This window comes from Adelges cooleyi, unplaced genomic scaffold (genome assembly GCF_023614345.1).
Source record: "Adelges cooleyi isolate 19-005CV unplaced genomic scaffold, UGA_ACOO_1.1 ACOO_flye_CR_arks_rails_tigmint_CR_PRNA_30, whole genome shotgun sequence".
Taxonomy (NCBI): domain Eukaryota; kingdom Metazoa; phylum Arthropoda; class Insecta; order Hemiptera; family Adelgidae; genus Adelges; species Adelges cooleyi.
Window position 1 is genome coordinate 23324133 of NW_026095971.1, and position 72089 is coordinate 23396221.

Genomic DNA, 72089 nt, shown 5'->3' on the forward strand with positions numbered 1-72089 from the left:
ACCGATACGAGTTTAAGGTAAATAAGATAAAAAAAAAAATATTGCTAACTGTGTGTTGTTTAGGCACTTTATCGTTTTTTATAATACACTAGCGTATTTCATACAACGAGAATTCAGAACATAACATAAAACCTTACACTGTTATATGTACAACAATTGATTTATCTACCACAAACTAAACCTCATATGTCTACAGCAGCCAACCATTTCTTTAGCGTAGCCAAGTTACCTAGAGTTATAGGGCAAATAGATTGTAGCCATACAAAAATACAACCGTTTGGTGACCAAGAAAATACAATTTTCATGGCTAATTAAAGGTAGTATTATAGTAATGATAACAGTTAATTAACTGAAAATAGTCGATAAAAAACTATAAAATGGCGTTAAGCTAGTAAGCTATGCCTTAGTAAGTTTTGTATTTATTTAGTGAAGCGACAAATTTTAAGCTCCGCTTTGGTCAATTGATATTTAGCGTTAAGTACAACTCAAGTCTTACTTAATAAACAAAACCTTACAGCGTTGGTGCAATTGGCCATACGTGTGACACGTTTTTATATAGTTAATTTTAACAATTAAAAATGTGTTAATAATCTATTTTTTGGGGGGGTTTTGTCTAGTTTCGGCAGTGAAGAAGTTTTCGACATACACATCGAAAAATGTCTATTCAATTGGTCAATTTTAAATAAATCCTATGTACACTGAATCAGATTGAAACTCGTTATGCGATATAGTAATTGTTAATATTTTAGCTGATGGTTTAATATAAAAGAGTTTTATTTTATTTTTGTATGTCTATAGGCACTATGTTTTTTTCCAGTGGACCGAATTACACGTGTAGCACCTCTGTAGATGCATCTATCAATCAGATATTACCAGAATCTCATAACTTTTGGCTATTGTTACAAAAACGAAGTAGGAATACTTCAGGTTGGGAATAGGAATGGGGTTGGGTTGGGGTTGGGAATGGGAATGGGGTGTGGGGTGAGAATAGGGGGTGGGGTGGTTTGCTCTGGCACATAACCGAAAAAAGCGTTACATTATAAGAGGTTCCGCTGTTATCTGATAAGAGATATGTTGTATTCATAACGATCAAATTATAACTGAAAAATAAATTCAATGTAATTTGACAGGTCATATTTCCTATGAATTGTTTTAGGCCAGATATACTAGGCAAACACTAAAATATTAGCCAGAAACTTGATATGTTTACTAGCCATCTTAGATACTAGCTTGTTACTGCTTGTAAATATACTATTTTATTATCTAAAATCCCACCACTACTCTCTACATTAATTCGGTACTTCAACAATACATAAAAGTGCTCTTTCGTGGTTGTAGATTCGGCTGAAAAATGCTTTTTATTAATTAAAGCATTCAATCACTATTTGATCTTGTTAATATTTGTTCAAGTCGAGAATTTAATAACATTTTTCTGAAATCTTCAATCAAACCCATCCAATATTTCAAAGGAATACAAGCAGTAAAATGACCTGATGTAACCAGCATTTCCATAACAAAATTAACTATCTGGTGTACTAGATAAATATCCTTTAATTAAACTAGTGACACCCAATAAACGTGAGCTATCGAATTCAATTCCATTTAGTTCTAAACGAACTTGTTCAAAAACATATGATTATCCATTTGTATTACCACCTTCAATGTAAAAAAAACCTTTCATGTAAATATGGATAAACATCATTCTGCTGTACACATATTATTCATATTTCATCATTATTGTTAAAGGCTTTTGTAAAAGGAATATAAGAACGAAAATCAAAATTAGTTATTTTTGAATTCGTTATGTTTTCTTTTCATGGCTTGTTAAAATCAGTAGTACTCGTGTAGCACCTCTGAATAATCGTACTATTATTATTTATTAAAAAGTATTTATATACTTATTTGTTAATAGGTGTTATTATTTGTAATGAATATTTGCACAAATATATAAATAAATACACAAGTATATATGTTGTATAAAAACCATACCAACAGATTGATGTTTTTAATAAAAAATAAAATAGGTCAGAAACTGTGTATAGCAACACCATTAACACTAAACTTTCATACTATTAAATATCAACACTATGAATCTCTGGGGTCCAGTATGTTTTCTATGATGTGTTGCAGAAAATCATTTATTTATTGTCATACATTAGTACATAGTGCTATACTGTTTCATTGTAAAATTAGGAAACCCCGCTTAAAAAAACTCTCTGGGAACTTATTCCTTATTTCTAATGGTGATATGTACAATTATTATTACACTTTCCCAGTATAGACAAAAACAATGTCCAAAAATTCAGCTAGTAAATTTTTATTGTATTTTTTCGAAATGATGAAAACGAAAATTATTCCACCTTAGAGAGTTTTTTCAATAATTCTAAAATTATGATAATAACTCCATTCTTAAGAACACTAGAAAAGTAATATTACATATTTTTTAACTTAAATTTACGATGCTATGCCCCGACGTAACACCACTGTACTACCTTTTTTGTTATTAAAAATTTGCAATTTAATTATTCATTTTTTTTTTAATAGTTAGCTAAGATTTACTCTTTAAAAAAAACGGAATCGTAATGGGATATATTAACCACGGTGTAGATGTTCTGCTTTAATAATATTATACCTGTTGCAATTTTGTAAACATTAGTCCATTTTTAAATTACTACACAATTTATAGCACTTTTTGTTTTTTCTTAAAAATAAAAATAATTTTACACAAAATGTAAGTAATAAGTGTTTATTTAAAAAGAAACAGCGATTTTTGAATTATTGAAGTCGTTAAGCTGTATTGTATTTTGAAATATTTTTTTTAATAACATTTAAAGAGATTTAAAAAAAAATATATAATTTATAGATTTATTATTATATTATTTAATCATCATGTATAAGGATTTAATTCGATCACATTTAATTCCTTATTGTCTGTTGCGGTATTCTTTGTTTAGCAAATGCTTCAACGGTCACTTGTGATGATACGCAATGCTTTTAAAAAGATCACAAAAGCTTAGTAAATCTATGTAGTCTAAAACAAACAAAACAAAAATTTTGAAATTACCTGCTTCCAGCTTCCATAATCCTCCCCATTTTCCTCACACCTTAATCTATACCACTACAAATGGTAACCCACGTGGGCTTTCACCATCTCCTTAATTTTAACCATTACAAAAATAAATAGTATAATATTATAGAAATACTAGTATATAATTGGAAACAATAGCACATAACTTTTGTTTACAGTTATATTATTCCATTTTGTTGTTCTGATTATCTTAATATCGTATTATAGGTCACAAATATTTATATTTTAATATTAATAAATGTACAAATAGCACAAGTACAGTTTTTATAAAGTTTAAAAAATTGAAATGGTCATTGGAAAGAGTTTTTCGTGCGAATTATGGCTGATCGTCAACAAATAAAAACAATAACTCCAAAAAATTTGATTTAAACTTGAGTGGGGTATTGTATTTACTCTATTTATATAATTTGACAAACCAGTCAATCTGTACAAGTGAGAGAAACCGCAAAAAATGTAAATAGTATCAATAACTACCCACTAATTATTATTATTAGTCAAACCAACTGCTTAGGTTTTTTTTACTCATTATTAGGTGATTGTATGTTTGCCAATCCAACGTCAAACGCATAAATCATAATGTATGTCTATTGTATATCTGTTACTTTTTTTTTAATTGCTACTTTGAAATCATTTTCGAATTCTACCATTATTTCGCTCGAATTTTTTTTTGTGTTTTTGCAAAGGCCTCTTAAAATAGCTTAGAAAATCGAAGGTCATCCTAGTAATATACCAAACGTTGACAGTATTCTCGAATCAGATATACTTTAGGATAGTTGTAGGAAGAAACAACCCGTTGAATGTAAAATTTGAATAGCCAGTAAAATACCCTAAATTACTTAGACTTTAATATAAACAAAAACAAAGTAATTGTTTTTGTACAATGTAATCTCAGTTTTTTACAATTTTTTTGTTTTTCCTCCCTCCCATATTAGTCTTTTTGATAGCAACTTTTAAAACTTAAACTGTAACGTATATATATATTTTTTTTTTACTTTTTAAGTTGACAATAGTGAACTAAACATTTTGTCTGGTCGATAACAAGTTTCGGATAACTATTTTTGAAGTCATTGAAGTTTCAAGTTTAGGGCAGGAGGAAAGGTGAAGTGTAGTATTATTTTTATCTGCGCACATTTCCCAACCGCACTTCCCCTTCCATTCTAACTTTAAAACTCTTATAACTTTAAAAAATGTTTAGTACATCATTCTCAATTTAAAAAGATAATAAAATCTATACGTTACCATTTAAGTTTCAAAAGTTGCTATCAACTAAGTTGGGAGAGGAGTAATATAAAAAAAAATTGTGAAAAATTGATATTACATTATATAAAAACAACATGGAAAAAAAATGTTAATTTCTTATTAAACCCTATGAGATATCGAGTGGTTCATGTAAAAAAAAATCACCCTGTATTAGTTTTTGGTTTAATTAGTTTTGGTTAATTATTTTTCTCTTGTTTCTGTCGACCCGATAACTTTTTTTCAATGGGCTGATTTACTTGGGTAGCACCTCTATAGATCCAAAATCGTATGCGATGGGTACTTTGGTGGGTTAAAAGTAAAAAAACCATATCATCCACAAAACCGGGAAAATTTGACCGATTTTTTAGTGCAGCAACTCTATAGATCAGAAATTGTACCTGAAAGGTACTTTAGTGAGCCAAAAATTACAAAAATTAACCCCTTCCCCTTTAAAATCAAGAAAAACATATTAAACATATAGAATGGGACTATAACATATAACATTTTCTCAAAACTCTCACCTACTACTACTCATTCTCTTACATATAATACTTTCATACTGTACTTGGCTTGGACTGTGTTGGTTTGACTCTACATCCATAGATTGGCATTGAAGTATTTATTTAATATTGATTTAACCCGTCCCCTCTCCGTCGCCACTAAGCCCCGACCTAACTATACTGGCTTTTATTTTCTAACGTCTACGGATTTCTTTTTCCAGAGGCCCACATTTGGGTTTCCAATTGAATAATGTGTAAGGTTTTATTTTATACTCTGAATTGTCGTTGTGCTAGTGCATTATAAAAAAAACGGTAGGTAAAGTATGTAAACAACACACGGTCGTATAACAGTTTTTTACAAAATAAAAATGAGTACCGCCATGCCTCGACCCACTCTGCTGGCTTTTTACACTCAATATTATTGCGCATAGAAAAAGACAAACCGAACGACTTCTAGCTCACCATGTCCTTGGAGTTGTTTCTGCCTTTATCGATGGAAAATACTTAAATATGATTAAAAAAAATGTTTATAATTATATACCAACTCAAAACTTTACAAACGCAACGATAAATTATTACTTTGAGGCACTTTGAATTCCCGAAGCAGATCCCTTGGCCAATTTTGGCGAAGACCAAAATGTTTGGTAGAGACTAAAGATCTAGTACCGAGGTTGTAAACGAGTTGGTTCGGATGACCAATTGAGTTTAGAGTGGAATCTTGCATATTAGATGCAACTTTAGTGAACGGTTTTGGCGTTCAAGTCTCAACAATTATTTCGATTAATGCAAACGCGAATATTTAAGAATGATAAAAAAAATGTTATTGAATTCAAACCGAATGTTTTCGCCGTGGTTTAAAGATGGAATGAGTACGCTTTAGAATAATTGCAATTTTGTAGTATATTTATTTTTTTTAAAAAAATTTTTGGTTATCATATTTTACAATATTATAAAAAATACTAAACATTAACCTTTTTTTTTATTAATTTCCATAAGCATATGAACTTTTAAAAACTTAAATAGTAACTTGTGTACCTATTTAAACTCAGAATAATTTTCTGAGTAGTATACCGGTCGATAACCAGTTTTGGCTAATTACTTTGGGAGTTATTAAGCATTAAAATTTAGGACTGGAGGAAGGGTGGAGTGAAATATTTTTTTTTCTGCTGGCACTACGCTTTTGTAAAAATACTGAGCTGTGAAAAAAATAAAATAGAAAAGGTAAATGTTTAGTAATAGTTTTATAATATTGTAAAATAACACCAACATAAGTGTCTCCAATTATTATAAAAGCTACAAAAATGCTATTATTTTAAGAGAAAACTAGTGTCTTGTCCTTAATGAATCAATCAATTTTCTAGTGTATTTTGATTTATCGAAAATAGTAGAATAACATGTTTTTGTAATATACTCAAAGGCACACGTGTATAAAGGGTGTTGCTTTACAACGATTTATCATTTTATTTTATTTGTCTATGCGCAAAATGTAGTCATAAGAAACGAATTTAGCAAAATAACGACCGGAAAGGCATACAACTTTTCCTAAAGGTCTTAAATGTTCCTTTAGTTCCCGACGTGCAAATTGTAAAATTTAATAAATACATTTCTTTATTTCATGTAACGGTACATCAGCTCAAAATTGTCTTTATCATAATTTAATAGGTAGATAAAAAAAAAGGGTTAAGGGAACAAATGCCCTCGTGTCTGGCCAGGCATGGGTTGACGTTTAACCCAACCAACATTTCTGTAATGAATTTCTTGTTTTTTCGGTTAAAAAAAGATAATGCTGCTACAGTTTTTTATACTTGAGCGTGATAAATCAAAACGGTGTCATTTCGATTTGAGGCGTTTTAACTTTTAACATAATATTACCTAATTCTCAACCGGATTGCACCCGTGAAATAATAACAAACTGCCACATTTTGTTTGGTAGCAAAATATTAATTTAAAAATAAAAATAAAATTACCACATTTCTCATTATGGCTTATAAAATATTCGATTTAAAATGGTGAACTGACACAACAACCAAATTTGGCAGTTTGGTTTGTTAAAACTTATTGCTAAATAGCCGTAACCTCAAATTGTGGTGTCTGGCTGAGATTTGACTAAGTATTGCTCAAAGGGTGCTCCAATAGTTATAGGTTAATTTTAAGTGCATTGTCTTTACAGTGCTTTTATCAATACCTATTTATATTTTTAATACATAAAATTGACTATCGGCGGTAATACCACATTAACAATTTTACGCATTTTTTTCCAAAGTGATTTTATCAACTAGCTATTGTTTTTGTGATTAGTTTGCACTGAGCTTTAGTGACTGGAATAATGCTACTGTCTTAAATTCTTCCGGTTTTCTTACCTCTGATGCTAATTAGTTTTTATCACAATTGTTGCTATTTTAGTACTTTTTTTAACACTATTGACATTTTAATAACAGCATTTGCTTTGTTTGATTTTCAAAACGCAAAAAACAAAATTTAGGATAAAGTGATACTAATTATAGTTTTTTTTTTATATTTTCAAAATTTTAAATTAAATTCCTCCCGTTTTTCCAGAATCACGCAGAAAATAATTACAATGATAAATATCCAGTTATAGTCTGTTAAATATATGAATATAATTTTTTGACAGGTTCGAGAAATTTGTTTTTTTTGCCTGCACAAGAATAGTGGGTACATCTCAGTGAAAACAAGTATTTTTTGGCTAGTCGCAATTGTATACTTCATTATCCATTTAAATAACAACACTACAAGATGGACTATTTTTTTTAATTAAGCATTACTTAGTACATTTTTAAGACACGTGGTTCTAACTGCTGCTGATTAAAAGCATATGAAAAGACTTTCGAGATTATAGCTTAAGTAAAGTTTTTACTAATTAAAAAAAAAAGTTGTCTTTCCTTAGTATTTAGGGGGGAATTTCGTTTTTATGGTTGTAAGTTTGTAGACTGCAATGAGTAAGAGTCAACAGCTGGCATCTGAAATATATTTGCATTATGATGTAGGTTTTTTTTGTGTTTGTCTATGCATTGTAACTTTTTTAACACCGGACCAATGCCTTCGGGTAGCAACTCTATAAACCGCAAATTTTATCTAGTTGGCAACTTTAAGGGAGTAAAAATGGAAAAAGTTCACTCCTTTACAGTTAAAATTTTTAAAAATACCATACTAGTTTTTAAGTTTCAACTTTTACTGGCTATAATTTCGAGAAAAATTGTCGAATCGAGTTGAAATTTCTAGAGAGGAACATTTACTTGAGATTTAAACTTAAGATAGACCCATGTCCACCCTTTGCGGCGGGATGCAAGTTGTTTTTTAGGGTTTTTAGGACCTTTTAGTTGAAAATTTGTCTGGTGTTAGGACTCTTATGTACACATAACATGTTAAATCTTTAAAAAATATTATTAAATCATGCCAATATTTTTACGGATACTCCTTAGAGAGGCCCCAGTAAGTTTTAAGTACTCAAGTACCAGTTTAAGGTTTTAAATAATTTTTTGAAAAGTGAATTTATCACATTCAATCAGCTCGGCCCAATTCGAGTCCCATCCCAAATTGTAATGGATTTTTCCTTTGAGAATATTCGTCGATAGCCATACTTAAGTTTAATTTAAGTTTAGTATATATCCGATTGGATAATATTTTCAAGTTTTAACGATTTGCTATGACCTTCGAATTTTCGACGTAAAATGTAACACTAAGATGTGCATAAAAAAAACAAATTTGAAATTCGAACGTCGACAATTTTATAATATATTGTTTTTGTCGTTCGATCGACGTATTTTTCTGTACGAACATTTATCGATGGCAGAAAAAAATAGCTAAAACACACTCATGTGTGCACAAGTGTGTGTTTTTCGAAAATATTTTCGATTTCCTTTAACTTAAGCATTTTCTGCATAAAAAGTTTTATCAACAAAATCGCACAAGGAGAACTCCGAAATTCAAACCACCCTCCCTCCTCCTTGGAAAAAGGCTGAAAGTTTTAAAAAAATTTGCTGGCGCAATTTTAAGATTTAACCACCAAAAAGTCTAACTAATTCCAAATTTGTGTGGAATTTAAACCGTTTCCAATAGAAAATCTAGAATTTTTTTCTTTATTTCACTTTTTAAAGCAAAGTTTTAGGGTTTAAGGTCGGGAAAATTAGATCTAAAGTATATTATTTAGAATGCAACTATCCAACTTATTTTTTACTAAGGAAAACCCCCCCAAAAAAAGCGAAAAATTACACTTTGACAGTAGTCAATTTCCAGGTTGCTATATGTGAGTGAGTAAATAGCCAATGAAAATATTTCATTATATTGTTAACAACGATTCATGGGTTATTAAGCAATGCATTTATATAGAGAGAACCCACTTTATATTTGTGCCCAATTTATAAAGATAACATAATGTTTACACTCTGTTTTCCTTTTTACTTTTGTTCCACTCCTTGTGGAAGCAAATCCTTTAATGTGCAAAACCTCAAGTGTAATATTGTCATTTAAATGTACCGTAGTATGTTAAGTATGTAATCAGTGAATGTATAACTAACAAACTGAGAGCATTCACTTGTCTTTCGTTGATATATAACCATAAATGAACCATTTAATTCTTTAGTCACTCTTACATAATAGATTCCAATGTAGGAGAGTGGTTTTATCTAACGACTGAAAATTGCTTATTTGAAACTTTTTATTAAATAGTCAATGTCAACTGGTTTCACCAGAGATAACAAAAAGTGAATACATTTAAAACAAAAATGTAACCCAAACCGTATCCACCCTTAAACTAAAAATTCATTTTTAATCGCATTATTGTCATCAGGTACAATGCTTTTATCGATATTTGTATTTTTTATCTGTGAACACTGGATTGCTCTTGGAGATCCAAATTTGGGTTTCCAAACCATATTATGTAAGGTTTTATTTTATGCTCTGAATTTTCGTTAAAATGTATGTATATTTATCGGTGGCGAAAAAAATGTACTGTACAACATTCTCATGTGTGCACAAGTGCCATCAACAAAATTGCACATGGAAAACCCCGAAATTTCGACAACCCCTCTCCACCTCACGTGTAGAAAAAAAAATATCGATACCTAAGCCTTACCGGTGTATCTTAAAATATAACGCATTGACTTTTTAACTTTGTTAATTGAATTGTATGTAATTTATTGGAGACGAAGGCCTTGCACGCAGAGCGGATTAAAGAGGGGACTATGTGATCTAAAGCCTCTCCCTCGAGTACTTGAATTGAGTAGTAGTAATTTGGGGCTTTACCGCCCATTTTTACAAATTGTAGTAAATTAAACTAGAAATGAATAACAACATCTCTTTATATAGTATAATACCTTTTATTAATCATAATAATTATAATATTTTATGATTTATCAATCTGTATAGTATAAAATAAACTTATATAAAGGTTTTTTTGTCTCTATTATTCAAAGCTAAATCAATTTTAAATTACATAAATTCTACCTAACACACATGAAAATTATCCTGAAGAACCGAATCCTTTTTCTCCTCTATCAGTTTCATCTAATGACCGAAGTTCCCTGAGTTCTGGATACACAATTTTTTCACATATTAGTTGTGCTACTCGATCTCCACGTTGAACGATAAAGTCTACACCAGAATGATTGAATAGGAGAATACCAACGTTTCCGCGGTAATCTTGATCAATTACTCCAGCTAGGATTTAAAAAAAAAATATATATAACATTTTATTTAGTGATTAGATTTTATAAGCATACCTCCAACATCAATAAAATGTTTCCATGCTAATCCTGATCTCGGTGCAATTCGTCCATATGTACCATGTGGTACCACAATTTGTAGATCGGTCTTAATCAATTCTTTTCCATGTGCTACTACAATATATTGGTATGCACTTTTTAGATCGTATCCAGCCGCATGTTGACTTCCTCTAATCGGCGTGTATGCTTTATCGGTTAATTTAGAAAATAAAAGCATCTAAAGTTTTAAACAATCATTCATTCATAATAATCTTTATTTAATTTAACCCTAGCTTCATTTACTAATTTTATCATAGCATCATTCGTTTTTTTGTCTAAACTTTTTTCTAATTTTTTTTCTAATTCATCATTCATTAACGTCATATTTATTTTATTTTCCAAACTAGTGATACATTCTTTGAATGAGTTATTTAATTCAGATTTTATTGTTTCTATTGTATTTTTTGAAACATTAGTTATTGATTCATTATGTGTATTTAGTTTTTTTTCTAAACTATCTTTTAAACCAGTCTGAGTTTCTAAGATAGAATTTTTTATACTATTTTCCAAATCAATTAATTTCGAATTTAAATATTTACCAACTCCGATATCATTGAAATGATTTATATGATGACCAAAATAATCCATTATTAATTTAAAAATAGAGATCTTAACAGTGACAAGGACTTCTTATATACTAAAACCAAAACAAAAAAACTATATTATACGAGTTTACGCACTTCTCGGGTAAATGGCGAATACTCAACTATGCGGTCGTGTATTAACATACAATAAGCACTAACACCAGTTAAATTATCATCAGCTTCTATTTCTAAACGTAAGTCAATTGTAGAAGAAATTTCAGAATCGTTTTGTTTACTAACATCTAAAACAATAATTGGAGCATTTGATAAAAACAATTTTGGACTTAGTATCGGATTTCGAAGTCCATTTTCATAATATGATTCTTGAAACGATGTATACATATTATATAATAATGTAAAATCGTTGTGCGTAAAATCTAAATTTAAATTATCATAAGGATAAACATTTGAGTTCAGAAACACTTTAATATTTTTCAACTTAGAATGATCAAATTCGCTTTTGTCTGCAGTTATTGAATTGTTACGATTTTTTTGGAGGCCTACAATGATATAACGAGGTTTTTCCAATTTCGTTGATGTTTTTAAATTCCATAGTACATTTTTCGTGTTTCCGAGTTCAGGGTAAGTATATGTTTCAAATGATCTAAATGGTATAAACAAATGTTTTTCTTTTTCAACTATTTTCATTAACTTTAGACGCTGGCTATCATCAACACTAACATGAGGAACTTTCCAAACAATATTCTTAATATTCACACTACCTGTAGTTGCATCATCACTTTTTTTAATCAATGCATTTAAATCACTATTTGATCTAGTTAATATGAGTTCTATTCGTGAATTTAATAAAATTTTTCTATAATGCTCAAAAAAGCCTAACCAGTATTTTAGTGAATTGTGTAAACTAAAAGTGAATTTTTTGAAAATATTAGAATACATTTGAAGTGACATTTTTTCAACCCCCCCCCCTTTCTTTCAATCCTGCCCCGGCTTGCACGTAGCTATGTGTCTTGGGTGGTGAAATAACCATAATTAATAAAGATATTTTAACAATAAAATGCAAGTCAAATACACGAATCATTAATGATTAGAATTAATAAAGGTGTTTGAAATAATTACTAAGGTAATAATGATTAAGGCATTTTTATAACATCGAGGTTATGCCTTGCATGAAATAAAATAGTTGAACATTTTAAATACAAAAACCGGTGCAAAATAAAAACGGTTTACATTATAACAGCCGTTGTTGAAACCTTGTGATTAGACGAGGCCCCTACACAGTATTTGTTGTTACTTATGAAATGGCAATAGCTGAACGTAAAGGTGGTATATTATGTACCTAAAACAAATAATGTAGTGCGAACTTACAAGAAAATAGATCAAACATAAAAAAAAACCAATACATTTCTTGTACTTACACTTGTTTCCGGAAAAAAAAATACCCGTAGTAAATATTATCCTATTGCAAATAAGTAGCGACCTAGTTGTTTTGTTGAAGTCTTTACGGTCACAAGGATTTTGATAATTATACTATTGCGGGACAATTTTGGTGGGATACAACAGGGGGCTATGGGATCCAAGAAGGATTTTCCCTATTTGGATACGAGCTCGTTGTACTGTGTAAACACAAACCATATGGCACATAATTTTTATTACCAACTTTAACCCACCTTTACATTCAACCCACTTTCGTGGCAGTAGCCAGTGAGCGCTGACCATGTTCCTTGCATTGTCGCTGCCCGACACTGCCTCCAAGGGCTGTTTTAATAACACGAAATAAAAAAAAATGAAATATATTTCGTTAAAAAAATACCTGAGTATCTCTGTAGAGATACTCAGTATCTCTTTACTCTAGACAGTGTTCTCAGACATTGATTTTTAATTTTTTTTAAATGTTATATGTAGGTATTCAATGTAGATACATAATATGTGTTATATATGTATTTTATTTCCATCCCTTATTTATTTAAATTTCTTTTGAACGCATTTTATGATATTATCATCGTTATTATTTTTCCGAACAGTTGTATGTTAACCTACTTCCCTACGCGGAAACGTATCGAAAACACGTTTGTGTTAGATGTGTTATTTATTGAAATAAGAAAAGAATATTTGCTTTTGATGTTTTCTATGCTTGTCCAAACCGTCACCTGTGGCGCTAAATAATAAATATATATCTGAAAACAAAAACAACATCTGTGAAATCGACCTAGTTGTTTTTGTTGAAGTCTTTACGGTCAAAATTATTTTGATTATTATAATATTGCGGGACAATTTCTCTATTTTACTTTAGCAATGATAAATTGGTTGTATGGTTGTGAAAAAAAACCAAATTACATTTTTATGACTTACACAAAACTGTCCTTCTCTTACGGAATAAGAGACAAGGGCACTGCGTGCAAGGTGGATACAACAGGGGGCTATGGGATCCAAGAAGGACTTTCCCTATTTGGATATGAATTCGTTGTACTGTGTAAACTTAAGCCATATGCCCTATAATTTGTATTACCCACTTTAACCCACCTTTACATTCAACCCACTTTTGTGGCAGTGGCCAGTGAGCGCTGACCATGTTCCTCGCATTGTCGCTGCCCGACGCTCCCTCCAAGGGCTGTTTTTTGGTACCACGAGCAGCAGCCTAACAGGTTAATGTAAACACTCACTGCTTAAAAAAACAACTTGTTTTCGAAAAAACAAACCAATAGTAAATATTATGCTATTGTAAATAAATAATACAAAAACAATATCCAAAATAAACAATTTTTTTGTACTAGTGACCTATTTAGTGTACCTATAAAATGGCGTAAAAAAAATGCCATTCAGACATTATATACTGAGTTCTACTTGAAAGCACTTTCAACAGTCATTATATACTTTAAATATAAAATGAATGCGAAATTTTTTTTGGTTTTCGGTTTAACGCTTTGCTTTGCCGTACAAAAATCGTCCGGAGTGGATCGCAAACTGGTAATTATTAAATTATAATTTCAAGTTATTTATTTTATTATTTATAGTATCACATAATATGAAAACGGAATTAATATTTTATCGGCCATAAATAATAAATTTATTGATTGTTATATAGGTAACAGTATAAGTAAAAAGATACTAACCGGAGCATAATATAATACGTATTATTTTTAAAAAAAGTTTATATAATTAACAAAAAATAATAAAAAAATCTAGTTAAAAATCAAATTGTAAAAAAACTGAAATTTAATTTATTAAAAATAATATAAAAGTACAATATAATTATATAATAAGAACAGAAAACATCATAAATGTATTTTACTTGCTTGCATAAGAGTCTGATATAATAACTTATTTTACAATGACAAATACAAACATTTCCTTAAGAAATTAGAACAATGGATATCTTTATTATTTTTCTGAACATACGGTTGTATACGGCAAATTAAATAATTTAGAAAGGTGATCAACTGTATCATACATGTTCTTACTTTATCTGTTGGTTAAGTGACAATTTGAATTACTTTGGACAGTGGCATAATTACTGGTAAATTATTAGACAGGCATTCCCATTTTAGAATTAAAGAATTCTTTAATTTAAAAATACATTTTTTTTTTAAGCAAAAAACAACAAATAAAACATTATTTTCAACAACTCCAATTTAAATTCAACGAAAATTAAAAAACTTCATTTAAATAAAAAATATTACATTAAAAGAAATTTAAATAATAAATAATTAAATGAATATATTTTTATTTTAAATATTAAAAGTAAAATGTTAATTAGACATTTAAATACAAATGTATTTAAGTATAATATTTTTTTAATTTTTATACTTTATAAAGATGTAATAATAATTATTTTTAAATAATGTATATTATGATATTTAGTACAATACAAATGTATTTGGAATAAAAAACCGATTTGTGTAATAAAAACAAATTGATTCATTTTGAAGGTTTCTTAAAATAATTAACTCTTTAGCTCGCTACATTCTGAGACGCAATGAATACATTAAATTAACGAATATCGTAGTAATGATTTTAAAATAAAATAAAAATCTATTTTAATAAACTTAATTTTTAACTGACTGTTTCGTAAACGTTCTATTACGGCAATGGTAAAGGGCACGTGTGTTTTAAATTCAATTAAAATTGAGTTAAGACTATTAAGTGTTTAATTATTAGCTATTAATTTATAATAATACTTAAACTGTACTAATATATTAGATATTATGAACAATTTTTTTAACTTATATACTAATAACAATGTTGATACAATTTTAGGCAATATGGAAAATGATTTTAGGTTTGTCTGGTTCAGCAACTTTGAATATGACTGATAATGAATTAAAAGCGCAAACGGTTCCCAAATTCACGTTCAATAATATAGCCGGGGTACAAGCAGGTAAGTTGTAAAATGTCTTTTTTTCAAACGATGTGTTTCATTTAAAATTGAATAACCCAGCATAGTATTTTACGGTTTATATTATTTGAAAATATCTTAACAAGTTACATTTAAACACTCATTTTGAAACGACTGTTTGTTGTTAGTTGAATTGATTTGTGATAACACAATTATTAAAATATCAAAAATCATAAGCGCAATTGTATGGCAACGAAGGGTTACACATTTATTTTGTAATAATTTATATATTTACGTTTGTTTAGCAACTGACCCAGTTACATACGCAGCTTATGAAGGCTTAGCAGGAACATTTGGGCTACGACATTTTGAATCATCTATTGCTCAAAAATAAATGGGCGGCTTCAGCGGTCGATGAAGATTTAGATATTACATGTATTTAATGTGACATATTATAAAATATGTATTTTAAAAAATATATACATCTATATTACAAGCATAATCCGTGTATCTTTATCAAATGTGGTGCAATGCATCGTCAGTTTTTCATTTTCTATACAAGTTACCTTCTACTAAATGCACGGTCAAACAACCTAATGTAGTGGTGTGTGAGTGTGTCGGTTTTAATTTTTAAACATTATTTAATAACTAATAAAATTACTTATTCTAAACATGTAACGGCAAGCCGTAAAGATCATTCTTGATTGTACACATTTCAGCTTCTGTAGAACGGCGATTTTTTAAAACTATACAGCTTACAGCTGTATTATAAAACTAACGGAGTGAAATTTCCTCGTTTCATGTAGTTCTTAGGGTAAATGTATCAAATAAATCTAACTTAAATACAAAGTATAACCTAAACTTGTGACTGAATCTGTGTGGTATTAGTAGGCAGTAAACGTAGATATTTTAAATAATTAATAATTACATGCTTTTCTTAAATTATAAAATGTTGGTACCGCTTGGGCGTCATTAAACTTTTAATTTTCATGAGAGTTATTTTAATTTGCAAATAGTTTCATGATAATATTTAACTTGACACTGATTTAAAGACTAGGTATTTTTCTTTATTTCATGATTTTTTTTTTATATGTCTAAATCACGATATCACCTATGTAAACCACACCACCAGTTTCTTCATGTTGCATTGTCTATAGAGAAAAAAATAATGCATGAAAGGTATTTTATTGATAAAAAAAATATTATAAGTAGTTCTTTCCAGTTCTTTGATCGCATCGAACGACGCAAGTCTAAGAGTATTTTCGTTTTTTTAATAAAATAATAAAAAAATACATCAACGGAGACTCCTACCAAGATTCTTTCGGATATCAATGGGTATTTTAACATTACTGCGAACTGACCTTGGTCGTGAATAGGTCCGGCAAAGGCTTGTTAAGTTTGCAAAGCTTACAAAGTTTGTACTTGATCAAAAAAGGAACACATTATATCTTAACTACACAATGGCAAGCAAACATATTAGAAAACTTATAGTTTCCAGTTTTCTTAAGGTATTATAACGTGAACTATGTATATACAACCTCTTTTTTATAAAAAACACATTTTCGTAGAATACCTGTAAAAAGTCTGGTTTTCATATACGTTTCATCGATTAGAATTTATAATTTTTTAAACCTTGAATTTTCCGAGAAAAAAAATTCGAAAAAATGTACAAACAAGACACCTAACGGCCAAAGTTACCACACTGTAATTATTTTCTAGCTTTGATCCAGAGCAGAGATACCTATTGGTTTATTACTATGGTGTGGGTTTTTTTTTGCCTGTATACACTGTCACTTTTTTAATCATGAAATCACAAATTTCATCTAGTTGGTACTTTGGGGAGGGGGGTAGGGTAAACGTGGAAAAAGATATATAGTTATAAGCAATGTACATTTTAGATTCCAAGTGGAGCTTAGAAGATACTTAATTTCATCGACGCGTTTTTTTCCTTTTATGATTTTTGGTTTTCATGAAGTACACAGAATATTGAACTTAATTCGAAATAAGCTTACCAACAGAAAGTTTGAAAATTTCCCAAAGCATGCGTATTCAAAATATTTCATCTCAAATTTCAAATCTCTTATGGAAATAGGGATGAGGGTGGGAATGGGGTTGGGGTTGGGGGTGAGAATTAGCTGTGGCACATAATCGAAAAAAGCGTAACGGATTGCGTTACCACGCGGAGATGGGGTTGGGGGTGGTAGATAGGGGATGGGAGACAGGGGTGGGAGATAGGGGTGAGAGATAGGGGTAGGAGATTAGGGTAAGGAGATAGGATAATATGTTGTACGTTGAACGTTCTAATTAGAACTAAATGATAAATTAGAAATAGTTTAAGGGTCAAAATTCTCTATGAATTGTTTTAAGCCAAATATTAAACACTACAATATTAGCCAGAGACTTGATGTTTTAATATACTAGCTTGTTACTGATTCTTTATATACTATATCATTATCTTCAACGAGACATAAAAATGCTCTTTCGTGGTTGCAAACTCGGCTGAAAAACTTTTATTTCTATTTAAAAATGATTTTATCACTTTCAGTTATAATAATTTCTGTAGCCCCGTGACCTCCCCATCCCCACCGTGCCCTAACCTCACTGTGCTCCTTATTGGTCATCCGAACAAACTCGTTTACAACCTCGTTACTAAATCTCTATTTTCTACCGAACATTTTGGTCTTCGCCGAAATTGGCCAAGGGATCCGCTTCGGTAATTCAAAGTGCCTCAAAGTCATAATATATCATCGCTATCTACCTCACTATCTCTACCGGACATTATGGACTTCGCCAAAATTGACCAAGTGATCTACTTCAGTAATTCCAAGTCAAAGAAAGGTTTAGCCGCAGGACTTTCCCCTCAAGAGATGTCACTATCTAGTTTTAATTTTATCTTTGTTAAAACATGAGCTCATTTTATTTCCTTAAAGATTGTAAATATTCTAATAAAAGTTTTATTTTATAAAGTAAAAAATAATGATAATCATTTTTATATTATTATCAAGGTATTTTGTTTTAAATATTTTGGATTATTAAAAGTTGATTTCAAAGCATAAGTTGCATTACAGTCGTTTTGGTTTTCTATCATTGCGGGTCGTAATATATCATTGCGTTTAAAGTATAATATTACATTTTTAGAGGCACGTCAAAAAACAAATATTACCTTCGGTCCGGATCGGTAAAGTTTTGGGTTAAAAGATAAACACTTTTTTTACACACATATACATATAAATATGTGTGTACATTAAGTATTTTTCATCGACAAAGGCCTAAACAACTGCAAAGGCAAAGTCAGCTAGGAGTCGTTTGGTTTGACTTTTTCTATACGTGCAATAATATTGAGTGTAAAAAGCCAGCACAGCGGGGTCGGGGCATGGCGGTACTCATTTTTATTTTGTAAACAACTGTTTTACAGGCGACGAGTATTCCACGATAGGTATACCGACATAACATTTTATACAAGACGGCTAATTTATGCGGGGTCGTAGCATACTGGGGCTGGAGGAGTCACAGGTCTACAGGATTTACCATCAAGAAATGTACTTAAAAATTGCTGTTTTCTGAAAATTCTGTCTGTAGTATACAACGTATTTTATATTGTATACTATATAATATGATCGTACAAAAAAGCAGTGTACACACCATTGCTTAGCCCATTTTTGTGTGTTATTGTGAATCATTTGGTTTTTTTCATACCGATACGAATTTAAGGTAAATAGACGCGGAAAAAAATATTACTAACTGTGTGTTGTTACAGTAACACACTTTGCCTTTTTTTATGATATACTAGCGCATTTCATACAATGACAATTCAGAGTAAAAAATAAAACCTAATACAATATCAATTGGAAACCCAAGTTTGGGCCTCTGGACAAAGAAGTCTGTAGACGTTAGAAAATAAACGCCAGTACAGTTAGGTCTACAGAAATTATTATAACTGAAAGTGATAAATTCACTATTAAATAAATATTTCAATGCCAATCTGTAATTAGTAGGGTCAAACCTATACAGTTCAAACCAAGCACAGTATAAACCAGCACAGTAAAAAAGTATTACCTATATGTATGAGAATGAGTAGTAGTAAGTGAGTGAGGAAGGGAGGTGTTCACAGATAAAAATACAAATATCGATAAAAGCATTGTACCTAATGACAATTATGTGCTTAAAAATGCATTTTTCGTTTAAGGGTGGATACGATTAGGGTTGATCGTTCGTGCTACACGAATAATCCGGTCCATAGGAAAAAAAGTAATCGTGTCTACAGAAACAAAAAAAAAACACTTCATTATTAAACCAAAAAATAAATAGTGATAAATAATGCATCGCAAAATGTTAAGGCTGGGTCATGCCCACAGTCATTTAGGTACCTACATAAAAGTGTTCTATTTTTATAACTACTTTAAAAAACAATTAGTTCACATTATTTACTTCCTATTAATTCTTCCCCCTTTTCCCTTATTTCAAAATAATTAAATTGTTTATGTATTAAAGTTTGAGAAATTGAGGATATTTTCTGGGCAATTCGAGTTTACTATTTGTGCAATATTATTGAAATATTTAAGAAAAAATAAAAATTACTATAATCTTAGTAGTAATTTACAAAGGGACAAATTCGTACAAAATGTCAATAGTTATAGAATTATTAAGTACAACATCTACTTCATGGTTAATACAACTCATTATGATATCGTTTTTATTTAAAATTATCAACCAACCAAAAATTGGATTCTTCTCACTGTAACCCTGCCTCAACGTTTATAAAATATAATCTACTCATTTCCAAATCATGATAAAATGAAGCAGCTCATTTGAGTTTAGTATAGGGGTAGAATATAATATATAGTGAGGTTAGTAGTAACAATTTTTCTTAATAAAAATAAGTTTGACAACAGTTTTTTTAAGAAAATTGCATGTGTTATAGTTTCAGTCTAGATCTATGCTATCTAATTTTCCGACCAAATTCCCTAAAACTTTTCTTGAAAAAGTGAAATAAAGAAAAAATGTGCATACATTCCAGAGGAAAGGGTTTAAGGGAAACTCTATTTAAGCTGGAACAATTTTCGTTTTCGTCCTTTCGAAAATATACAATACATATACATATATACATATATAATGTACTTTAAGTATACATTAGGGTGGTACTTAAATTTGACATGGCGTTGAAAGGAGAAAAATTGAAATGAACACCTGAAAAGATTAGAGATATGTTTTTCAGTATTTGGAGCCGAAAGACGGCCATCCAACGTCATGTCAAATTTAAGGACCACCTAAGTACACGTACAGGGTGATCCACTTATCGTGAACCACTCTAAATCTCACTGGGTTAATTAGTATTTGAATTTTTTTTTCCTAAATATTTTTATATAATGTGATCTACAATTTTTCACATATTTTTTTTGGTTTTACCTCCCTCTCAAATTAGTTTTTTCGATAGCAACTTTTGATTTTCAAATGGGATGAAAGGTTTTTTTAAAAATTATGGTTCAAAACTAAAAAATACGATTTTCGGTCCAAAAAAATATTTAATTAGCCTAATGCAGTGGTAAGTTATACATTTTTTTTTTTTTTTTTATTAGATAAATTTTTCATTACATATAATTTTTCATTACATTTTAATTACATACATGAAACAGTTTTACAGCTAGATTAATTCAACCCAGAAAGCAAAGCTTGCGGTGGGCTAAATGAGTTACAAAACATATTACGAGAAAACAATTACATTTTACACGTTGACATATATCACTAAAACTAATACAACTTTATTAATATATAAAGATTTTAAATTGGAGCCACTTCAGCACATTAATTCTCGTTACCAACGACGATGGGGCTCACTTTTTTAGTTAACGTATATTTCGTACAGGTAGTCGGCATTCGAACACTTGGACGTCCGAAAGTAGGAGATAAGACGAATGATACATTATGTAGCTGTACCTCTTCTTATTTCACATATAACAATGATTGCTGATTGGTAAACATTTTTACTAATCATCAACTGATATTATGATGATACATGCATTGTCGTTGACGGTTAACCTTAAAAGTTAACACTCGAATAACCGTGTGGTGTACTATTTTTTTTTATTTTCAAAATTAAGCATAACTCAGTACATTTTATCAGGACACGCGGTTCTAACTACTGGCGTTTAGAAGCGTATGAAAAGACTTTCGAGATTGATTATAGCTATAGTCAAGTTTTGACTTATAAAATTAAAAAAAAGTCGCGTTTCCTTAATATTCCAAAGGTTTGTTCTAGAATGGGGCTATAACGGTTCACAGACAATTTTGTGTAAACTTTTAGTGGTCCCAGTAAGTTTTGAGAGCTCAAGAGAGATCACATTCAATCGGCTCGGTACAACACAAGTCCCCGCCCCAATTGTAATGGCCAATAATCCCTTTGCTAATATCCGTCGATAGCCATACTTAAGGTTAGGCTACTATTTTTGATTTTTACGGACTATTAATGTTGTAAGGTTGTAAAGTAATTAAATATCTATGTGCGAAAATCGTATGTAAATAGTACATTCGATTCGATAACATTTTCAAGTTTTCATTATTTGTGCTACGACCTCCGAATTTCCAACGTAAAAAGTAACACTAAGATACAAAAAAAAAAAAAAAAATGAGAAATTCAAACATTGACAATTTTATATTATTATGTTTTTGTCGTTAGACCGACGTATTTTTTTCGGTTTAAAATGTATGAATATTTATCGGTGGCGAAAAAAATGTACTGTACAACATTCTCATGTGTGCACAAGTGCCATCAACAAAATTGCACATGGAAAACCCCGAAATTTCGACAACCCCTCTCCACCTCACGTGTAGAAAAAAAAAATATCGATACCTAAGCCTTACCGGTGTATCTTAAAATATAACGCATTGACTTTTTAACTTTGTTAATTGAATTGTATGTAATTTATTGGAGACAAAGGCCTTGCACGCAGAGCGGATTAAAGAGGGGACTATGTGGTCTAAAGCCTCTCCCTCGAGTACTTGAATTGTGTAAATTAAAAGTGAATTTTTTGAAAATATTAGAATACATTTGAAGTGACATTTTTTTCAAACCCCCCCCCCCTTTCTTTCAATCCTGCCCCGGCTTGCACGTAGCTATGTGTCTTGGGTGGTGAAATAACCATAATTAATAAAGATATTTTAACAATAAAATGCAAGTCAAATACACGAATCATTAATGATTAGACATAACAAGGGTGTTTGAAATAATTACTAAGGTAATAATGATTAAGGCATAACATCGAGGTTATGCCTTGCATGAAATAAAATAGTTGAAAAATTTAAATACAAAAAACGGTTTACATTATAACAGCCATTGTTGAAACCTTGTGATTAGACGAGGCCCCTACACAGTATTTGTTGTTACTTATGAAATGGCAATAGCTGAACGTAAAGGTGGTATATTATGTACCTAAAACAATAATGTAGTGCGAACTTACAAGAAAATAGGTCAAACGTTAAAAAAACGAGTACATTTCTTGTACTTACACTTGCTTTCCAACAAAGAAACCCATAGTAAATATTATACTATTGCAAATAAGTATCGACCTAGTTGTTTTTGTTGAAGTCTCCACGGTCAAAAGGATTTTGATTATTATAATATTGCGGGACAATTTTGGTGGGATACAACAGGGGGCTATGGGATCCAAGAAGGATTTTCCCTATTTGGATACGAGCTCGTTGTACTGTGTAAACTCAAACCATATGGCATATAATTTTGATTACCACCTTTAACCCACCTTTACATTCAACCCACTTTCGTGGCAGTAGCCAGTGAGCGCTGACCATGTTCCTCGCATTGTCGCTGCCCGACGCTCCCTCCAAGGGCTGTTTTTTTGGCACCGCGAGCAACGGTCTAACCGGTTAATGTAAACAATAACCAATGTAAACACTCACTGCTTAAAAAACAACTTGTTTTCGAAAAAAGAAACCCATAGTAAATATTATCCTATTGCAAATAAGTAATACAGAAAAATAAAAAGGCCTAAATAAACACATTTTTTAGGCGTTTAGTGACTTGCTTAGTGTACTATATAATGGGGTAAAAATGCGATACGGTCATTACATACTGAGTTCTACTTCAAAGAACTTTCAACACTTTCAACAGTCATTATAAAAAATTTCACGAAAAAATGAACACGACATTTTTGTTTGTTTTCGGTTTAACGCTTTGCTTTGCCACACAAAAAGCGTCCGGAGTGGATGAAGCCCTGGTAATCATTATTTAACAATAATTTCAATAATATTTAAATTTAATTACATTATTATTTAAAGTAATACATAATATGCTAAACGGTAAACATATTTTTTTTGGTATTAAATTATAAATTTATTGATTAATTATAAGTATAATTTCGTATTTACAATGTTATATAGGTAACAGTGTAGGTCAAAAAATACTAATCGGAGAATAATTTAATACACATTATTTTTAAAAACAGTTTATATTATTAAAATAAAAAATGTACGTAAAAATCAAATCTTAAAAACTAAAATGTAATTTATTAAAAAATATAGATTTACAAAAGTATTATATTATAAGAACATAAGACATCTTAAATACATTTTACTTGCCTACAGGAGAATTCTTTAATTTAAAAATAAATAAATTTTTTTGAAGAAATAAAAAATAGAAAATTATTTTAATTATCTTTCAATTTACATTCAACGAAAATTAAAAAATTTTATTTAAATTTAAAAAAAATACATTAAAAGAAATTTAAATAATAAAATTTAATGAATATATATTTTTTTTAATTATTAAAAATTAAATGTTAATTAGACACTTAAATACAAATGTATTTAAGTATAATATTTTTTTAATTTTTATACTTTATAAAGATGTAATAATAATTATTTTTAAATAATGTATAATATGATAAATGTTTAACTTATATACTAATAACAACGTTGATACAATTTTAGGCAGTATGGAAAATGATTTTATCTACGACAGGTTCAGCAGAAATTTTGGGTATGGATGAAGCTACATTAAAAAACCAAAAGGTTAACAAACAAGCGTTCTACAATATGACCAAGATAAAACCAGGTAAGTTGTAAAATGTCTTTTTTTCAAACGATGTGTTTCATTTAGAATCGAATTAATCAGCATAGTATTTTACGGTTTATATTATTTGAAAATATCTTAACAAGTTACATATAAACACTCATTGTGAAACGACTGTTTGTTGTTAGTTAAATTATTTTGTGATAACACAATTAAAATATCAAAAATCATAAGCGCAATTGTATGGCAACGAAGGGTTACAAATTTATTGTGTAATAATTATTATATTTTTACGTTTATTTAGAAGTGGACCCAGTTACATATGACGCTTATGAACTCATAGTAGGTCAATATAAGCTCGCGGTGATAAAAGAAAGTATGAGCCAAAACACTACGGGAGGCATGTCCGGTCGATGAAGAGTATGACACTATTATACACGTATTTAATGTGACATATTATAAAATATGTATTTTAAAAAATATATATACATCTATATTACAAGCATAATCCGTGTATTTTTATCAAATCTGGTGCAATGCATCGTCAGTTTTTCATTTTCTATACAAGTTACCTTCTACTAAATGCACGGTCAAACAACCTAATGTAGTGGTGTGTGAGTGTGTCGGTTTTAATTTTTAAACATTATTTAATAACTAATAAAATTACTTATTCTAAACATGTAACGGCAAGCCGTAAAGATCATTCTTGATTGTACACATTTGAACGTTTAAACGGCGATTTTTTAAAACTATACAGCTTACAGCTGTATTATAAAACTAACGGAGTGAAATTTCCTCGTTTCATGTAGTTCTTAGGGTAAATGTATCAAATAAATCTAACTTAAATACAAAGTATAACCTAAATTTGTGACTGAATCTGTGTGGTATTAGTAGGCAGTAAACGTAGATATTTTAAGTAATTAATAATTACATGCTTTTGTTAAATTATAAAATGTTGGTACCGCTTGGGCGTCATTAAACTTTTAATTTTCATGAGAGTTATTTTAATTTGCAAATAGTTTCATGATAATATTTAACTTGACGCTGATTTAAAGACTAGGTATTTTTCTTTATTTCATGATTTTTTTTTTTATATGTCTAAACCACGATATCACCTAAAACCACACCACCAGTTTCTTCATGTTGCATTGTCTATAGAGAAAAAAATAATGCATGAAAGGTATTTTATTGATAAAAAAAATATTATAAGTAGTTCTTTCCAGTTCTTTGATCGCATCGAACGACGCAAGTCTAAGAGTATTTCCGTTTTTTTAATAAAATAATAAAAAAATACATCAAACGAGTATTCGTTACTCCTACCAAGATTCTTTCAGATATCAATGGGTATTTTAACATTACTGCGAACTGACCTTGGTCGTGAATAGGTCCGGCAAAGACTCGTTAATTTGCAAAGCTTACAAAGTTTGTACTTGATCAAAAAAGGAACACATTATATCTTAACTACACAATGGCAAGCAAACATATTAGAAAACTTATAGTTTCCAGTTTTCTTAAGGTATTATAACGTGAACTATGTATATACAACCTCTTTTTTATAAAAAAACACATTTTCGTAGAATACCTGTAAAAAGTCTGGTTTTCATATACGTTTCATCGATTAGAATTTATAATTTTTTAAACCTTGAATTTTCCGAGAAAAAAAATTCGAAAAAATGTACAAACAAGACAGCTAACGGCCAAAGTTGCCACACTGTAATTATTTTCTAGCTTTAATCCAGAGCAGAGATACCTATTGGTTTATTACTATGGTGTGGGTTTTTTTTTGCCTGTATACACTGTCACTTTTTTAATCATGAAATCACAAATTTCATCTAGTTGGTACTTTGGGGAGGGGGGTGGGGTAAACGTTGAAAAAGATATATAGTAATAAGCAATGTACATTTTAGATTCCAAGTGGAGCTTAGAAGATACTTAATTTCATCGACGCGTTTTTTTCCTTTTATGATTTTTGGTTTTCATGAAGTACACAGAATATTGAACTTAATTCGAAATTAGCTTACCAACAGAAAGTTTGAAAATTTCCCAAAGCATGCGTGTTCAAAATATTTCATGAAAAAGGGTTCTATTTTAATAATATGTTAACATTATAAAAAGTGACTAGTTACAAAAAAAAATCACTGGTTTTGATCACGGATTTGAACCGTGGACTGATTTACTTGGATTGGGTAATAACACTTAAAAGTAATACAATAAATACTAACAAAATATAAGAGCAAAATAGTTTATTAATCAATCAAATCTACGTTTGTATGTGAATATGTGTTTATTACATATATGCAATAATTCGAGAACAGTTATTATAATCAAACTATGAAGGGAAAAATTTTTGCATGACAATGCGTTCAATTTGTGCCGCGTTGTATCTAGCTCCTGAAAGTATAAAATTGTATACATTTTATAAACAAATGAATCAGGCCAAATGAGTTGACAGTAACAATGTTACACTAAAAATACATCTTTGTTTCAATTAATTGTAGAATAGTAATGCAATATTAGTTATATTCATATGTATATAACATTTTGCAAAATTTTTATTTGTACATTATCATTATTATTTTAATTTGTTTTTTATTTTTAGAAATGTTGAATTTTAGTTTAAATAATTAAACAATTTACATCTATATACATGACAAATTTTCTTTTAAATATGTTTCTGCAATAGTTTTTGCACATATTGTTTGACACAAATAATTGAATATTATTCTATTTTGATATTACTTGTATATGTCTTCCTGCATTCTTCAACCAAAAAGAATTTCATCGGTTTTTTCCATATGTGTTTTACATTCAAGAATATATTTTTAAACTCTTCATATTCTTTTACATCACGATCATTATATTTCTGGATCTCTGTTTCTATTGTTGCCTATTGTTATATGAGTAATAATTAGGAATTAAATAGTGTATTACAAATTACAAAGGTATAAGATATAATACATGGCTTGAGGTTTTTATATGCATAAAAATAGCAATATTATAGTAGTTATTTTATTATATAAATACTCACTTTGATGTGAAAATGAGGAAGGTAAAAATATAAGATTAAGTTATTAAACTATAATTTACATTATTTATATAATAAAATATATCTGAGAATTTTTAACAATAATAAATACTAATACTTGTTAGTGCTATAAGAATTTAACCTATTATACACAGATGAATTGAAAGTTTGAATATTTTGGATATCTTCACAAAAACAACCTAACAAGCCTTTTATTTATAATTTTATAGTTTTTATTTACATTTAATCCCGGTTCTTTTATAGCAGCAAACGCTCGGACAACGATTAAAACTTCCTGCTTATTAAATCTATTGGCTGAAAGTACAAAAAATTTAACATTTTTAAACAAACGAATCAGGTCCAATGAGTTGAGAATAGCTATGTGTTAAACCAGAAAATCATCTTTATTATAAATATAGTCCCGTTTTCTTAATTTTTTAATAGGTTTATTAGTTACGACCTCTTAGTTTACAAAAAAATATAAATTTTTAAAGTTATAAAAATGACATACTTGATTGTTAATATGTTTTTCAATAATTTTTTAATATTATACTTAACTTATTTATTTTATATTTTTAATTACCTAATTCTGATGCTCTCCTTTTAAATACATCTATACTGTCGAAATCTTCAGGTCGCTCGGCTAATTTCATACATATAGCTCTTACTTGATTAAAGTCTAGCTCTTCAACTTTTCCCATTTCTCTTGCTACCATGTCTATAACCAACTTCTATAATTTTTAGAATAAGAATATTTAATTATAAAATGTATATTATAATTATTAACCCATAAAACTAAGCCTATTTTAGCGAAATCAAAACGCTTCAAATTTATTTAATTCGATTATTTTAATCATGGGCAACACTTTATAAGTATTTTCAATTTTTTTATTTACTCTTGTTTTTCATAATTTTTTTTGTATAGTATTTTTATATAAACCATAAAATATTTTTATTAAAAATCTGCTTTTTATGTCAAATAGTCTTGATTAATTTTCATTTTTTTCCAGAACAGAAAAACATTTAAATTTAGTTTTTAATCTAAAAAAAAATCAGTTTTATGTGTAAAAATTAGATGATTATTCGTTTTTTTTGGTAGAACAACTTTTAAGGTTATAAACTTGAATTTAAAGTTTTTATGTTACTGGAAAAAAAAATAGAAAAGAATAGTATTATAAATCTGCATAAAAAAATCCTTTTATCTGGTATATAGTAGTAAAGTTTTTATTACATTTAACTTTGGTGTTGCTTCAGTTGAGAACGATAGGAGGCCAATATGAACTTGGTCATTTGAATATTCATAATCTGAAAGTACATTTTATTATACATTATTCAAAATAAAATACTCGATTATTAAAATGTTTTTTTTCAAAATTTTCTGATAATTTTTTAAATTATCAACATTACTCAACATTTTTTAATCAACATTTTTGTATTGTTTACTTATAGTCAGTTCTTCCGCACTGGGTACCTCAATCTCTTCCTCAAATATAAATGATATATTGTACAATATCTCCCTTAATCGAGCAAAATCCATTCGGCCGTCTTTGTCCAAGTTTGCCTTGATAAAGTCTCTAATCCCTGTCTATAATTTTCAGAACAAGCGTAAAAGTATATTCAGTATAAGTATAATTCATTGAAATGAGCTCTTCGTTTAAGATTTTTTATTCGGTAATTGTTTTATTCTACAAAATCTAAGATGCTTTTTTCGAACAACTAAATTATCCAAAAAATTATTTTATTCTAACACTTTTTATATTAAAAATTGCACTACGAATTTGTTTAGTTATGTTAATAATAAGATAAAATAAACTAAGAAAAAATAAATAGTAAAAAAAAACTCGGAATAAATCATATAATCAGTTATTTTTTTATTTGAATAATAAATATCCGAATTAAAACTATACACCAGCCATTCAAAAAATTATTCGACGATTATTCGAATAAAACAATTATTTAAATAATTATTTAGATAAAAAAATGTCTAAATAATGCCCGTCTCTGTATATAGTTCAACAAGAATCTCAACGTTATATTTCGATCATAAGTAATAGTAAGTGCTCGTTTACTTACAAGTTGTTTTTCAGTTGGTGGGGCACCCTGACATTGAAAAAAGCATAACGTCACGCAGAAAAACAGTATATTTTTCAAATGCATGTTAATATATATAAAAAAAACTCAGTTTCCGATTATAGCTTTTGAAAATAAAAACTGTTTCGAAACTATTCGATAATAGTACTTATGAAGATTTTTTAAAGTAATATGAGTATTATAATACTGATTGGTGACTGTGATTGAAATATTATGAAATAGTGCAGTACGTTCTATAAGAAAACGTACTTTAGGAATGAACACAGTTTCAAGTTTGCCACTGTTGAATTATGGCATTCTCAGTAACAACAGATATTCAAGAACGTTTTTATTTGCGTTGTATGTCATTTTTTATACACTCACTCTTTTTTTTAAAAGTACTTACTACATTTAATTTATAACTGTTTACTTATGTGCAAAATATATGCAAAAATTGTCAACGTTCTTTGATAGTGGCCTATCTAAAGAATATTTCATACAATTTACCAGTGTTTTGTTTGGACTACGCTGGGTTTTTTACACGTATAACTCATTATTTCCCATGGCTTTTGCAATTATTACAAGCAGACTGGTACATCATTCAAATAAAACGTTATCTAGATAATACATTATTCAAGTAATTGCCACTCGACTAATGTAGGATTTGAGTAGATTTGTTTAAATATTATTCGAAAAAGAATTTTCCACAACTCTGATGACAAGATCAACGTATAAAAGCTTCGAATCTAAAAATACCAAATATATCCAACAAAAACCTAGTACAGGGAGGGGGGGTGTCGGAGAATAGTGATATGAAAGTAATTTTTTAGCATTAGGGTGGATACGATTAGGGTTGATCGTCTGTCTATAAAAATGTATTGCCATAGTTACCCATGTATCGTAGTTAATAATATAACGAAAAATATTTCCATTATCTGTTGGCTGTTGAATCACTCAAACATAGTGTAACGTGTCTGTTTGGCTAGTTGACTAGGCTAGGCCCAAACGACAGTCGATAGTGTTTAATTAGTAGTCCCGAAGATGGGACGGATAGCTAAGCCGTATCTACACATAAATATTCCTAAAGTCTTTTTTATTTGTTTGTTGGTGGCCTGAGGAGCTTAACAGGTACTCTAAATAGCTCAAATCTCGATTGCACAACGAAAAGGAAACAGGTTTATTAAATAATTAAATATATGTATTACACCTCTACCTGTATCCTAAAGCGATATCTGTAGTAAGTGCAGGTAATGACAGAATCGAATCGATGCCCCTTGCTGCTTATCCCGTGTGTCTGTTGTCTCCCCTACTATAATGGCTTACATGCTAATCGGCTTTACCCTGCTAATAATGCATATTTGGAGGCGAGTCGTTAAGGACGGCTAAATGTGACCGTTACCTGGAAATTGACTAAGGTCCAAGTGTCATTTCTCAGATTTTTTTTTTGAGGGAGGGAGGCAGGGTTCTTAATAAAAAAACAAAATTGATTGACTGCAAATTTTTGAATATGATATATTATGTAGTTTTATTCTAGGTCTACCTTCGGTCTAATTTTCAAAAGTAATTCTGTTGGAGTTTGAGTGTTGAGTGGATTCAGACAAAATAAGAATTAACACAAGTTGTACCTTTTTTTTTTTGTCTTACGACAATAGTAATAATGATTAAGTAATATTTCACTTCGACTAATACATAAAGTAATAAATGAAGACTTGTTATACACAGTTAGTTTACTTGAACATTATGTGAGCGAATAAGATATCCCCCGATCTCCCTTTTATATAAGACCAAAAAAATATTCTAGAACAAAAACTGTACACAATGCAATACTACTATTGACGGCAATTTACACGCGAATTACTATAATAACAAATGATTGGCTAATATATAAATCACGCCATAATATTTGGTTTATTAGGAAAACAAGTTTATCTAAACAATATTAATAAGCACTTACATTCTAAGAAGAATATACTATAAATTATTCCTTGAATATTTCAACAGAGTGTATAACAATTTCACGAAGCATGCTAATTCAAAATGTTTCCTAAAAAAGTGTTCTGAAAAAGGGTTCTGTTTAAATAATATTTTTACGTTAAAAAAAGTGACTAGTTACAAAAAAAAAAGTCACAGGTTTTGTCCACGGGCTTGAACCGTAGACTGATTTTCTGGAATTGGGTAATAACACTAAAAAGTAATACAATAAATACTAACAAAATATAAGAGCAAAATAGTTTATTAATCGATCAAGTCTACATTTGTATGTGAATATGTGTTTATTACATATATGCAGTAGTTCGAGAACAGTTATTTTAATCAAACTATGAAGAAAAAAATTTTTGCATAACAATGCGTTCAACTTGTGCCGCGTTGAATCTATCTTCTGAAAGTATAAAATTGTATACATTTTATAAACAAACAAATCAGGCCAAATGAGTTGAGAATAACAATGTTACACTAAAAATACATCTTTGTTTCAATTAATTGTAGAATAATAATGCAATATTAGTTATATTCATATGTATATAACATTTTGCTAAATCTTTATTTGTACATTATCAAAAAAGGTAGTTTAAATAATTTTTTTTAATTAAATGATTTACAATTACATAAATGGCAAATTTTGTTTTAAATGTGTTTTTGCAATAGTTTTTGCACATATTACTCGACACAAAAAATTAAATATTATTCTATTGTCATATTACTTTTATATCCCTCCTTGCATTCTTCTTCCGAAAAGAATTCCATGGGTAATTTCGATATCTGTTTTACATTCAAGAATATTTTTTTGAATTCTTCATATATTTTTACATCACGATCATTATATCTCTGGATCTCTCTTTTTATTATTGTCTATTGTTATATGAGTAAAATTAGGAATTAAATAGTGTATTACAATTTACAAAGATATAAGATATAATATAAGGCTTGCGGTTTTATATGCATAAAAATAGCAATTTTATAGTAGTCATTTTATTATATAAATACTCACTTTGATGTGAAAATGAGGAAGGTAAAAATATAAGATTAAGTTATTAAACTATAATTTACATTTTTTATATAATAACATTAATCTGAGAATTTTTAATAATAATAAATACTAATACTTGTTAGAGTTACAAGAATTAAACCTGTTTTACATAGAAGAAGTGAAAGTTTGAATATTTTGAATATCTTCACAAAAACAACCTATCAAGCCTTTTGTTTGTAATATTATAGTTTTTATTTACATTTAATCCCGGTTCTTTTGTAGCAGCAAACGCTCGGGCTAAGATTAAAACTTCCTTCTTATTAAATGTATTGTCTGAAAGTACAACAAATTCAATATTTTTAAACAAACGAATCAGACCAAATGAGTTGAGAATAACTATGTGTTAAACTAGAAAAATCATTTTTATTATAAATATCGTCCCGTTTTCTAATATTTTTTTTAGGTTTATTAGTTACGACCTCTTAGTTTATATAAAGTTATAAAAATGACATACTTGATTGTTAATATGTCTTTTCAATAATTTTTTAATATTATACTCAACTTATTGAATATTTTTATATTTTTAATTACTTAATTCTAATTCTTTTTCAAGTACATCTATACTGTCAAAATCTTCAGGTATTTCGATTAGCATTGCTAATTTTTTACATATAGCTTTTACTTGATAAGAGTCTAGCTCTTCATCTTCCCCCATATTTCTTGCTACCATGTCTGTAACCAAATCCTATAATTTTTTTAATAAGAATATTCAATTATAAAATGTATATTAAAATAAACACATAAAACTAAGCCTTTTTTAGCGAAATCAAAACGATTCAAATTTATTTTATTTTTATTTCGACTATTTTGGTCATGGTCAAAACTTTATAAGTACTTTTAGTTTTTTTCTTTCCTCTTCTTTTTCAAACTTTTTTTTATAGTACTTTTATATTAACTATCAAAAATCTGTTTTTTATGTCTAATAGTCTTAAAATTTAAAAAAAAATTATTCATTTTTTCCAGTACCTAACAGAAAATAATATAAATTTAGTTTTTTATCTCAAAAAATAGTTTTATGTGTCTAAAATTAGATGATATTTCGTTCTTTTGATAAAACAACTTTTTAGATTATAAACTTAAGTTTAATGATTTTCTGTTACTGGAAAAAAATTATATATATATTTTTTAGAAAGATGATACTATAAAAAAACAATAAAAAAGAATAGTAATAAAAAAACTAAAAATATGATCATTGCCAAATAACGTGAAAAAAAATTGTAATTTTATCATAACAGGTGTGCAAATAAGTTTGATTTAAGGAACAAATAAGGGAAAAAATGTTTTATTTAAATTCTCTTTTTCCATGTTTTTTTTTATGTGTAAAAATCCAGTAACAAAATCTTTTACTTTAAAAATTCTATCGTTTTACTGTTGGGGAGAATGTATATATCTTATGGTTTAACCATATCGTTCGAGACCCAAAATGATAAAAAAAATTGAAAAACTAAGTAGAAAAAAAATCACTTCCGAGTGAAAATTAGTACGGTAAAAACATAAAATTAAATTAATAAAATATAATTTAAATTTTGTTCACAATATTTTAAATCTGCATAAAAAAAGGCTTTTATCTGTAATATAGTGATTAAGTTTTTATTTACATTTAACATTGGCGTTGCTTCGGTGGAGAGCGATAGGAGGCAAATATGAATTTGGTCATTTGAATATTCATAATCTGAAAGTACATATAATTATACATTGTTTAAATAACCAAATTAGGCAAATTTAACAGCAAAGCAATCGAGAGTATTATCGTGTTGCAATTGCAAAACATTTGTAGTTCGAGTTATTGAAATTTAAGAATAATGACGTCACAAAACATTATATATTATCAGTAAAATGTATTAATAAACGTCCTACTTTTTTTTTTGTACATCATAAAAAAAGGTTTATTAATCTTTTCATTTGGTTTACAAGTTATGATTTTTTGGTTTAAAAATACTCGATTATTAAAATGTTTTTTTTCAAAATTTTCTGATAATTTACTCAACATTTTTTAATCAAAATTTTTGTATTGTTTATTACCTATAGTCAATTCTTCCGCACTGGGTACCTCAATCTCTTCGTCGAACATATATGTTACTAAACACAATAACTCCCTTAATCGAGCAAAATCCATTCGGCGGTCTACGTCCAAATTTACCTTGATTAAGTCTCTAATCCCTTTCTATAATTTTTAGAACAAGTGTAAAGGTATATTCAGTGTAAGTATATTTCATTGAAATGATCTCTTTGTTTAAAATTATTTATTCGGTAATTTATTCGGTATTCTACAAAATCTAAGATGATTTTTTCGGAATAACTATATTATCCAAATAATTATTTTATTCTAAAACTTTTTATATTAAAAATTGCAATACAAATTTGTTTTATTATGTTAGCAATAAAAAAAATAACCTAAGAAAAAATAAATAATAAAAAAAAACTCAGATAAAAGCATATAATTATTTAGGTATTTTTTTATTTGAATAATAAATATCCGAATTAAAAATTATAAACCAGTCATTCAAAAAATTATTCGACGAGTATTCGAATAAAAAAATTATTTAAATAATTATTTAGAAAAAAAAATTTCTAAATAATGCCGATCTCTGTATATAGTTAAACAAGAATCTCAACGTTATATTTCGATCATATATAATAGTAAGTGCTCGTTTACTTACAAGTTGTGATGCAGTTGGTGGGGCACCCTGACATTGAAAAAAGCATAACGCCACACAGAAAAACAGTATATTTTTCAAATGCATGTTAATAAATAAAAAAAACTCCGTTTCCGAATATTGAATTATAAGTTTTGAAAATAAAAACTGTTTCGAAACTATTCGATAATAGGACTTATGAAGATTTTTTTAAATAATGTGAGTGTTATAATACTGATTGGTGACTGTGATTGAAATTTTATGAAATAGTGCAGTACGTTCTATAAGAAAACGTACTTTAGGAATGAACACAGTTTCAAGTTTGCCACTGTTGAATTATGGCATTCTCAGTAACAACAGATATTCAAGAACGTTTTTATTTGCGTTGTGTGTCATTTTTTATACACGCGCTCACTCTTTTAGAAGTACTTACTACATTTACTTTTATAACTATTTACTCAGGTGCAAAAAAATACATAATTTGTCAACGTTTTTTGATACCAATGATAAAATAGGGTAAGATGAAAAATCCGGGGTTTATAAAATATAATGTGAAGAATGCGATAAATACTACGTAGGTCAGACAAAACGAAATATTGGGGTTAGGGTTAAAGAACACACAAGGAACATTAGAAACCAAAAAGTACACAAATCTCCTGTTGCGGAACATTTATTGGATACTAATCACAGCATCAAAACTGTAAAATTACTAAAAAATGTAAATAACTCTAATATTAGGGAAACAAAAGGTCTTGTTGTAGTCAGTAGTGCATAGTTTGGGCGAATCGCACAAAGCTCAACCAAGACCATTTTCCTCTTTTTGAGGAGTTTTGTTAGGGGTTCTACTGTGTCGACATAACTATCAACGGTTTTTGATTCCTTCCGCGTTAACTAACTGCCCTAGGGAGGAGATTTCGGGGAACCCAAATTTTAGATTTTTTTAAATAAATTAATAGCCTGACATTATTTAAACATAATACAATAACTCGACTCTACGGTTATTTTTATTTAGCAGGATGAAATTTTGGTTACCCATCAAAAAAAAAAAAAATATCAATTCATGGATTTTAATATTTGTGGTTAACTTAAAACAATATGAAAATAAAATATATGAATGTATAACAATTTATCTATTATATAAAATATGGCGGTGGATAAGCAAGTAATACGTTTATAATATACAGGTATTTAATGCACTGGATATTATTATTATAACCGAAACACTAAAGTGGTGACCTCGACTGAAGATGGAATCCAACGCCAAGGGCAAAGAAACACTGAAAACAGAAAACAAGATCAACGCGATCGACATTAATCTACTACTATAGGTAGTGGTAAAAATTTAGTTAAAAATTGTTAGTACTTAGATCTGGACAATTTATATTCAGTGCTTTTTAATTATCATTTACATTATTATTACTTAAAATAAATTATATTTTTGACTATCAAAATCTTTATAAATAACAACATTTATAGATAGTAAGTAAACATGGACAGAGTGGTCAAACCTAACCAGTTCCTTTAAGTAGCAACTCTATAAATCACAAATTTCATCTAGTTGGTTCAATAGAGGGGGGGGGGGGTAAAGTTGAAAAAGTTTACTTCTTCATAGTTAAAATTTGAAAAAACAACAAAAAACCCATACGACTTTTAAAGATTGAACTTTTATTGGCTATAATTTCGAGAAAAAGAGTAATCTATATACAAGAATGGGGATTTTTTTTTATTTAGTAACAAGTGTTTGGTATCAGATATTATGGAAAATATAATACAAAATCGCATAAAGCGAATATTATATAAAAAAAAATTGTAATGTCGTTTAGAACTCAAGCGATTGGTTTTGTTTTTACATTAAATGTGTATTGATAGTGAATTGGCACCTGTGCACACGGGCTATTATAATAGTTTTACTTACTGTGGCAGTATTTTACAAATTTTACTTTAAGTTGTTACATTTAACATTATGGGTTGCATACACGAATAAAAATGTATATAATATCAAAACCAAAGGGTTTTTTTAAGTTATTGAGTAATTGTTCGCGTTGCCCTTGTACTAAATGTAAACATGAAATTCATTTTTGTTCATTTAACCAAGATTAAAAATCATAAGTCTCAAATTTAAAAAAAAAAAAAATTAAAGCCTAAAACTGGTACTTGAGTATCAAAACTTAATTGTGCCGTTCTGAATAGATGCCAATAAAAACGTTTTAATGATTCGATACATTTTTTTAAAAGATTTTCGTTGTTTTTGTTAAAATATAAAAAATCTGCGTAAAATGCAGTCTTCTACCAATTAAAGAAAAACTGTAGTCCTGAATTTTTATTTCGTTTAATATGTTATGGATGCATATGAGATCTAACTCCTGACAAATTTTCAACTCAAAGGTTCTAAAATTACGGCTAAATAACCAAAAAACCAAAAAACTTGAACCACCTCTGGGGAGGTGGGATATGGGTATAATTTAATTTTGAAACTATTGAAGTATGAGGGCATAAAAAAAAACCAGTACAGTGTAGTCGGGACATAGTGGGGACGGAGCATAGTTGGGTCGGGGCATAGTGGGGACGGAGCATAGTTGGGTCGGGGCATAGTGGTGACGGGGAGGTCACAGGTTTACAGGAATTTTTAAATCTGAAAGTGATAAAATCACTTTCGAAAAAACGCTTCGATGCAAATCGGTAGTTAGTATTTTCAAGCCAGTACAGTCCGAACCAAGCACAGTATAAACCAGCAAAGTTAGAAAGTTTTAAATGAAGGTTCTGTATTTACAAATGACCATCAAAGCGTTTATTTGTAAGCGATTTTATCCGAGAGGACTAGTACAGTAGAGTATTGGCATAATGTGATCAAAGCAATGAGGAAACGGCGAAAATATAATTTATTTTAAGTAATAATAATTTGAAAGCGCTGAATATAAACTGACACACTGACAACATCAACTGGAATACAACTGTTACTCCTTTCAACTTACAACACATGTTTTGTCCATTCCGAGTTATGCAAAGCCGGGAAAAAAAGTGTAAATGAAATTGAAAGTCTACAGTATGTTATAAGGCGTTTTGTAAATTACAATTTTTTTTAATTCTATCGCAAAATGATACTAGTTACGTTAAATAACATAACATTTTCCAGTACCGTGACGATGTTCCACTGATATGATTTATAGTATGAACTAAAAGAAAATTTAAAAAGTATTTCTTTATTAAACTAGAAACATCAAGGTCTCAAAAAAACTTCCAACAAAATATTAACGTTTTTTTCTTATAGTTCCATTATATTACAGTACAGCTATTATATTATTTATATTGTTACATATAAAAAAATACCGCTGTAATCGTTACAAATTCCGGTCAAACCTTTTTGATTTATTCGGACTACTGCACGACTCATGTATGTTAAAACTTGTTTGACGTAATAGTTTAAATAGTTTATAACGATTGAAATCGATAAAACGAGAACCAACAGAAAATAACAGTTTTTCTTTGAACATCGGAAATATCATTAACACATTTTCATGGCTTTTAATAATTTTTGCTAATATATTCAATCATATAAATGGCATAGTAACTAAAATTCGGTATGAATATTTAAAATCAATAGCGTGGTATACCAATGCATAAAATCGCACAAATTACACATGTATACTCAGGTGTTTCGCATGATGCCGATTGTTACCTGGCTGCTAAAAACACCTAGCAGTGTTATTTTCTTTAACTGAATACGTTATATTCAACTTTTATTTTTTTTTTATAATATTCAATAGTTATTAGTCATATATTCCACAAAAGGTTATTTTTTGTATCATTTTAAAAGCCGGCGGACATTGAACAAAATGGTAAAACATTATTTTTTAACAACTTTCTGTGTAAAAAAAAAAACCGTATTTTTAATTTCAATTTCCTTTGCGTTCCTTACAAAATGGTTTGCAAATAATACAACTATAGTGTACGATTATGTTCTTTACATAGTCAACGTGCACAAAGCCACTGTTTTCCAAAACTGTATAAGTTGTACTTAAAGGCGTCGTGGCCAATTTAATGGCGTTACCAATTTTTAGTAGTTTTTTTTTGGGTATCAGTTAAACCAATGATAAAAGTCATTGATTTCAGTATAGATTTTTTACCTTGACTCCCTAATGAGAAAAACTCTGAATAGGTTTTTTAATGCTAACGGGTCTAGGAGATTTTTGTGTTGTGGTATTTATTGGTACAGTAGTTTCAAAGGAAGCGGAGTTGTGAGGGTCATTTCACTAAAATTTAATTTTTCTCTAAATCTTCCAAAATTAATTTAGTAATCTATTCAGCAATTATTAAATACATTTAATAGGACTAAAAATTAATAAAATAAAATAAATAAATAAAAAACTTTTTTAAAAATATGCTTTTCTAAAAAAAAAAAAAGTAAAAAGTGAACTAAAAAGTAAAAAATAATTTTATTACAAGTACAATTTACAAATTGTAGCATATTTTATTGTAAAAGTCAATTACTTTGAAAACAACCGAAAATTAACTACAATTTTAAAGAATGTTAAACATCTTTAATTTTTGACTAAAAAGAAAAGCGTAGGCCATATTTAACAAAGTCCTTCATAAATTTATCAGATAATGTTTTATATTGTAAGTTCTTTTGTAATTTAAATTTAGTTTAATATTTGTGTGTGACACATACATTTCATAACACTTAACTCAATGAATTTGGACTTTGTTGAATAGGGCCCACGCTTTTCTTTTTAGTCAAAAATTATAGATGTTAAACATTATTTAATATTGGAGTTAATTTTCGGTTGTTTTCAAAGTAATTGACATTTAAAATAAAATATGCTACAATTGATTGATAAATTGTTCTTGTAATACAATTATTTTTTACTTTTTACTATTTTTTTTTTTTTAGAAAAGCATGTTTTTAAAAAAGTTTTTTTAATTTTTTTTTTTTTTTAATTGGTAGTTAGGTACTACTAATAATTTGCATTGATGTATTTTATTTATTTTCACGTTAAGCTTTTGAAGAAGGTGACAACTATGGCCGTACTGAAATCCCGGTATGTAATGTTGTTTTTTTATTTTATAACGCAATTTCTCTATCGGTCGTACGGTGACCAGACAAAAGAATTCGAGAAGTCGGTAAACACATTGTTAAGCATACAGAGTTTGGCTACCGGTTACCCGGTTATTCAAAAAGATCCATACGATCGTCAGAGTTTGAACAGCTGGTCCCTCGGAGATTTGCAGAGAAAAATAGACGAATTAAACAACCGACGGGAATGCGGATACCTTTACAGCACTCAGTTGCATTTGAAATTGACCAGAGACGTGATATTAATGAACGCCAATAAGGCTGTCGCGTCTGAGACGATCGAGGATTTTCAGTTCGAAAAAGAAGCGCTCCTGATGATCGATTCGTTGTTGGATCTGAAACCCGACCGGTTAGGCGACTTCTGGTTACTTTTCGAATACACCCTTAAGATGCGCACGTTCTTGTGGTATATCATCAGAGGCGGTACGTGGGCGGTGAAGGCTGAATATATTGACGAAAAATCAAAGAAGGACGGCCACGTGGAATTGATAATAAACAAACGCATCGACGACAACGGATGTGCACCCGACAACTATTTCAATATGGAATTCGATAAGTGTTTACGCTTGCCATTAGAAGACGAACGACCGGCTGGGCAAAACGAAGACGATTTTTCATTCCAAAACATAACAGCTCAATCGTCCAGTGAAACCAACGAAAGTGTGATGAACGCAATACGAAGGAACAAACAATTACTGCACGTAATCCTCGTCGAAAACCGGGCTAACCGACTACGGTGGTCCTCGACGACTGGCTCCTTGTGGCTATTTCGCGACGAGAGAGCATTTGATCTGTTTTTTGGCGAATTCTTGGCCGGCGATTCGGGCCTTCCTGTAGTACGGTTTCCGGGATTGGATTATGAAAAAAATTTGACAGGAATCGATTCACTCGGAGGCTGCCAGAATCGAGTAATCGCCACGTTGAAACTGATAATGTTGCAAATAACATTGTCGTATACGAATCGACTCGGCGAATCCGGCAACTTTTCAGCAGACCTTAAGAAGTTCAACGTTCAAATCATCGACCGGTTTCGGCGCTTAATGGTATTGAAAAAGGACGTGCATTTCAGAATACTCAACTACAAATTGTCATACCCTTACAAAAATGTTGAAAAATGTAAGTCATGTCTCGACGAATTTATTGTTTGGTCGATTGATACGATTACGACTAATTATGATTTACCCAAAAATATCAAAGCGGCAGTGACCTATAGTGTAATGTCCTTAGGCGACGTTTTTATAGTAGGCTTAAGTTTGGTCGAAAAAATTCAAAATGAGATTGGCGAAAATCCAATCAGGATGGTGCAATCGTTTTTGAATGAAATCCGCAAACATTAGTCATTTCCTGACCTCTATGTTAAGACTACAAGACATGCCACTAATGTTTCTTTTATTAAAACTTTATAACATGTAACATATTTTATATAATCTTAAAAAAAATAATTGTTCGTAGTACAATTAAGGCAATTTTGTTTTTTTTATAATACACCTTTTTATTGGTTTTTTTTTTGGTTGTGGGAATATTAAAAATAATAATAAATAATAATTATGTAAAATAATATCTAGCGTTCTAGTTAATATAAATCCGCCTAGAACCTTTATTTGATTAAACGTCACTAAAAAAAAACACTTTTCTTCAAATCAACAAGAAAATATGAAAACAAAATAATGACCTCAGCTGCACGGAAGTACATAGGAACATGGACATGTCTTAATATACAAGTATAGGACCTTGGTATTTTCTAATATCCAATGTTTTATCTCTAATGGGAATTATTTTACTCGGCCCTGGGAGACTGAATCTCGGGCAACGCCGGTCCGGACAGCTTGTTATTCTATAAAAATTAAAAAAATATTCGGTTCAGCCGGCATTCCATGTAGGCATTATTGATACACAAATGTTTTGAGCCCACGATGCTCAAGATAAGGCAAATATAACAAATCAATAACATGTTTTCTTTTGTATTAAAATGTCAATAAAAAATGAATCGATGAATTTGTTTGACAAAAAAACAACCTGTAGACGTAATGATTGTTATTTATTATTTTTACGTTCTTTTTTAACTTAGAACTATGACCATTTCGATTCTATTCGATTTACACTTAGACTTATAAGAAAAAGAAAAAAAAGCGTAATTCAATTAATGCTCCTGGGTACCGACCGTTTTATCTTATAGCAATCTGTATAATACATTTAGATAAGCATGTTTTTTTAGTAAAATAGAAGGAATAGAATTTTTTTCTATTTTCACTTTTTCAATCAAAGTTTTAGGGATTGAAGTTTGATAGGTAGATCTAATATGGGGATCTTGCATATACTATTTTCTCAAAAATACTTTGGTTAAACTTTTTTTCTATTAAGGAAACCCCCCAAAAGTCAATTCCCCGGTTGCTATGTATGAGTGAGTAAGCAGCCAATGGAAATATTTAATTATATTGTTAACAATTATACATAGGTTACTATAGCAATACATGTATATCAACCCTAATCGTATTCACCCTTAAACGAAAAATTAATTTTTAAGCAAACAAACTGTCTTTAGATGCAATGTTTTTTTTGATATTTGTATTTTTATCTGTGACCACTGGTCCTCTTTTACTTACTCACTCACTTACATATAATATTTTCATACTGTGCTTAGTTTTGACTGTACCGGTTCGAACGTGCTATCTTTATACTATATAGTATATAAGTACAGACAAGACAAGAACAGATAAGAGCGTGCGATCGTCCATCGTCATTTGTTCCCACGAGTTAGCCGAACTCAATAAACACAAAATTACAATTGAAAACACGATATCTAAATATATATATATATAGACGAACCAATAAGTCCACTGATCAACGGAATCGTGCAAAAGCCTACTTATTTTTTTACACAAACTGAAGTGTCTCCAATTACCAAAACTAAAATAATTACAGGTTTTAGTTGCAAATTTTAAGGTACTCGTATATTATTGTAAGGTGTATGTTTTACAACGATATGTTATTTTGTTTTCATTATCAATGAGCAAAAAGTAGTCAAAGTAAACGAATGTAGCCAAATAACTGCTGAAAACGTTTGGTACTTTTTCTGGGGGTCTAAAAAAGGTGGACTTTTTAAACTTAAATGCAAACTTATACGCTTGATTTTCTTTTTGAGTTAAGGATATTTTGCCGAAAATACAGATCAATCTTTAGCAATTGATATTTTGATTTTTTTTTTATGCTAATTACTAAAAGTAACGATAATTATGTAAAATATTGAAATTTGTCATAAACAGTCGAACAAACGGTGGCCTTAGTTGATATTTGTTTAAGTATACTTTTGATTTGAGTCTTCTTTTTTTTTTTGCGATTCAGCTGCTACGGCTGACGATGCACAAATACAAATTTATACGTTTTGGGACAAAATATATATTACAGGTAAATTGTGAAATGTAGTACGTACATTTTTTTTTATGTAACTTACTAAAAGTTGTAACAGTAAATCATTAAAAAGCTCTTTTTATCATAACTTAATACATAAAAAAATGGTAAAGGGAATAAATAAAAAAATTCAAAATTAGGGAAAAATCCAAAAAAATTCAAAATCGTCATTAGCGGTTACAATTTATTAATTTTTTTAAATATAATTTTATCATCTCCAGAAAATATTTATGTCAACTGATTGTATAACGATATGAACGCAGAACATTGTGGTGTCGCTTTAACAAGAATAAAATATTTCTAGTATGGATACCTATTGACTTCGAATAATAGTTTCTGAAAAACCCTTAGAGATTGAACTATCATTATTATCGTCAAACTGGTTAAATTTGATATGCCAATTTTCTATAACATCCTCACTCGCTATATTAATATAATATTAAATTATAATTTAAATTTTATGATAACTAGTACCGTCATTTGGGTAAAGGTGGAGTGCGCATAAATAGCTATCACCTAAAATTCTGGTGTCTGGCTGAGATTTAACTAAGTAGCAATTAAAACAACAAGCATCTGGTAGCAAAAATAATTGCAAAGTATTAAAATTAATCATTTGGGAGCAGGTTTAATCTTTAAATTGAATTTTCTCAAAAACATGATTCGTACTAATTGTATGCAATAATTATAGGCTAATTTTAAGTACATTATTGCCTTTACAGTGCTTTTATCAATTTCATATTCAATCAATATCATATCATATTTCTACTAAATAAAATATACTATCGGCGGCAATGTCACATTAACAGTTTTATGCCTTTTTTTATGAAAATTATTTTATCAACCACCAATTGTTTTCGTCTTAACTTCTTCCGTTTATCTTTCATTTAATTCTAATTATTTTCATTACAATTTTTGCTGTTTAAATATTTTCTTAAAACACTATGGACATTTTTAAATCAACAGTATTCGCTTCGTTTGATTGTCAAACCGCAAAAAACTTCATCACACATCCTGATTCAACACACAGTGATAGTTTTTATAAATTGTTTTTCCAATATGTACTGTTTTTTTTTAATTAGTACAACTTAGTACATTTTTAAGACACGCGGTTCTAACTACTGGCATTTGGAATAACATGAAAAGACTTTCGAGATTGATTATAGCTATAGCAAAGTTTTTACTTATTAAAAAAAAAAGTTGTATTTACTTAGTATACCATACGTTTTTTCTAAAATAGGGCACATAAAATTTACTTAAAAATCTGTAGTGAAGCTTTGTTTTATTAAGGAAAAACCAAACTAAAGAGGGGAATTACGATGTTACGGTAGTAGGTTTGTAGGTTGCAATGAGTAAGGGTGAATCAACAGTCAACAGCTGGTATCTGAAATATATTTGCATTATGGTGTAGGTTTTTTTTTTGTCTGTATAGACTGTTACTTTTTTAGGGAGCAAAGTTTTTTGTGTTTTTCGCCGTAATTATAAGACCTATTAGTTGAAAACATTTTTCAGGGGTCAGAACTCATAATATTATGTATCCATAACATATTAGACGAATAAAAAAATTCGGGAGTACATATTTTTAGAGTACTGTTTTTCGCAGATGTTAAATGTTTAAAAAAAATTATCAAATCATGCCAATATTTTAACGGATACGATTTAGAGTGGTCTCGGTAAGTTTTTAATGCCCAAGCATAAGTTTTAGGTTTTAATGACATTTTTTTAAAAGTGATTTTATCACATTCAGTCAGTTCGGTCCAACTTAAGTCCCGACCCCAATTTCAATGGCTTTTTTCCTTGTGAATATCCGTCGATAGCCATACTTAAGGTGAGGTTACTATTTGTTTTACGGACTATTACAGGCAGTAGTCGTACAATAATACAATATCTATGTGCGCAAATGGTATGTTAATAATTTATCCGATTCAATAACATTTTCAAGTTTCGACGATTTGCTATGACCTTTGGATTTTCAACGTGTAAAAAGTAACACAAAGATGTTCAAAAGAAAACAAAAAAAAATGGAAATTCAAACATTGACAATTTTATACATTGTTTTTGTCGTTAGATTGACGTTTTTTTCTGCCTAAAATGTATGAATATTTGTCGATGGGAAAAAAAATGTACTCAGACATTCTCATGTGTGCACAAATGCCGAAATTTTATGTTTTTTTGAAAATATTGGATAAGGCTTAGGTATCGATATTTTTTTCCTACACATCTTGTATGGTGTTTGTTTGACCTTTCATTGGCTTAATTTTCAGTTCTTAAATCTTCAAATTACGCTAAACAAAATATTAAAAACTTTCAGCCTTTCTCCCGGTGGGTTGTCGAAATTTCGGGTTTTTCCATGTGCAATTTTGTTGATAAAACTTTTTATATAGCAATCGCTAAAGTTATTATAATAAATCGAAAATATTTTCGAAAATCATACAATTTCGGCACTTGTGCACACATGAGAATGTTTTAGTACAATTTTTTTCCGTTGAATAACAAGTTGTAACCAAGTGTTTCCCAGATTTTGATTATGCTTTCAATCTAGGTAGTCCATAAGATTTACTTTTACTTGAAACTTATAAAAGCATTACTTTAATCGGTTTATAAATACTTATCATTAAGCTTTACTTTTAAAAGTATAACTTAAGATAAGTTTTAAAAACCAACTATGAATACGGCCCTAATTATCAGTAATCTATGTACTTTTATTAATAATTATGCGCTTATATTATCATTTCCCCTGTGATTTCTTCCATTAAATCTTATCTCATCCGCCTACTAAACATTTTTGAACATACCGGCACTTCCTAAATCTACACTTGGAACCCGGTGGTTAAGCAATTTGTATATATATATATATATATTTGTTTACTAGTATATAAAATTTATATAATTTTTGAAAAGTTAGATAACCAAATAGATGTAAATTAATTACCAAATTACCAAAATTTGTGTCTTTGTTATTTCGTATTCCCGTGTATGGCAGTGTAGCAGTGTTCTTTGTTCTTATTACGTTTGTCACGTGGTTTATTATAAAGTGTAATTGTACACCTAAACATTTAGGTTTCGTTTATACGTTTATAATACTAAACTAGATGTATAGTGGCTACTTGTATAAATTCTAGCTTCATTAATTTTTTAATTAAATTACACCATATTAATTATGACTAATTTAATTACTATCGTAGTTTATTACTAATTAATAAATTATTAATCATTATGCAGTGGCTACTTGTATAAACTGTAGCTTCACTACAAAGTGTAGTTTTATGTACATATATACATATCTACGTAGTTGATATAATAACACAATATGATATAAAAACAAGAGAAAATCTACGACGTGCAATATACATTCAATGCCTCTTAAAAAAAAAAAACCTCACCCGCAAAAAGGAATGATATCCACAACAAAAACCTAACAGTGAAAAAAGGCCAAGTTCCATACTCCCTCCCAAAAATGGCAGCCAATCAAAGTGATGATATCTACATTGTGGCCAAGTCTGCTATTTCTTTAGCTCATCATAACCACACTTCACTCCTACTTTCATGAGCAACACTGCTCTTTTATTTGTATTGCTTAACATTTGGCCAGTTTCTGAATTAAGCATGAAACATCATTATCAAATGTACTCACTTAGGAGTTATGTGGATGATGGGAAGAAGAGAACTCAGAAAAAAAGTAAAAGGTTCAGATCCGCTCTCGAAAAAGTCAACCAATCAAAGTAGTGGTATCTACATAGCGGCCAAGTCTGTTTTATGCCTCATTCAGAAAGGTCATATTTCATTCACGAACTGGCCAAGTGTTAAGCAATACAAATAAAAGAGCAGTGTTGCTCACGAAAGTAGGAGTGAAGTGTGGTTATAGTAGACTTGGTCACAGTGTAGCATATTTCTTTTGGAGATTGTATAAACAATTGAGTAACGCAATTGACAGGAACCCGTTGAAGGGATCACACGTCAAATTAAAATAAAATGAAATGGTGGGATTTCGAGTGTCCCTGCTACTCCTGCTCATCCATCCACTGTCGATTGGGCAGCCTGTTCGTCGGGGTATTGATCTGGTCCGGTTCGAGTTAGGGATCGCGTCACTGCGGCCGCGGTCGATATTGTTTGTCTGAAAACATCAAAAAAATAGAGAAACTATCCTGAGTAGCCAGGATAGAGTTATTTGGTCATGCCCGGTGTCCTGGATCGATGGGGTCTTCCAGCAAGTAATTTTTTATACCAGTGGCGTATTACCATCCAAGTGATACGGCGCAGTACAAGGTATTTAAGATAGCGACGTGGAATCGAGTCACCAAGTCGGCTATCTTAGCGATAAAAATGGAGGAACTGCTTGTCGTAGAAGCATAGTCTCCGAGCATTTTTATAGTGTTAAGGGGGAGGGTGAGAGGGGGAGATGCTGTTTTCGCAGTTCTGACGTGTCGGAGTCGGAAAGCAAAGTTCCGAAATCCGTATGATAACGGACATGTTCGGGGCTGTTTGCTAGGGATATCTTTATTTAGACTGGGGGAGGACAATCGGTTCTTAACCGCAATACCGGAGGGGTTGCCGACAGTGTGTGCACTGCCCTGGGCAAATTTTCCGGTTCGATTGTCGATTCTCTCCTTAAGATATCCGATGTTTTGTCTACTAACCGGTCTTTCGAGAAAGATAAAGTTAGGGTTGATAGTTGGGTACTCAGCCTAACCGTCGGCACATTCCGTCTTTAAATTACAATAAAACATTTGGTTTTAGTGCCAAATAGAATTTTTTTTATCAATTTTTAAAATGCCTATTGCTTTTTATTCCACTCGATTTTAAAATATTGAAAATTAAAACATTATGTACAATTTTCAGCAAATTAGGGGTCTCATTTTAAGCCACCACGAACCTATTAAATAGATGTATAAGTTATTTTAATTGTTAGAGAGTGCGGTTTTTGTATAATTTCGCACATTGGCGCGTGTGTTTCAAAGGTTACCCCGAGTTCAAAAGTAAACAAAGATTTAAAAATATGATTTTCTATGGATGTATTATTTTTCGAATTCTCGCCTAAGCGTTTACTCGAAAACACAATTTATTTTTACTATAGAAAAACACTTGGGTGAGTTGATGTGCGTTCCCTTTACCACTGTTTACATAAATGAAAAAATACGAATCGTTTTTTACACGTTCAAAAGACGTCAACAAATTCGAGGTCTTTAGAAATACATGGCCAACCTGACTTGTTGATGACTTTCTAAAAAATTAACATCCTATGCGAATCGTTTATGGTTTTTTTATTTTACGTTATGTTATTTCAAGGTTTTTGTGATTTTACACAATGTTAAATGAAATTTAAAAAATCGATTCCTACATTAACCAGGCCAATAGTTGCCGTGTGGCCAATAAACTCACTGGGCTCAATAAGAAATTAATTTCCAACCGCACATCTCCTCACATCCTAACTTTTAAACTCTTATAACTTTAAAAATAGTTATCCAAAACCTAACCAGTCAAAATGTTGTATTACAATAATCTCAATTTAAAAAGTTAATGAAATGATTGCGTGAAAATATTTTCCAAGCAAACTGATTAACTGTAGTGTATCTGTCAGATCAGAAACGATCTATGACCCTATAAAAATCGAGAGGCTGGTGCTCCTTGCACCATTAGATTAATCAGATTAAAAGAAATTTATAAAATCAGACAGTTAAAAATCAAGTGTCCGGTGTTGTTTACTTAAGGGTTTAGTAAGCGATGGTTTAAAAGAGAACGTAATGTCTAGAGGTCGGTAGGCTAAAATATCAAATGTCTGGTGAAGTGTAGGTACCTATAACAAAACTTTATCAGACGTAGTATGTTATAATTATAACATAATAATAATTTATAACAATTGTACGGAAAAATTATATTATAAACGATAATCGTATAGCTTTTTCTCCAGCCTATTTCTCATAATTATCGAACAGTCTTCTTTTTTTTTTACTGGATATTTATGATACATGTAATAAATAATAAATTATTTAATAATACTTTATTTGTATCTATAGCAATTTTAACGGGTAGAACGATAATTATTTTTAACGTGTACAGAATTCTTTAATCAGACGCCCAAATTTGCGTTCCAATTGATAATGTGTTATATTTTGTACGTTGATCTTTCATTGTATGGAAAACCCAGATTTTTTGTACTATTTAATGCGTTTGATATAAAAGATCTTGAAGTTATTGTGTGCAAAAATACAATAAATTTCATATTTTTTGTGTCTTATTTTTTTAATTTCGTAGCTATGTGAATAACAAAACATGAGTAATATCCCACAAAAAAACACCTTTTTTAAATCAATACACATAAACCATTTTACAAACTTAGAATTTAGCAAACAATAATGCGTTGCAAAAAAAAATTTAATTCGACATTCTTTTGTATTTAAAATATTATGTAGGAATAATTTTCGTACCCTGCATTGTTCTTATTTAAATCATATTTAAGCCAATCCAATACCATTGGGGTTGACCAGCCAGGATATTTGTTCCCCAACTGGTTATATATATATAATACATTTTACACTGTTTTATTTAGTCACTCAACATTATAATTCCATTTAGGTTATGTTACCTCTAACATCAAATCTCTATACACCAAAATTGGGTAAATTTACACTTTGGCAGTAGTCAGTTTCTAGGTTGGACCTTTTTTAGCTACTCTAAGGCGTATGCTGAGTATATGACCTCTCGTCTAGATGTAGTTTTAGGGCTTAAAGTCTGAAAACTAAACTGATATCTAGGGAGGGGTTATAACATAATATAAAAGATTTCCTTAAAAACCCTGTAATCAACTGTACTGTCAACGGGTATCTAAAAGACAGTTTTGATTTATTATTAATCATTAACAATTACTACAATACATTATGGGAAAAAACGAATACAAATCATTATAGACATACGACCAACCCTAATCTCGCATCCACCCTAATACTAAAAATATATTTTTTAACACAAATTGCATAAAACGTTTCCACGCTGTTATTTGAGTAGGCATAAGTTTTTTGTATATTTTTTAGAAAAATTTAGTATATTGTAAGCAATACGGTTGAAGTACTTTCGGTTGTTTTGTTCAAAGAGCCTACAGAGAAATATTTATGAAACTTAAATTCCACATGTCGGAATAGGCAATAATTATTTTCTTAGGTGTTATTCGCCGATTCATTTTTTCTTACAGGCAAAAAACCAAAAAAACATACTGTTGTTGTGCTGTTGTCGATTCGTCGTGATAATAATATAAAGACAAACAGTTCGATAAAAATATGTACCCACATTGTTTTTCTCGAATACTAAAAATGGTTTTTTTTCTTTCAGGTGTCCCCTCCTTTAAAATAATTTCCTAAAAAACTACCTATCAGCTCCAATAAAATGGGAGGGATGGGGTGAGTTTTAGGAAACTCCAGGTCAATTAAAAACTCTTAGAGCTCCCGGTTGATGTCTTTCGAGAGTGTAAGAAAATTGAATTTAACATATTTTTTTCTTTTGCTATAAAGTAAATTTAGGTCGAATAGTATTCACTGTTAAGTTTGGTTCTGTGTTAAGTCAGCCGTTGGTTTTGTTTTCGAGACTCAGCTATACCGTGCATTGTACACAATGGCCCAATGTTTTCACTAGCTTTGCTTAGAAAAAAAACCAATAACAAACTACGACGTAGGTATCTTATGCCATCAACAGTATACATCAAATATGAAATACCTAACCTAACAGAGGCCCCTCAGTCTAAGTACAATCTAAGTTGTAATACACGAGCAGAAAAATATTTTACACGTCGTGTAAAAAAACTATTCAAAGAAATATATACAATTCTCCTGAGGACAAACAGAATTAAGAACTATAAAATATGTTTTAGTTATAATTTTAACTATTCCAGCTTAGCGCAATTGCAGGTTGATTTGTGACAAATATTAAATGGGCAAATTTATAATGGGTACTTTTCTAGAAATGTTAACTTTACTGAGATCATTTGTTACCTACCCCAATTTTGGAGTAAAAATAACTAGGAAAAGTTAATTTTTCCAGGGATTATTATTATGAATTAGAATGCCCACTTAGGTATAATCATATTTTATTTAGATCTTTTAAAATCATATTTTCAATGACTGACAGTTATAAAAGAGGTTTTGGAAGTTTTTGGCATTGCACCCTTCCAAACATTAGTAGAATTAAATTTCTAAAGTGATGTTGTAGTAATACTGAAAAGTAAAAAAATATTTTTGTTCAAGCCCGGCAAAGACTCGGCGAATTACCTCAATTTTGCCTATGTAGAAATACAATTTAAGTGCTAGTTAATAAAATTAGTACTAATTAGATTTGTCTCTTATAGAAGTCATATTATGTATAGATAGGTGGTACATCAGCTATTGACTTTTCTGTATTTAATTCTGTCTGCATTCCATTTATTAAGGGATGTATACTTTTCTTATACAGGGTGACATTTTTATCATGAGACACTCAATATCTCATAGGGTTTAATAAGAAATTTAAATTATTTTTTTTTCATAATGTTTTTATGCAATGTGATTTCGATTTTCCACAATTTTTTTTTGTTTTTACCCCCTTCCAACTTAGTTTTTTTGATAGCAACTTTTAAAACTTTAATAGTAACGTATATATTTTATTTTTTTTTTAAATTGAGAATAATGTATTAAAAATTTTGACTGGTCGACAACCAGTTTCGGATAACTATTTTTAAAGTTATAAGAGTTTTAAAGTTAGGATGGGAGGGGAAGTGCAGTTGGGAAATGCGCGCAGATAAAAATAATACTACACTCCACCTTTCCTCCTGCCCTAAACTTGGGATTTAATTTCTTATTAAACTCTATGAGATATTGAGAGGTTCATGGTAAAAAAATCACTCTGTATTATAAAAGAAATTGAAATAATGCGTATAAAAAATAGATACAATTGCAACATCTTATAACATATTGGAAAGTACAACTATTTACTACTGATTAGTGATAACTATACTGCTTTTATCTCGTTCTCATCGAGATCTGCTATTAAAGCTCTATTTGCCTACAAATAGTTAAAAAAATATAATACAATACAATATGACTAATTTAATATGTTAATATTTACTGAAGATTGATCAAGTTGTGAAAATGTAAATGATATAGACATAGCTATGGAAATATTAGAGTGGGGTGGCATTCCATTAAAATGTATAGAATAAAATTATCAAATCGGAAATTAAAAGATTGTATATTAAGTGGTCTGGTTAACTCCACAAAATAAAACAATGTTTTAATTAAATGAAAACTTCAAAACAGATAATCCCATTTTTATTTATCATTAAAATAAGGTATAATTGTTTCAGGAATATCTTATACCTTATACATAGTTTGGTCAGAATTGCTAAATCATTATAATTCTAACTTCGATCATTTTACATTTGTATTGTCAAATAGTTGTGTATAATAGTTTAATACACATAACATAATCGGGTAACTAGTATAAAATATATAGAAATATTAGTAATACAAGTATTTAACACATAATACATTAATAATAAAGTGTTTTTTGTTTGTTTCTGACCCGATAACTTTTTTCCTATAGGCCGATTTACTTGAGTAGCACCTCTATAGATCCAAAATCGTATGCGATTGATATTTTCGTGGGTCAAAAGTAAAAAAATTCAAGTCATTCACTCTAAAAACCGGGAAAATTTGACCGATTTCTTAGTGTAGCAACTCTTTAGATCAGAAATTGTACCTAAAAGGTACTTTATTGGGCCGAAAATTACAAAAAAATAAACCCCTTTCCCTTAAAAATCAATTAAAACATGCTAAATGAATAGGACTATAACATGTAAAATTTTTCGAAAGTTGGAAATTACACTTTGACCGTTGTCAATTTCCAGATTGCTATGCGCGAGTGAATCAACAGTCAACAGGTAATAAAGTATTTTCATTATATTGTTAATGACGTTATATAGTGGACTGACTATCAACCCTAATTGAATTGTAAATTTCGAAAAGGGCACATCTCGAGTTTTTGATCAAAATTGATTTTTCTGCGTTTTTTTCATTTACACATATAGACCGATATTTTATGAACGAAAAGGGCCCAAATCTGTTTTCTGTTGTGATGAAAAAAAACATCCTATTTAACATAATTAAAAAGAAAATCATTTTTTTGAGTTTCCTGAACAATTTTAATTTTCCGATATGAGCCCTTTTCGAAATTCCCAATTCAATTGTATCCACCCTAATACTAAAAATTAATTTTCAAGCACATAGTTGTCCTTAGGTACAATGCCTTTATCGATATTTGTATTTTTATCTGTGAACACCGGAGACCCCCCTTACTTACTCACTTACTACCACTCATTCTCTTACATATTATACGTTCATACTGTGCTTGGCTTGGACTGTATTGGTTTGACCCTACTGTCCACCGTTTGGCATTGAAGTGTTTATTTAATTGTGATTTAACCCGTGCCCTCCCCGTCCCCACTATGCCCCGACCTAACTATACTGGCTTTTCTTTTATAACGTCTACAGATTTCCATATCCAAAGGCCCACATTTGGGTTTCCAATTGTATAATGTGTAAGGTTTTATTTTATACTCTGAATTGTCGTTGCGCTAGTGTATTGTAAAAAAACGATAAAGTATGTTAACAACACACGGTCGGTAATATTTTTTTGCGTCTATTTACCTTAAATTCGCATAACAGTTTTTTACAAAATAAAAATGAGTACCCCGACCATGCCCCGACCCACTCTGCTGGCCTTTTACACTCAATATTATAGCACATAGAAAAAGTCAAACAGAACGACTCCTGGTTGACTTTGTCCTTGAAATTGTTTATGCCTTTATGAAAAAAAATTGCTTATTTTATCTACCAACTCGAAACTTTACAAACGCAGTGGTATACTACGACATTGAGGCACTAGCACCTAATAAAAAAACCAAAGCGACTGTAATGTAATATATTTGTTGACTGGAAATCGACTTTTAATAATCCAAAATAATTATAACAAAATACTTTATCAGAATTATTATTATTTTCATAAAATAACACTTATATTAGAATATTTGCAGTCTGTAACAAAATAAAATAAGCACTTGTTTTGAAAAAGATAAAAAAAACTAGACAGTGACATTAGTTATTTAGGGGAAATTCCTACAGTTTAACCTTTCTTTGTCTTTGAATTACTTAAGCACATTTTGGCGAAGATCAAAATGTTCGGTAGAGACTAGAGATCTAGTAGAAAGATTGTAAACGAGTTGGTTCGGATGACCATTGAGTTTAGAGTGGAACCTGGCATAGTAGATTATGGCAGTTTAGTGAACTGTTTTCGCGTTAAGGCTGAAAAATTACTTCGATTAATGCAAACGCGACTATTTATGGGTTATAAAAATAAAAAATAATAATAATACAACTCATTAAAAGACTACGGTTCTTTTAAATTATATTATAAACTTGAAAGTCCAATCAAATTCTATTTTATTAAAAAATAAAAAATAGATTAACACAAATGTTTAAATTTATTATTCATACAAGTTGCTATAAGATATTGCAAAATCGCGTCTCCCTAAAATCCTCTTACCGAAGGGGGAAAAATTACAATGACCTCGAAATAACATTGCATTGCAAAAAAACTATTCACGTAAATGGTTTTTTTTTTTATTCTAGAAAATCGTCAATAAGTCGGGTTGGCCATGAATTTCTTAAGACCTTGAAATTGTCCATTTGTATATTTTCATTTATTTAAACAGTGAAAATAGGAACGCACATCGAACAACCCAAATGTTTTTTTGTAGTAAAAAAAATTGTGTTTTCGGGTTAAAGCTTAGGCGAGAATTCGATAAATAATACTTCCATAGAAAATCGTACATATAAATCTTTATTTACTTTTGAACTCGGTGTAACTTTTGAAACACATGCGCCAATGTGCGAAATTATACTAAATTCTCACTTGATAACAATAATTTATACACCTTCATGCAATGGTGTTATCATTAATGACTTATTTATTCGCATTGGCCTGAAACGAGACCCCTAATTTGTTGAAAACTGTCCACCATCTCCTATGGTCACCGCCGTTTTATATATTTTCAAATTGAGTGGAACATAAAGCAATGGGCATTTTTAAAATTGATAAAAACAATTTTATTGAACACTCAAACCGAATGTTTTCGTCATAGTTTAAAGATGGAATGAGTACGCTTTAGAATAATTGCAATTTTGTAGTACATCTTTTTTTAAAACATTTGTGGTTATCATATTTTACAATATTATAAAAATACTAAACATTAACCTTTTTTTGAAATTATTTTCCATAAGCCTATCAACTTTTAAATAATAAATAAATCGTTTTCTAAATAGTATACCGGTCGATAACCAGTTTTGGCTAATTACTGGGTGGAGTGAAATATTTTTTTTCTGCTGGCACTACGCTTCTGTAAAAATACTGAGCTGTGAAAAAAAAATAGAAAAGGTAAATGTTTAGTAATAGTTTTATAATATTGTAAAATAACACCAACTTAAGTGTCTCCAATTATTATAAAAGCTACAAAAATGCTATTATTTTAAGAGAAAACTAATGTCCTTAATGAATCAATCAATTTTCTAGTGTATTTTGATTTATCGAAAATAGTAGAAAAACATTTTTTTGTAATATACTCAAAGGTACACGTGTGCTAGTATTGGGTGTTTACTTCACAACGATTAATCATTTTGTTTTCTTTATCGATGCGCAAAATGTACTCATAGGAAACGAATACATCCAAATATCGACCGAAAAGGCATAGTACTTTCCTAAGGGTCTAAAAAGTTCCTTTAGTTCCCAACGTGCGAATTGTAAAATTTAGTAAATACATTTCTTTCTGTAGTGTCACAGTAGTCTACACAATACTACAGTTTTAAGTCTAGAATATTATAAGATACTTGTATTGACACTCAAAGTGTAAAAGCAATCTAAAAACTACACAAGCACTGGGTGTCGTTTATATGGTTAGTCTGAAACAGAATATTCTTCCAGGGGTTTTGCACAAGGTCCAATAAATGTCAACAAAAAATATTCAAATATAGTGTCAAAAATCAGTCCCAACAAAAAATGTCAATCTATCTATATCCACAGTGTCCATGGAGACATATATAAATTACCTGTCTATTTAATCTTCCTCGGGTCTCATTCCAGCTGAAAAAAAACAAATGGTTAAATAATATGAATAATAATTATAATATAAAATACATTTTAAATGGTTTACTAATGTTATCGTTTGTTAATTGTGAAGTTAAAATTAAATATAATAGCGTTTTTTTACACCATTTAACATCAAACTTTTTATACTATTCAACTTAAATTATCTATCAATAATACTTAGAAGAGTGATTTTATGAACAGACAATATTTGTGACCGGTATACATCAAGTGCACCTAGTTTGTCATCTCATACCAATGAAGCGTAAGATCTACAAGTAAATGCAATTTTTCTTGTACAAAAAACTAACAATGTTAGAAAATAGTAAATTATATTTTTAAAAAAAGATAATTTACATTTTGGTTCCTTTTTTTAAATACCCTAGATTAGGGTATTTTAGATTAATATGAAATTACTATAAATTGTATCAATATTGTTATTAATACTACAACTCTAGAGTATTTCTTACCTACCTATTCTATTTAGACAAATGATAGAACAATAATTATTTCTTTCAGTTAGTGTCAATGGAGAACTGTTCAACCATCATATTTGACTCATCTTAAAACTGAAAAATATATTATTGATAAATAAGTTAAGAGCTGAAATGTTAATTTTTTAAATAATCGAGATTAAAGCAATTAAAACAATTTTACAAAAAATAACACCATACCTGTTACCAAATTTAATCAGACTAGAGATAGTTTCAGCAATCAAACCACTCTAATGAATAAGCATACTGTAAAACATAATTTACTTGCATAAATAGTTTTATTCAAATAGAATGTAATCATATTGTCACACAAATTAGTATAACATATAGTGCGTGTATGAACTTTGTCGCTACAATAATTGGTTACCTAATATATTATGTTATATAATATATATTAAATATTGCAAGTTTATATTATGTGAAAATAAGAGTTTTTAATTATGCATTTAGAAAGAATTCTAATAAAAATATTTTTTTAATATGTATAAGAAACGTAGTATAATATATTTTTATTTTTATTCTTATACTATTATTTTAATATACCGAATCATCCGATGTAATACACTTGATGGGGTACTATCAAATAAACTTGTTTTTACTTAACAACAAAAATTGCAATTCAAACCATGTAAACCAGATATGTATAATATTCTGATGGATAAGGTTTAACTGCTTTTGTTTTTGTAAAACAAAACTCAATTAAAAACATGAAAAAGTTAAGTAACGCTCAAATAAACAGGAACGGACCGTTTAAAACGTCCCAAAAGGCCTAACATGTTTTAATGCTTTTTTTTTTACTTTTGACGTTCGAGTTAACTCACAAACAAGATTACAAAAACCCCAACCCCCCCCCCCCCCCGCCCCATCTATAGAATATAAACGTTTAAAAGGGTAGAATACACGACTAACAGAAACAGATTGGAACCCATCATGATTTTTGAGAATTTATATCTTTACAATAAGAAATGTACTGTTTTCGAAATAATTGTCGTTTTACGCAATTCAGAGTAGGACCTACGGTTAAATTTATAGTTGTTTTCGATAAAAAATACACACGTGTGGAGGCCTGTGAATACTGTCAAGGTGGATTTTCTTCGGTTACTTTCAACACGGTCTGATAGCTTAACAACTCGAAATAAATTTAAAATGAAAAGTAAAAAACAAGTACCGTCTTTCCCTTGAAGGAAACACATTGGAACATGAATGTATGTCTTGTAGCTATCCTCCGCCCGAAACTAACGATATTCACTTACTACTTACTACTTACTCCTTACAACTACTAGCTCACCTATATAAACAACTTTCTTAGTGTGCTTGTTTATACTATGATTGGTTTGGACTGTACTGGTTTGAACCTACTGTCCACAGCTGCATCGAAGCATTTATTTCAAAACTTCAGCTATAACAAATTATGTACACCCGCGTACTCCCCCACCCCACTGTACTCGGTTTTTTTTTTTAAACTTTCTCAGCTTGGAAGTCGACAGTTGTTTTATCTTGTTAAATAATACGTATTTTTGTATTTGATCCTGATTAAAGAAGCTTCAAAACAAAATTAGCTCTACTTTAATAGTTAAAATTGCCTACACAGCCAATCCAGCACCGGTAGTTTATTTGAGAAATGACCAAGTCGTCCTAATAAGTGTCGTACCAGAAAAAGACATTATAAACAATTTTTTTTTTTTTTTTTTGAAAGTAAAACAATACAATTGAACACAAATATTTCAACGTTTATATCTTTGGGAGATTTACATATGTATCGAATATCTTTATATCTAACGTATTATCGATTTTAATTAGTTATACCAAATTATTTTGAAGAAAAAAAAATAAAATTGAAGGGTACTTCGTATAAGTATAGCACATTTTGAAAAAATTGTACATGTGTATTCAATTCTAGTCAAATGCTTTGTGACATTTCACGTAGACCCGTCGTGACCTTCCAAATTTCCTTAATTTGTAATTTGAAAATTAAATATACAGGGTGACCCATCTGATGTAAGACACTAATTTTCTCGGAAAATATGTATACATTGAAAATGATTTTTTTCCTATACTTTTAGGTACGTATTTTACTATATTTTTCAATTCTTAGATACCTTCATCGCTTGTACATAAAAAAAAAGATGTATGAACTAAAGTTTTTTCAAATGAGACCATATGTTTTTTATGTTATATTATGATTTATTTATGGATAAGTCATATCGGTATAATTATACATTTTTAATATATTATTAATATATAACCAAAATAAAAAACAAAACCGACGATGTACGTCATACAAAATATACTTTTTTAAATTCCATTAAAATGTTCAGGAATACAATGGAATTATAGGACAGTTATAAGGTATGTATTACTTTTTTATTATTCCATCGAAGGGCAGCGTCCAATTAAGACTTACAATAATAATTATTATATTGTTTTTCATATTTCTATGGCGACTAAATAATTTATTAGGATTTTGGCATTCTTCTTAGAAATAGTCGAGTTAATTCCAAATTTGTGTGGAGTTTTAACCGTTTCCAGGGATAGACATTTTTTCTTTCTTTCACTTTCAGATTTCAGACGAAATCTGTTTGTTTTTGGTAGATATAAATAAATACATTTGACCTTTTTTTCAACCGTCAAATTTTATTTGCAATATATTTGCGAAAAAACGGTCGGGTAGAGTCGACACTTTTATGTAACGTTATTAAGGCATGCCACTATCCACACATTGCCTCTGACCTAAGTTTTTTTTTAAAGCTCAAGTTTCTACAACAAATCAACAAATAATTTTGTACATGTATTATAACAAAATTATTGAGGACACTTTTTTTTTACCAGACTATCGTTGCCCTTTGTAAATAATGATAAAATTTCCACACTCTCATATAAATGAAATATTTGAGTTAAATGAAACCATTAATAATATTAAAATTGTAACAACTTACCCCACTTTATATTATATGCTATCCCAATACTACGTACAAAATAATTGCTTCATTTTATCACAATTTGGAAATGAGTAGATTATATTCCGTAAAATTTGAGGCAGAGTAGAAAGAATCAAACTTTTAGCTGGCTAATAATTTTAAAAAAAAGTATCGCAATACGTTATATTAACCATGATGTAGATGTTCTACTTAATAATGCTATACCTGTTGAAATGTTGTACAAATTTGTCCCTTTTTAAATTACTACATAAAATATAGTCATTTTTCTTTTTTATAAAAAATAATAATAATATTACACAAATAGTAAGTAATAAGAGTTTATTTGAAAAAAAACAGTAATTTTGGAATTATTAAAGTCGTTATGACATACCTATTGTATTTTGAAACATTTTTTTTTTTAATAATAATTTAAGAGATATAAAAAAAAATGATAACATTATTAGACATATTATTGACGCGTAAAATATCCCTCTCGATGTGCTGCGTTTCTATTTTTGGTGAGATTAAGGAAGTATTTATCCAATTCCTTTCCATCTACTATCTTTCTACCCGTTACCGCTTTTCTATGGTTAGCAAATACATCAAAGTCCACTACTTTCATTTGGCAATGCTTTTGAAATAGTTCACTAAATTTTCTTGCATTTATGTAAACTAAAACAAAAAAAAATGTTCAATTTAAATATGTATAATATATGTTGCATATAAGGACATGATTTGTTGCAGATGTCGATGACATCATTTATTTTAGCTTCTATGTGCAGTTGAAAATATATTGTTTTATAATGATGTGGTTTTGTTAGTCTAAATTTGTGTCCTGACAAAGGAGCGGTAATTTTGTTTTTAATTTTACTTTTTTTGTGTCACACCACATTTATTAGTATATTAAATATTATTTGGTATTTCTAATTGAAAAAAATTCTTAAAACCAATTTCTGTTCTACAGTTTTGCATCAAAGATAAAAAAAATCGTATTAAATAATATGTTAAGTGTATAAATTATTCTTACAATATTCTTTTAGCTCAGTCGATGGTAAAAGGTTGTCTAAGTACGATCCTATAAAATTCCAATCTTCTACGTTGTCACCCATGTACGAGTAATAAAGAAAAATTGAAATAGATTCATTATCCACTAAGCCCTTTGTATTTCCCCATGTTTTACAATTCGTGAACGCATTTTCTATCACCTGAAAATTGTTAAGTCAACACAAAGTTTAGTTCCATAAAAAATCTGATTTATATACTCATAGACTTAAATACCTATTGTGATAATTACGAAACAATTTAAAAAAATTATATTTTTATTAATTTAATATAAATAAATGTATAAATTTAATTTATGTATTTTAATTTTTTTTTTGAGGGAAGGGAGAATGTAAGTTAATGTAATTTTATGTTAATTTTTTTACTAATAAAATAAAACATTTATTACTCGGATTTTTAAAAAAAGTTAATCAATAAAAAATAGTAATTATTTATTTTTTTAATACATTTAGAAAAAAACTAAAATTTAGTAGCTAGTATTAGCATTAAGAACATTATTTTATTGATTGCTATAAACTAACTTAAATATACTTTAGCTGTTAAAACATATGTTATTATAACTTACAAAATGTTTTAGTAACCAAATAAAAAAAATTATATAAAAACTAATCTAGACACAAGACGTAAAAAAAAATATTTAATTCAAACTAAATTATTTATTACATTCGGATTTACAGCTACCAGTAATGAATTATTAAATTAAGTGTAAGAACTTAATGGTTTGTAATTTACAAAGTAGTGAAAATTACACATTTTTCAAGTTAAAAATGTATTATATTGAATGAATTTAACTCGAATGATTCAGTTACTTTTAGAAAGGCACCACACACCTGTTATTTTTTTCAAAAAACCCGCCTCTCGAGAATTAATTTTACAAAGGCTGTAATCAAGACAAAGAAACCAAATTTTCACATAATATAAACAACATCATTGTCTGTGTTCTACCACCGCCTTTTTTTAATATTTCAACCAGTTAATAAATAATTAACTAATTAATTAAGAAAGGACTTTTTTGACTTTTTCAAAAATGATATAGCGTTAGTTGTATAAGGTATATCGCAAAATATGGATGATGGAACACAGATAATTTTGTCATAAATAATATGTATGAATTTCTCTCCTTAACTATATATGAAGACTGAGAAAAACTCAACAGATATTTTTTTTAAGACGCTGTGAAGTCCACATGAAAAATAATTTAACTACTAAAAAAGAGTCCTAACTACTGAACTCATATAACTTTAAGTTAAGATTTTGTAAAAAAATTGCCTATACTTTACTCCTTAAAAATGGGCGGCGTGGCGTCCTCTTTACTTTAATTTAATAAGATATCAAAAAAAAATTTTAACAAACAATATAAGAAAATTATTTTGATTACAAGTATTTATGACAAGAATTTTATTTGTAGTTTTCTAGATAAGAATGTCTTTTTAGGAAAACTTTTCCATTATATGTATTATAAATGATTCAGAAAATTATTGACAAAAACTTAATACTTTTTAAATAATATTATAAATTACCATTTTATCACTCAGTTGGTGTCCAGTTTCCAATACTGGTGTATCTGGATTTGAAAGTTTACGCTTATTACGGCCTGAATCCATACAGCTAACCGCTATGATAAAAAATAAAAACGAAAGAAAGAACTTTAAAAACATTGTGTTATTTTTTATAAAGTATTACTTGAAGTTAAGCTGCGAGACAAAATGAATGAATTTTACCGTCTTTGAATGCCTCTTTTATATAGTATCAGAAAAAAACTAAAATTATTCGAGTACATAAGCATATAATATATAATATCTATTGATTTTTTTGGATGGGGCTTTATTTGCACAAATAAGTTTACAAGTATATTTTTTGCATACAATCCCTACTATCGATGTCTTTAGTGACGTATGTAAGTGTTTTTTTTTTTTTTTACAGAAAATAAGTCAGAAACTGTGAATTGCTACACCATTCATATATTTAACATAAAATGTTTAAATGAATTTCCAATCTTCTACGTTGTCACCCATGTACGAGTAATAAAGAATAATTGAAATACATTCAATTATCACTAAGTCCTTTATATTTCCCCATGTTTTACAATTCGTGAACGCATTTTCTATAATCTGAAAATTGTAAATTCAACAAAAAGTTTAGTTCCATAAAAAATCTGACTTAAATACGCATAGACCTTTATACCTATAACAATTTAAAAAATTTATATTTTTTTATTAATTTAATATAAATAAAAGAGTAGGTTTAATTTATGTGTTTTTATTTTTTTTGAGGGAAGGGAGAATGTAAGTTAATGTTATTTTTTTTACTAATAAAATTAAATATTTATTACTCGGATTAAAAAAAAAATTAATCAATAAAAAATAGTAGATATTTTTTTTTTATAAATTTAGAAAATAATTAAAATTTAGTAGCTGGTATTCCAAGTATTAACATTATTAACAAACTATTGATTGCTATAAAATAACTTAAATATACTTGAGCTGTTAATACATATTATATCATTATAACTTCCAAAATTTTTTAGCAACCAAATAAAAAAAATTAATTAAAAATTAATCCAAACACTATTTCATAATTTTTTTAACAATTTAAAGTATAAGTTTTGAATTGAAAAAAAAAATGCTTAATATACACTTAATTATTTATTACATTTGGATTTACAGCTACCAGTAATGAATTATTAAATTAAGTGCAAGAACTTAATATTTTGTAATTTACAAAGTAGTAAAAATTACACATTGGTTGGGTTGAATATTTATTATATTGAATGAATTTAACTCGATTGATTATGTTACTATTAACTTTAATTTAATATGAAAACATCAAAACAATTTTTATAAACAAGTATTTATGACAAAATGTATTTTTAGGAAAACTTTCCCATTATAATGTAAATGATTCAGAAAAATAAAGACTAAAAACTAATATTTTATAAATAATAGTATAAATTACCGTATCATCTAGTTGGTCCTTATTTTTCAGTTCTGGTGCAGCTGAACTTGATGCTTTAGATGTCTCTTCATTCATACAGCTAACCGCTAAGATAAATCTTAGTTCTGTTTACAAACTAGTAAAAATTACACATTTTTTGGGTTGAATATTTATTATAATAAATGAATTAACTCTAATGATTAAGTTATTTTTAACTTTAATTTTATATGAAAACATCAAAACATTTTTTATAAACAAATATTTATGACAATAATTTTATTTGTAGTAGTTTTCTAGATAAGAATGTCTTTTTAGCAAAACTTTCCCATTATAATGTAAATGATTCAGAAAATTATAAACTAAAACCTAATTTTTATAAATAATAGTATAAATTACCGCATCAGCAGCTAGTTCGGACTTAGTTTTCAGTACTGGTGCAGCTGGATCTGTAAGTTTACGCTTATGGTCTGTAAACATACAGCTAACCGCTAGGATAAAAAATAAAAACGAAATAGAGAACTTTAAAAACATTGTGTTATTTTGTATAAAGTATTACTTGAAGTTAAGCTGCGATACCAAATTAATGAATTTTACCGTCTTTGAATGCCTCTTTTATATGGTATCAGAAAAAAACTGAAATTATTCAAGTACATAAGTATATAAAATATGATATCTATTGAAATTTTTTGAATGTGGCTTTATTTACACAATGTTGCATATTTGCACAAATATGTAAATGAGACGATGAAACACAACAGATGTAATTGTTGCATAAAATCCCTACTAACATACCGATGTCTTTAGTGACGTGTGTTAGTGTTATTTTTTAAATTTTACAGAAAATAAGTCAGAAACTGTGAATTGCTACACAATTTATATATTTAGCATAGAATGTTTAAATTCCATGCCATCAAAATTCAAATTCGATCTTTTAATATATATATAATCAATTTCATTAACAAAATAACATAAAGCAAACTGCCCATTAATTCGGGTTGCCAATTCAGTACAGCATACTAATCAAACAAATAACATAATTTTTAAAGACAAAAAAAAACTACTTAATTATAATAAAACAATTGAACATTGATATTTTTATGTCACACTTGATTCTAGTAGACAATTCATCCATAGCTTATATCACAAACATTAAAATAAATAGTATAATATTATAGAAAATCGTGTGTTGTTTAGACTCTCTACTATTTTTTTTAATTTACTATCACATTTCATACAGCGACAATTAAGAGTACAAAATAAAATCTGAAACATTATCAATTGGAAACCTAAATTTGGGCCTCTGGATAAAGAAATTTGTAGATGTTAGGTAGATATGATTAGGGTTGATGGTCTATATTTATAAATGTATTGCGATATAGTAACCCATAAATCTTAGGTAACAATATAATGAAAATATCTTCATTGGCTGTTTACTATTGACTCGCTCACACATAGCAACCTAGAAATTGACTTTAGTCAAAGTGCAATTTTTCTCTCTTTTTAGAGGGTACTCTTTAATAAAAATAAAGTTTGACTACAGTTTGTTGAGAATATTGTACATGCTATAGCCCAATATTAGGTCTTCTTTCGGTAACATTTTTAAAACTTCAATCCCTAAAACTTTGCTTGGAAAATTGAAGTATAGAAAACAATGCTATCCCTTTTAGGGGAAAGGGTTTAAGATAATTTTGGTTTGTCAATGTTTATGGGTAGTACCTACTATTTTTAAATATATGTCAAAATTACAAAATCAATAGCAACTTTTGAAAAATTTATTTTTTTTGTATCGATAAAAACAGTTCCACACTCGTCCCCTTCTCGTATTATATTAAGCCAAAACTTAGTCATGAGTATCGAATCAATTATTTTGTTCTCTGTGCTATATGATACTGTTGAAACTTAAGCATTAGCATTATTTTTTGTTATAACTTATTTTTACTTTACAGCCTTTTACACATGGAAAAGTAAAGTATGCTCTTTATAATTATACGATTATTTATTAATTTACTAGCTAAGTTAAAGAGTTGACAAACATTATTTTTCACATATATTAGCTCTAAAATTCACATTTTGTTTTGGGAATAAAGGTAATTTTTTTATCTATCGTGCCTTATCGGTCATTATTTTATTAATGATCAATTAAGTTCTTAAATAAATAAAAAAATTTATATATCCGCATCGTTCTGCCATTTTGTTTTATGTTATTTCTAAGGCAACACATTAAATATAGAAGTCCCAAAATCAGAAAATATTAAATATCTAGTTACAGTGGAAAATCTGTGGTATATAGTACACTAAACAAGTCACTCCTACAAGAATTTGCTTATTAATGATATTGTTTTCTGTATTACTTATTTGTAATGAGATAATATTTACTATTGGTTTTAGCTTCGATGCAGAGCGGCGAAGGTATTGGTTTTACTCTGGCGTAGGCTTTTTTTGTGTTTGTAAACACTGTAACTTTTTTAATACTCGACCGATTCCTTCGAGTAGCAACTCTGTAAATCACAATTGTTATCTAGTAGGTTCTTATGTACGCACACGTCAGTGTATGAAATTTAACTTATACCCATTTCCAATCTTCCTAGGAGGGGAGGGTGCAAGTTTTTTTGGTTTTTTATCTATAATTTTAAGACCTTTAAGTTGAAAATTTGCCAGTAGTTAGAACTCATATGTAACCACTACATATTAAACGAGGAAAAATTCGGCACTACAGTTTTTCCTTAATTGTCGGAAAAGTGTATTTTCGTTGAATTCGTATATTTTAACAAAAAACCCCAAAAATTTTAAAAAAAATTGTATCAAATCATTACAAAAATTTTTTGTAGATCTATGCACAATGATACTATTAAGTTTTAATTCTCAAATACCATTTTTAGGTGTTAATTTAATTTTTTTTTTTTTCATCTCTTAAGATTTCCTTGGCTGATTAAAATTCGCATGGGGAAACGGAGGGTGACGAAATTAAAGCGACAAGGCCGTTGACAAAGTCAGCGGTACCGTGTCATGTATTTTGTTTTTTCAAAATTATACACATGCACAGACCTTGTACATGTCTATTACTAAAATATATTATTCTAATAAAGTAATATTCTGTATTTTTAATATCAATTCCAAAGACATTTTTTCTGTTTTTTTTTTTTAATTTACTGCTTCAACACCAAATGTTTTTTATTATTTCACGGGTGTCATCCGGTAAAGAATTATTATTATATTAAAAGTTAAAACGCCTCAAATCGTAATGAGACAGTCTTGATTTATGTCATGCTTAAGTATAAAAAACTGTAACAGTATTATATATTTTTAACCGAAAAATCGAGGAAATTCACTACAGACACATATATGTTATAGAACGCATTAGTTAAGTTAAACATAATTCCTGGCCGGACATGAGGGAGGGAAGGCAAATACCCTCTCCGTCTTTACCCAAATGACACCGCTGATTAGTTATCATTAGAGTTGCAATTAATGTAGCTAATATTAATGTAGGTAGTGAGAATGCACAAGAGGAACGATCAAACTACATTAGAAAAGTCCAACAAAAAGGAACCTTCAAGGAACTTTTTAGACTCTTAGAAAATGTACCATGCCTTTTCAGTCGTTATTTGGCTATATTCGTTTCCTTTGACTACTTTTTGTGCATCGATAAACTAAAACAAAATAATAAATCGTTGTAAAACAAACAGCTAATATTAATACACGTGTTTTTTTTGTTAGCAGCCTAAAGGCTGGTTTACAGCAATTTTCAACTCCTGACGCTTCTCAGCTTTCCATTTTAATTCGCAATAATAATACACAAGTACCTTCAAGTATATTACAAAAAAATGTTATTCAAATATTTTCGATAGATCAAATCACCATTTAATTTTATTTATATATATATATATCCCTCACCCCAAGGGATTCTGATACCAGTGGACATATTGGTTCGTCTAGGCCTAAAATGAGTCCCCTAATTTTTTTTAATTTTCCTTTCAATTTTAAAGTCGACGCCATCTTAAATATTTTTCGATAGAAATTTATAAATTGTTAAAACATTTTTTTTATAGCATAACATTGAAAAAAAAACTATGTTTTCGTCATAGTTCAAAAATGGGATGAGTACAACTAGTAGGTAACTTTTAAAGGTTTTTTTTACATTTTCGAAAAATCAACTCCTTGCCGCATCGTTTTACTCCTAAATCAAAAGGAAAATCAATTTTTACCAAGACAATGTTTGTTATTCTTTATCTTATTTTACTGCATTTAACCATTTTTAGTATCAATTACATCGACATTTTGTTGTTTTTGTTTTTTAAATTTAATTGTACTCATTGTATCTTTAAACTATAATGGAAACATTTGGTTTTACTGTCAAATAAAAAAAGTGTTCTTTAAAAATAAATTTTTAAAATGCCCATTGCTTTGTATTCCATTTAATTTGAAAATATTTATAATGGCGGTGACCATAAAAGATGGTGGATAATTTTCAACAAATTAAAGTCACATTTTAGGGCAATACGAACCAATAAGTCATTATAAGATCATGACATAGGTGTATTTATCATTTTAATTGTTAGAGAGTTGGCATGTGGCATTTAAAAGTATGATTTTCTATGGAAGTATTATTTATCGAATTTTGGCCTAACCGTTAACTCGAAAACATATTTTTTTACTTTATAAAAACACTCGGGTGGTTGGATGTGCGTACCCATTTTCAATGTTTACATAAATGAAAAAAAACGAATCGTTTTTTACACGTTCAAAAGACGACAACAAAATCAAGGTCTTAAGAAATGCATGGCCAACCCGACTTATTGACGATTTTCTTAAATAATAAAAAAAAAGACCTATGTGAATAATTGTTGGATTTTTTTATTGTACAATGTTGTTATAAAAACTGATACTTGAGTATCAAAACTTAATAGTATCATTCTTAATTAATTCGCAGAGTGACGAAAGCTTCACGCTTGAGTTAATTGAAGGCGATTTAGAACATCCGACAGATTTTCAAGTTAAAAAGTAGACGGTAAACCCAAGTTTTGACTATTTATATTAGGTGCCTAACTAATAAGTAGGTTTCTTTAATTTATATTAAGCTTTCTAATTAATTTTTATAAGCGGATCAGTTTTTCCGATGAATCAGTTATTGACTTTTCTAAGGTTCCGATTACATGGGTTGTCATTTGCCTACTGTAGGATGATTCGCAGAGTGGCGAAATCTGTTTGTTTTTGGTAGAACTAAATAAATACATTTGACCCGTTTTTCAACCGTCAAATTTTATTTGTAATATATTTGCGAAAAATCGGTCGGGTAGAGTCGACACTTTTATGTAACATTATTAAGGCATGCCACTATCCACACATTGCCTCTAACCCTCATTTATTTTTTATTTTTTAAAAGCTCAAGTTTCTACAATAAATCAGTAAGTAATTTTGTACATGTATTGTTTTTAAATTATTGAGGACACTTTTTTTTTACCAGACTATCGTTGCCCTTTGTAAATAATGATAAAATGTCCACACTCTCATATAAATGAAATATTTGAGTTAAATGAAACCATTAATAATATTAAAATTGTAACAACTTACCCCACTTTATATTATATGCTATCCCAATACTACGTACAAAATAATTGCTTCATTTTATCATAATTTGGAAATGAGTAGATTATATTCCGTAAAATTTGAGGCAGAGTGGAAAGAATCAAACTTTTAGCTGGCTAATAATTTTAAAAAAAAAGTATCGTACTGCGTTATATTAACCATGATGTAGATGTTCTACTTAATAATGCTATACCTGTTGAAATGTTGTACAAATTTGTCCCTTTTTAAATTACTACACAAAATATAGTCATTTTTCTTTTTTATTAAAAATAATAATAATATTACACAAATAGTAAGTAATATGTACCTGTTTTAATTTTAAACTTGATGATTATTCTGGAATTAAATGTTTCTTTAAATCATTCAACTGGACTTGATTATATTCCGTACAATTTGAGGCAGAATGGAAAGAATCAAACTTTTAGCTGGCTAATAATTTTAAAAAAAAAGTATCGTAATGCGTTATATTAACCATGATGTAGATGTTCTACTTAATAATGCTACACCTGTTGAAATGTTGTACAAATTTGTCCTTTTTTTAATTACTACACCAATTATAGTCTTTTAACTTTTTTCTTATAAATAATAATAATTTTACACAAATAGTAAGTAATAAGGGTTTATTTAAAAAGAAACAGTAATTTTGGAATTAAGTCGTTATGACATCTTGTATTTTGAAACATTTTTTTTTAATAACAATTTAAGAGATTTAAAAAAAAATTATAACATTATTAGACATATTAATATATTATTCACACATAGGATCTCCGTCTAGAACAGCTTGGTTTCTATTTCTTTCTCTATTAAAGAGGAAGACCTCCAATTCGTTTGTATCTATTTTCTTTACATCCGTTACCGCTTTTCTATAGTTAGCCAATTCTTGAACAGGCACTTTTTTTTTTTTGGAATGCATATTAAATAGATCAATAAATTCTCCTGAATCTATCCAATCTAAAACAAAAAAAAATATTCAATTTAAATATGTATAATATATGTTGCATAGAGGGACATGATATGTTGCAGATGTCGATAACATAATTTTTTACTTCTATGTGCAGCTGAAAGTGTATTGTTTTTTATTAGTATGTTGTTGTTTGTCTAAATTTGTGTCCGGACAAAAGAGCGGTAATTGTGTTTTATATTTTACTTTTTTTTAGCATTTATTTTGAGTTACACCAAATTTATTAGTATATTACATATTATTTGGTATTTCTAATTGAAAAAAATTCTTAAAACCAATTACTGCTATACAGTATTGCATCGAAGATAAGAAAAATCTTATTAAATGATATGTTAAGTGTATAAATTATTCTTACAATAACCTGGTCGCTCATTTAGTTCATAGTCGTCTAAGTACGATCCTATAAAATTCCAATCTTCTTCGTTGTCACCCATGTACGAGTAATATTCTAAAGTTGAAATACGTCCCTTAGTCGAGTTGTCGTCTAAGCCTCTCCATTTTTTACAATTCGTGAACGCCTTTTCTATAATCTGAAAATTGTAAATTCAACACAAAATTTAGTTCCATAAATTGTTTTAATTAAATACGCATAGACTAAATACCTATGTGATAACTACGAACCAATTAAAATGTTTATATTTTTTTATAATTTAATATTAATAAAAGTATAAATTTAATTTATGCATTTTTATTTTTTGAGGGAAGGGAGACTTTAAGTTAGTGTTACTATTTTTACTAATTAAATAAAATATTTATTACTCGGATTTAAAAAAAAAGTTAATCAATAAAAAATAGTAGTTATTTATTTTTTTAATAAATTTAGAAAATAATTAAAATTTAGTAGCTAGTATTCCAAGTATTAACATATTATTGATTGCTATAATAGAACTTAAATATACTTGAGCTGTTCATACATATTATATTATTATAACTTTCAACATTTTTTAGTAACCAAATAAAAAAAAAAATTTTAAAAATTAACCCAAACACTATTTCATTATTTTTTATACAATTTATAGTATACGTCCCTTGTATACTTTAAATTAAAAAACAAATTGCTTAATTTAAACTAAATTATTTATTAGTTATTACATTTGGATTTACAGCTACCAGTAATGAATTATTAAATTAAGTGTAAGAACTTAATATTTTGTAATTTACAAACTAGTAAAAATTACACATTTTTTGGGTTGAATATTTATTATAATGAATGAATTTAACTCGAATG

At 28.9% G+C, this 72089-nt stretch overlaps 4 protein-coding genes and 1 long non-coding RNA gene across 7 annotated transcripts; 2 read left to right on the forward strand and 3 right to left on the reverse strand.

Annotated features, from left to right (window-relative positions):
* Nucleotides 1–10295: 10295 nt before the first annotated feature.
* LOC126839140 (deoxyuridine 5'-triphosphate nucleotidohydrolase, mitochondrial-like) lies at nucleotides 10296–10827 on the reverse strand. Its single transcript, XM_050574223.1, has 2 exons — nucleotides 10566–10827; nucleotides 10296–10503 (listed from the first exon to the last, which is right to left on the reverse strand). The coding sequence occupies exons 1-2, from the start codon at nucleotides 10783–10785 to the stop codon at nucleotides 10307–10309; spliced, it is 417 nt and encodes a 138-aa protein (XP_050430180.1). The 5' UTR covers nucleotides 10786–10827; the 3' UTR covers nucleotides 10296–10306.
* A 12760-nt stretch (nucleotides 10828–23587) lies between these two features.
* Nucleotides 23588–24927, forward strand: LOC126837992 (uncharacterized). The gene is made up of 3 exons (XM_050572046.1): nucleotides 23588–23716; nucleotides 24429–24552; nucleotides 24815–24927. Exons 1-3 carry the CDS (start codon nucleotides 23636–23638, stop codon nucleotides 24925–24927), a joined length of 318 nt encoding a protein of 105 aa, XP_050428003.1. The 5' UTR covers nucleotides 23588–23635.
* A 1849-nt stretch (nucleotides 24928–26776) lies between these two features.
* LOC126839130 (uncharacterized) lies at nucleotides 26777–35549 on the reverse strand. Of its 2 annotated transcripts, none has more exons than XM_050574201.1 (7): nucleotides 35294–35549; nucleotides 34656–34797; nucleotides 34232–34305; nucleotides 33165–33318; nucleotides 32833–32906; nucleotides 32308–32455; nucleotides 26777–26901 (listed from the first exon to the last, which is right to left on the reverse strand). In XM_050574201.1, the coding sequence occupies exons 1-7, from the start codon at nucleotides 35375–35377 to the stop codon at nucleotides 26840–26842; spliced, it is 738 nt and encodes a 245-aa protein (XP_050430158.1). In that variant the 5' UTR covers nucleotides 35378–35549; the 3' UTR covers nucleotides 26777–26839. The 2 variants fall into 2 exon arrangements, with proteins under 2 accessions (XP_050430158.1, XP_050430159.1); XM_050574202.1 differs by lacking the exon at nucleotides 26777–26901 and adding an exon at nucleotides 31884–31985.
* Nucleotides 27299–29864, reverse strand: LOC126839142 (uncharacterized). Its single transcript, XR_007685791.1, has 5 exons — nucleotides 29609–29864; nucleotides 28767–28840; nucleotides 28119–28266; nucleotides 27777–27850; nucleotides 27299–27397 (listed from the first exon to the last, which is right to left on the reverse strand). It is a non-coding gene; the product is annotated as an uncharacterized LOC126839142 (long non-coding RNA).
* Nucleotides 35550–36476: 927 nt separating the features above from the next.
* LOC126839121 (uncharacterized) lies at nucleotides 36477–41800 on the forward strand. 2 transcript variants are annotated; one of them, XM_050574184.1, is made up of 2 exons: nucleotides 36477–36600; nucleotides 40268–41800. In XM_050574184.1, the coding sequence occupies exon 2, from the start codon at nucleotides 40289–40291 to the stop codon at nucleotides 41678–41680; it is 1392 nt and encodes a 463-aa protein (XP_050430141.1). In that variant the 5' UTR covers nucleotides 36477–36600; nucleotides 40268–40288; the 3' UTR covers nucleotides 41681–41800. The 2 variants fall into 2 exon arrangements, with proteins under 2 accessions (XP_050430141.1, XP_050430142.1); XM_050574185.1 differs by having other exon boundaries at nucleotides 36493–36597.
* The last annotated feature ends 30289 nt before the right edge of the window (nucleotides 41801–72089 follow it).

Coding starts and splice junctions, on each gene's coding strand:
- LOC126839140 (XM_050574223.1), bottom strand. CDS start 10,785: ATGCTTTTATTTTCTAAATTAACCGATAAAGCATACACGCCGATTAGA. Junction 10,504..10,565: donor ACATTTTATTGATGTTGGAG/GTATGCTTATAA, acceptor TTTAAATCCTAG/CTGGAGTAATTGATCAAGAT.
- LOC126837992 (XM_050572046.1), top strand. CDS start 23,636: ATGAACACGACATTTTTGTTTGTTTTCGGTTTAACGCTTTGCTTTGCC. Junction 23,717..24,428: donor CCGGAGTGGATGAAGCCCTG/GTAATCATTATT, acceptor ATACAATTTTAG/GCAGTATGGAAAATGATTTT. Junction 24,553..24,814: donor TATGACCAAGATAAAACCAG/GTAAGTTGTAAA, acceptor ACGTTTATTTAG/AAGTGGACCCAGTTACATAT.
- LOC126839130 (XM_050574201.1), bottom strand. CDS start 35,377: ATGCATTTGAAAAATATACTGTTTTTCTGTGTGGCGTTATGCTTTTTT. Junction 34,306..34,655: donor TGCGGAAGAATTGACTATAG/GTAATAAACAAT, acceptor ATGTACTTTCAG/ATTATGAATATTCAAATGAC. Junction 32,907..33,164: donor TGAAAAAGAATTAGAATTAA/GTAATTAAAAAT, acceptor TTGTACTTTCAG/ACAATACATTTAATAAGAAG.
- LOC126839121 (XM_050574184.1), top strand. CDS start 40,289: ATGGCCGTACTGAAATCCCGGTATGTAATGTTGTTTTTTTATTTTATA.